This window comes from Zingiber officinale, chromosome 2A, assembly GCF_018446385.1.
Source record: "Zingiber officinale cultivar Zhangliang chromosome 2A, Zo_v1.1, whole genome shotgun sequence".
NCBI lineage: Eukaryota > Viridiplantae > Streptophyta > Magnoliopsida > Zingiberales > Zingiberaceae > Zingiber > Zingiber officinale.
Window position 1 is genome coordinate 157,441,394 of NC_055988.1, and position 72,089 is coordinate 157,513,482.

Sequence of the window (72,089 nt, forward strand, 5' to 3'; positions counted from 1 at the left end):
TAAAATCTTTTAGAGTGTGCATCATCCATAATAATTGTGCAACACATTCTCCTATTGCTATATATTCTGCCTCAATAGTAGATAAGGCAACACAATATTGCTTTCTACTAAACTAACTGAAAGTGATAGTCCAAGTAACTGGCATCCACCACTTATACTCTTATGGTCACGTTTACAGCCAGTATAGTCTGAGTATGAGTAACCTATGAGTTCAAAGTTGAGTATTCTAGGATACCAAATTTCTACATTTGATGTTCCTTTTAGATATCTGAAAATTCTTTTTATATTAGTTAAGTGGGATTCTTTAGCACAGGTTTGGTATTAACACACATACTAACCGCAAATAAAATATCAGGTTGACTTGTTGTTAAGTATAGAATGTTGGTGCGGGAAGCATCCGACGATCGAACCTGAGTTTTGATAATGGCAAAGGATTCAAAGATAAGGGTTGTTGTTATCTAACATGTTGAATGAGTGTTTCAGGAAAGTCCTAACTGCGGTTAGGCAGGTGAAAATCCTATGGGGTGGTAACCCTAGGTCCTAGGGGGCGGTAACCCTAGGTGGAGAAAAGTCCTAGCTGTGGTTAGGCAAAGGGAAAATCCTAAGGGGTGGTAACCTTAGGTCCTAGGGGGCGGTAACCCTAGGTGAGGGAAAAACCCTAAGGGGCGGCAACCTTAGGTCCTAGGGGGAGGTAACCCTAGGTGAAGGAAAACCCTAAGGGGCGACAACCTTAGGTCCTAGGGGGTGGCAACCCTAGGTGGAGAAAAACCCTAGGGGGCGGTAACCCTAGGTCATAGGGGTGGTAACCCTAGGCGGAAAGTCCAGTCGGTCTGGAGGACCGGACTGGCATCAGGTAATCTCTCCTGAGGGGAGTAGGTGAGTACGCGTTCTCCGTAGAGGGAACAGTAGGCGTCGGGTCGACCTAGGGTCTCCGGTTGGAAATCCGAAGTCAGACTCGGACAGTCCGAAGACTGTCAGTTCTTCTTTACTATGATTTATCAAATTCTAACACTGTCTTGCAGGGTATTTGCTCGGACTAACCTTGTTTTGCAGGAGAGGAACCTGCTGGAAAAAGGTGGTCCGGGCGCCCGGGACCAAGTTTTATCCCTGCCGTGACTTCGCCACGTGGAGCATCCTGGTTGGTTGGCCACGTCACACTCCAGGCGCTCGGAATGTCATATAAAAAGAGGGTTGAGGGAGCAGCTAAAGAACGACAATATATTCTAAGCTTTCTTCTGTGAAGTGCTGCCAACAAGACGACCTTGAAGTGCTACTACTCAACGTCGACGACCCGAAGCTCAGACTCTTCGATCTTTTGTTGTCGGTATTAGTTTACTTATTGCATTAATTGTAATTCAAATTGTAATCTTTCCGATATTATAGTTGTTGCCCACCGAAAGCGGTCAAGGACCGCGGGCTTCGAGTAGGAGTCGTCATAGGCTCCGAACGAAGTAAAACATCTGCGTCGTTCTGTGCTTGCTTTACTTTTTCCGCTGTGTTACTTAATTTTACGATTCTGATATTTCGAAAAACGTAATAGCCACGAGCGCTATTCACCCCCCCTCTATCGCGTCTCGATCCAACATAGAAGATTACCTATTGCACTTCTATAGTATTTTAGGTCTACGGATTTTCCATTTGGGTCATTATCTAAGGTTGTGTTAGTTGCCATTGGCGTTTTTATTTCCTTGGTATTTTCCATTCTAAATTTTTTAAGTAATCCCTTGATATACTTTTGTTGGTAAACATAATTTTCTTCATTAGTTTGTTTGATTTGTTAACCTAAAAAGTAAGTTAGTTTATATACTAAGCTCATTTCAAATTCTTATTCCATTAAAGTTATAAATTCTTGTAAAAATTCTGAATTGGTTGAACCAAAGATTATGTCATCTACATATACTTGGGCTATAAAAATATCTTGGTTCATTGATTTTACAAATAAAGTTGCATCAATTTATCCTTGGCTGAATTCTTTGGAAATTAAGTAGGAGGTCAACCTTTCATACCAGGCCCTAGGTACTTGTTTAAGACCATACAAGGCTTTCTTAAGTTTAAAGGCATGGTCAGGATGATCTAGACTTTCAAACCAAGGTGGTTGACTGAGATAAACTTCTTCTTTTATTAGCCCATTTAAAAAGGTGGATTTAATATCCATTTGATAAAGCTTAAATCCTTTATGGGTTGCATAGCTAAGTAGCATTCTAATAGACTTAAGTCTACCTACTGGGGTATATATTTCATCATAGTCAAGTTCTCCTACTTGACTAAATCCTTTAGCAATTAGTCTAGCCTTGTTTCTAATAATTTCTCCATTTTCACTTAGCTTATTTTTGAATACCCATTTTATTTCTATTATATTTTTATTGTTAGATGGTGGTACTAAGTCCCAAACTTCATTTCTTTCAAATTGGGCTAGCTCTTTCTGCATGACTATGATCCAATCTGGGTCAAGTAAGGATTTTTCTATCGTTTTGGGTTCAATTTTTTAGATCAAAGATATTTGACTTAAATTTCTAAAGGATGATCTAGTCTGAACTCTTAGGTCTGAATTATCAATTATTTGGTTAATTTGATAGTTTGGGTTAACTCTTACAATTCTAGTAAGTTCATTTACTTAAGGTTGATCTTCTTCTTCATATTTGTGACTTAGGTTTTCACTGGCTCCCCCTTGATTACTATTACCTCGAACAAAATCAATTGTTTGAATATGAATTTGTTCTAAGTTTTGGTTGGTCTCTTCAAATTTTACATTTGAGTTTTCTTCAATTCTTAGTGTAACTTTGTTATATACTTTGTATCCTCTACTGTTTAATGAGTAACCACAAAGATTTCATTTTCTACTTTTTGAGGTAAATTTTTCTAAATATTCTCTTGTGTTTAGTATGTAGGATGGGCATCCAAATACTTTAAAGTATTTAATATTAGGTTGTTTATTATAATAGAGTTCAAATGAGGTTTTATTATAAGTTTTATTTATTGTGGTTCTATTTTGTACATAGCAGGCTGTGCTAACAGCTTTTGCCCAAAAATATTTTAATAGTTTATACTCATTTAGCATTGTCCTAGAGGCTTCAAGTAGAGTTCTGTTCTTTCTTTCTACTATTCCATTTTGTTGGGGCGTTTTAGGGCATGAAAATTCATGATGATAACCATTTTCAAGGCATAATTGATTAAAGTTGTGATTTCTAAATTCACCTCCATTATCACTTCTTATTCTTTTATTTTTTTCTGTCTTTTTCATTTTTAATTTATTTACAAAAATTACTAAAGACTTCAAATGTTTCATCTTTATTTTTTAAGAATTTTACCCAGGTGATTCTAGAGTAATCATCTATTATTACTAGACAATAAAGGCTCTCATTTATTGATTTGATTCCATGGGAGTCAAATAGGTCCAAGTGTAATAGTTCTAGTATAGAATTCGTTTGAAGTTGATTAGTTGATTTGTGAGTTGACTTTGTTTATTTTCCTTGTTAACAGACATTACAAATTGTTGAGTCTAAGTTTGGTAACTTTGGTAAGCCTCTAACTAATCTATTTAATTTACTTAGATTTCTAAAATTTATGTGTGACATTCTTCTATGCCATAACCAGGTTTCTTCTTTTTGTGTCAAGTGACACTTAAGTAAGGAAGCAGTTAGGTTGATTGCATAGATATTGTCCTTCCTAAACCCTTTTAGTTTTATGGTAGGGTTATCTGTGTGCTGAATTAAGCATTCAGAGGATAGGAACCTAATCTTATATCCAGAATCACACAATTGAATAATGCTAAGAAGATTGTATTTGAGATTTTCAACAAGTAATACTTTCTTAACAATAAAATCAATTTTGGGTTCAATATTACCTATCCTAATTATCTTGAATTTGCCATTATTTCCAAAGGCAACTGTTCCTAAGCTTTTGTATGTTAATTGAGTGAATTTGGTGTGATCCCCTGTCATGTGTGTAGAATAACCACTGTCTAATATCCACTTGGTTTCCTATAACAGGTAGGAGTTAAAACCAATTTAGATTAAGCTTGATTTGAAATTTGATTAGGGTGAATAAGTTAAGATTAACTTTAAGTTTTAAGTTTTAATTTTAATTTTAATTTTAATTTTAATTTCTAAGTTTAATTTTAGTTTAAGTTTTAATTTTAGTTTAAGTTTAATTTTTGATTTAAAGTCCTTAGTCATCTCACCCGATCTACGTTTTCAATCAGGGAATCCTATAATCTTGTGAGATGAGTTAAGTTTGATTTCAGAATTTGGTTTAATTTTATATTAGATTTAGGTTTAGCTTTGGTTCAACAAACAGGTATTCTTTGGATAAATTTCTAGGCTATAGTGAGTCCCCTGTGTTGGATCGAGAAGCACTAAAGGGGGGTGAATAGCGCTTGTGGCTTTCACGCGTTTCGAAATTAAAAACACGACGAGTAATGCAGCGGAAATAATAAAATAAATAAGCAATCGCACAAAAGACACTAAAGGTTTACTTGGTTCGGAGCCTAGGGCGACTCCTACTCCAAGGCCCGCGATAGTTGATCGCTTACGGTGGGCAACAACTATATAGCGCAAAAGTGTACAAGAGTATTACAATTTTAATAGTATTAAAAACTTATACCAACAACAAGAAATCTTAAAACTGAAGCTCCGGGTCGTCAGTAGCTTGTAGCAGCACTTCAGGGCATCTTTTGGAGTAGCACGTTGTAGAAGAAGCACTTTAGAATTGATGATCTTCACTGCTGCTCGAACACACCTTTTATGTACTGCTGGAGGTGCCTCCAACACCATCCAAGGCGCCTCCAAGCCTCCCGAGTTAGCCGCGTGGATCAGCGTAGAAACCTTCGTCGCTTATCCTGCTTGAGGCGCCTCCATGGCCAGTCCAAGGCGCCTCCAAGCCCTGATCCGAGGCGCGTCCAGCTCCTCTTCGCAGCTAATTTCTGCTTTGCACCCGAGGCGCCTCAAAACTCTATGGAGCTGCCTCGGACACTATTCATCCGATGCTTAGCTTGTTCCTTTTGTACCTGCAAGACACGTTAGTCCCAAAACAACAACATACCCTGCAAGACAAAGTTAGAACAAATAGAACTATGATAAATCAAGTGATCGACAGTCATCGGACTGTCCGAGTCTGACTTCGGATTTCCGACCGGAAACCCTAGGTCGACCCGACGCCTACTGTTCCCACTGCGGGGAACGCGTCCTCACCTACTCCCCTCAGGAGAGATTACCTGATGCAAGTCCGGTCCTCCAGACCGACTGAACTTTTCGCCTAGGGTTACCACCCCCTACGACTTAGGGTTACCGCCCCTTAGGGTTTTTCTCCACCTAGGGTTACCACCCCCTGGGACCTAAGGTTACCCCCCCTTAGGATTTTCACTACCTAGGGTTACCACCCTCCTAGGACCTAAGGTTGCTGCCCCTTAGGGTTTTCCTCCACCTAAGGTTACCACCCCCTATGACCTAAGGTTACCACCCCTTAGGATTTTCCTCCACTCACTCCCCCTTAATTAATGCCAAAATAAATCCCTAGGGTCCTAGAGTCCAAGCATGTAATATATAAAAACATAATAGGTATTTTATCGTTTCCTAAATTTCCATCTCACCCATTTTAGGTTATCAAGTATGTTCAACTTATGAGTGAGTGTGAGATGAAATTATCTTTATTTTAAATCGATATTTAAAATAAGTTTGAGTATGACTTTCAAATGAGTAAAGCATTTAAAATTTTGAAAATTAAGTTTGAAATTATAATTTGAACGTATGGTTTGAAAATTAGTTATGATTTAAAAATTAATAATCATTAGTTTTTTTTTGAAAATAATTATGATAACAAATCAGATTTTAAGATAATTTTTAAATTGATTCTCAAATGGATTTTTAAAAATGGAATATCTTTAAATGATTTTAAAAGGGATTTTTCAAATTATTTTTAAATGATTTTCTAAGGATTTTTAAAATAGTTTTAAAATGATTTTCAAAGGGATTTTTAAAATAATTTTTAAAATGATTTTCAAGGGGATTTTTAAATTGTTTTTTAAAATGATTGTTAAATAATTTTTCAAATGATTTTTGAAATGATTTTTAAATAATTTTTAAAATAATTTTTCAAATGATTTTTAAAATGATTTTTCAAATAATTTTTAAAATGATTTTTAAATAATTTTTAAAATGATTTTCAAAGTATTTTTAAAATAATTTTTAAATAAATTTCAAAAGGATTTTAAAATAATTTTTAAATGATTTTCTAAAATAATTTTTAAATGATTTTCAAAGGATTTTTAAAATAATTTTTACATGAATTTTTTAAATAAGTTTTAAAAGAATTTTTAATAAGTTTTTAAAAGAATTTTAAAATAAGTTTTTAAAAGAATTTGATTTTGAATTATTAATTTAATTTTGAATTATTAATTTAATTTAATTTGATTTTGATCCTTAGTCATCTCACCCGATCTAAATTTTAAATCAGGGAATTCTATAATTTTGTGAGGTGAATTGGGTTTAATTATAGGGTTTCGTTTAACTTTGTGTTAGATTTAAGTTTAGTTTTGAGCTTAACAAATAGGCATTCTCTGGATAAACTTCTGGGCTATGGTGAATCACTTGGACATCATTAAAGTAACAATGCCTTCGAGATTTCCCAAATAGTCCTATCCACTGAATTTAATACAAAACCTTGGTCTAACTGGTTAGGATCCATAAAGGGTAGCTTCGATTAGTTCCACTTAGTCAAATGCACCAGGTCGAAGTCATATCTTCCTAGACATGCATAGACTAAAATTTTCTAACGTACTATCATCCAAAATTTCACCAGTATCATAGGTCAAGTTAAACTTGTTCCCTTTCTAATTAGTTCTAATTACCCTGCTGGGTAAGTTAGTTTTGGAGGTGTCAGCTATTCTGGAGCCTCTCCTACATTGTTGATAATTTTATTTAAATTTATAAATTAGATTTGAGTTATATTTAAATTAAGTTTAGTAAATAAAAAGTACATGATTATAGCTTGGTTTGTAGTGTTTAAGTTTTACTTTAGACTTATAACCCAAGTCTAGATTTTGTTGATTAGTTAAATTATTAATAATCTTTTCTAACTTATCTATTTTCTCTTTTAAGATATTTCTTTGTTTCTCTAATTTTCTCAACGTTAATTTCTTATGCTTATTAAATAATTTTAAGTTATTCTTATTTAGATTTGAATTAACTCTATTTATTGTATTGTTAGCATGCATATCCAATTTTGAAGAAAAATCTATACTAGAGCAAGCAGGATTATTTAGAGTACTGACATGTGTTGAAAAGATTGGATTTTCATATAATGTAAATTTATTTACCTTTATTTCTCTCCCTGGATTATTGGGTCTCTTTTTGGGCATTGTCTTTTGCAGTGACCCATTCATTTGCACTTAGAGCATTCAATGTGTTTCTTCCCTTTCCTGATCGTTTTCTCCTTCTCCTCCAATTGAGCCGACCGAATCTTATGAGTAGGGCACTCATTTCTATAGTGCCCTCTCTCCCTACACTTAAAACAAGTTACGTGAAATTTAAAATTTAAATTTATAATTTTACCTTTAGGATCCATGATAGGATTTTCCCCCTTGACTGTTGCCATTTCAAATTCTGACTCTGATTCAAATATCTCGTCTTTGGCCATCAATGCTATGAAATCGGTATGCTCTAATTCTTCTGAGTATAGTTCGGAGGTTGACTCTGGGGATTCAAATTCAGATTCAGACTCAGGTTCTATTTGATCTTCTGGCTCTGAAGGGATCTCATAAAGCTTGAGCAATTTGTCCCAAAGCTCCTTAGCATTGTTGAACTTTCCAACTAGATTAAGATCTGAATTTGTTAGTCCACATAGGATAATACAAGTTGCTTTTGCATTTGCCTCGAATGTCCTTATTGTTTGTGCATCCCACTTGTTACACGTGATGGGTACACCTTCTTCAGTGGGGAGAATAAATCCAATATGGACTAGGACTATGGTCCATATTTCCGTTTTGGTCTTCAGTTGGTGCTCCACCTGGTCTTTCCAGTATCTGAAATTCTCGTCGGATAGAAGTGGTAGGCATGTGGAGTTGTACCCATCTTCGTAGGCCATTAAGAAGGAATCTCGCAAAATAAAAACAATAAAACTTGTTCCAAGACTTGGTCTTAGATTAGTAGTGCGGGAAAAAGATAGAAATAGGAATTCACGAATTTCGAGAAAAAAAATAAAATATTATATCAAATTTTGCTAAATGTGATATTTTATCAATACTAATGAGCGGTGAAGAGATGAGAATGAATTTTTCGAAAACAATTTTAGAGGGAAAAAACGAAAGGCGTAAGGTTTTATTTTTACCCTAAACGAAGGAGAAAGAAACGAAAAAATGATCGAACGGTAGTTGTACCAATTCAGAGCAACCCCGCTCTGATACCAATTGTTGGATCGAGAAGCGGTAGAGGGGGGGTGAATAGCGCTCGTGGCTTTCACACATTTTGAAATTAAAAACACGATGAGGAATGCAGCAGAAATAATAAAAGAAATAAGCAATCACACAAAAGACACCAAGGGTTTACTTGGTTCGGAGCCTAGGGAGACTCCTACTCTAAGGCCCGTGATTGTTGATCGCTTACAGTGGGAAACAACTATATAACGCAAAAGTGTACAAGAGTATTACAATTTTAACAGTATTAAAAACGTATACCGACAACAAGAAATCTTAAAACTGAAGCTCCGGGTCGTCGGTGGCTTATAGCAGCACTTCAAGGCGTCTTTTGGAGCAGCACGTTGTAGTAGAAGCACTTTAGAATTGATGATCTTCACTGCTACTCGAAGACCCCTTTTATGCACTGCTGGAGGCGCCTCCAACACTATCCAAGGTGCCCCCAAGCCTCCCGAGTCATCCGCGTGGATCAGCGCAGAAACCTTCGTCGCTTATCCTGCTTGAGGCCCCTCCATGGCTAGTCCAAGGCGCCTCCAAGCCCAAGACGCCTCCAAGCCCTGGTCCGAGGTGCCTCCAGCTCCTCTTCGTAGCTAACTTCTGCTTTGCACCCAAGGCGGCTCCAAGCTCCATGGAGGCGCATCGGACACTGTTCATTCGAGGCTTAGCTTGTTCCTTTTGTGCCTGCAAGACACGTTAGTCCCAAAACAACAACATACTCTGCAAGACAAAGTTAGAACAAATAGAACTATGATAAACCAAGTGATCGACAGTCATTGGACTATCCGGGTCTGACTTCGGATTTCCAACCGGAAACCCTAGGTCGACCCGACGCCTACTGTTCCCACTGCGGAGAACACGTCCTCACCTACTCCCCTCAGGAAAGATTACCTGATGTCAGTCCGGTCCTCCAGATCGACTAGACTTTTGGCCTAGGGTTACCACCCCCTAGGACCTAGGGTTACTGCCCCTAGGGTTTTACTCCACCTAGAGTTGCCACCCCTAGGACCTAAGGTTACCCCTCCCCCCCCTCCCCCCTCCCCTTAGGATTTTCATCACCTAGGATTACCACCCCCTAGGACTGAAAGTTGCCGCCCCTTAGGGTTTTCCTCCACCTAGGGTTACCACCCCCTAAGACATAGGGTTACCGCCCCCTAGGGTTTTCCTTCACCTAGGGTTACCACCCCCTAGGACCTAAGGTTACCACCCCTTAGGATTTTTACTTTACCTAACTGCAGTTAGGACTTTTACCTAAGAACACTTAGGACTTTCCTGCAATCTCCTTTAAGCATGTTAGATAACAAGGAATCTTAACTTTGAATCTCTTTCCCATTATCAAAACCTAGGTTCGATCGTTGGATGCTTCCCGCACCAACACCCTGGACATCATTAGAGTAATCATGCCTTCAAGGTTTTCCAAATAGTCACATCCACTGAACTTAGTACAAAATCTTGATCTAACTAGTTAGGATTTGTAAGGGGTAGTTTCGGTTAGTTCCACTAAGCCAATTGCACCAGGTCGATGTCATATCTTCCTAAACATGCATAGACAGAGTTTTCCTAACCTACTATCATCCAAAATATCACCAGTACACTTATCAAGTTAAACTATTATCCTTATTTTAGTTAGTCCTAATTACCCAGTCGGGTAAGTTATTATCTTAGAAGTGCCAACTAATTTGGAGTCTCCCCCTAAATTATTGAATTTGATTTTTATGTTTTGGGTTTGTGTTGATTACTTTTATAATTATAGAGGACTTAATGGTAATTTGATTTGTTTGATTTTGTTTTGTTTTTAAGTTTAGAATTTAGTTTTAAAGATTTATTTTGGTTTGAATTTAAGGATTTAGTTGGATTTGATTTTATATAATGGATTTCATTTTTAGGTACATAATATTGGTTAATTCCTACTCGCGTGGTTAGACACGCTTTTGGAACTCAAGCTTTAGTTTGAGTCTTATTTTGATTAACTAAGGATATAAATAATTTGTTGGTTGAGCTAGACTTGTATCCAAGTCTGGACTTAATTGTACATAGCTCTTTGTGACTCAAGTATCATATCGAGGTACTTGGATCTAGTTGTGAATTTTTGTAGTAATTTTTTTAGTTCAATTATTTTAATTTTCAGTCTAAAATTATCCTCTTCAAGTTTTACAACTTGAGTTAGGATTTCAACTTTAATTGGTTCATTTGTTGAACTTGATTTTAATTGTTCATTAAGTTTATTATTTTTCTTTTATTAGTTCTTTATGTGATTTTAAGAGTTAGTTAGTTTCTTATTTAAACATGTAATAATTTTAAAAAATATTTTTCTTAAAGTAAAGTATACCTCACCGAAACCTTTGGAAATGAGTGCGAACTCGTGGCTCGATTCAGGTTCGGACCCATCTTCCGATTTGTTCTTTGATTCTGATTTGTAAGCCATCAACGTGAGGTAGTTAGTATGCTTCAGTTCTCCACCGTCTAATTCATCTCCAGACAATTCGTCCTACGTCACTTTGAGGGACTTCTTTTTCTTCAGATTCGGGCAGTCATTCTTGTAATGCCCCTTTTTGTTGCACCCGAAACATGTGGCGCTCGTTTTGTTGCTATTTGATGTTGAGTTGATCTTCTACAGACCCCTTTTTGAGAAATTCTTCTTTCTCCTAGTGAATATTTTTCTTACCAAGTTCACTAGGTGTTCTTCATCATCTGAGTCTTGGTCAGTCTCAACTTCTAATTCTAGTTTGGTTCTAGTCTTCTCTTGTGACGTTCCTGCAATAAGAGCAATACCTTTTAGTTTTGACGTTAGTCTGTTCGTGTAGCTCTAATTCGCAAAATAATTCATCTAATTTTAATTTAGACAAGTTCCTAGAAATCTCATAGGTATCCACGATGGATGTCCATAGTGTATTTCAAGGAAACGCATTTAACACATACCTTATTAAGTCTTGATTCTCCATTTGATGGTCGATTGTATAAAGCCCATTTAGGATATCTTTTATCTTTGCATGTAGTTGACTCGAAGATTCTCCTTTTTACATTTTTATGTTAAATAATTTATTCAAATAAAGGTATCATTTTGTTACTTTTGCATCATTGGTTCTCGTGTGCAATTTGATGAGTTTATCCCACAACTCCTTCGCATTTTCATATGGGTCGACGTGGTTCAGTTATTCCTTCGTTAACCCACTCTGGATTGTGTTGAGAGCCTTGAAGTTGATCTGAGACTTCTTCTTCATTTCCGGATTTCAATGTTCCGGGTCCATTGGAATTCCGGTGTTGTTGACGAGAGCCTTGTAGCCTTTGGTGATGCTGAACCACTGGGCAAAGTCGGTCTTCAGGTATACTTCCATTCGCTTCTTCCAGTAGGAAAGTCTTCAACATTGAAGAGGGGAGGACAGACGATGTTGTATCCCTCATTTTGAGCCATGAATCTTGCACACAAAGAGAAAAAGGGAAAGGATGTCTCAAGACATGGTCTTGGATTAGCAGTGTTTGAGATAAAAAAAAAATAAGAACGTGAGACGTGTTGCACCAACTTTGAGTTAAAACCAAATGAGCGAAAAAAATTGATCTAAATAGTTAAATTTTACCAATTCAGATAGAAAACAACTGAAAATATTTTCCCTCAGCTTGATTGGTGGTTGCACTAATTCATAGCAGAACCTGCTCTAATATCACTTGTTGGATTGATACGCACGTGAAAGGGGGGTGAATCATGTGGGTTTCAAAAACTTGTTTTCTGTTTTTTAAAATCACGAGTGTGAATACAGCGAAAAGTATATAAGAAATCGAAAACAAAAACCATAAGAAAACACAGTCAGTTTACTTGGTTCGGAGCCTTCGATGACTCCTACTCCAAGACCTAGGTCTCGCTGACCTACCGATGGGTAATCCACTAAAAACCTCTTCCAGTACCTCCGGAAGAGGGAATCGAGTACAAAAAGGATTAGAACAAGTGCAACACACTGCACTTTTCCTTTTGTAGAAATTAAGTACACAAACAAAATTCATTACCGACACTTAAGGATCGAAATGGGAGTGCTCATGTGTCATTGTCGATTTACTGGCCACGATCGAAAGTCCTCGAAACAGCTGTCGGGCGCAGTAGCTTTGCAGCAGAGTCGTAGCAAAAGCCTGGAGTAGTTGGAAGCTCAAATGGATGTGTAGTAACTCGTATATCAGTGTTCTATCAAAGCCTTCTCAAGACTACCTTAAATAGGGCTTGGAAGGCGCCTTCCATAGCTATTGAAGGTGCCTTCAACCTGGTAAATTTGATCTCGAGCAATCTGACACTTATTCGAGACTACGCCCAAAATTTATCCTATGGAAGGCGCCTTCCATAGCCATGGAAGGCGCCTTCCATAGCCATGGAAGGCGCCTTCTATGAACAGTACGAAGGCACCTTCACTACTTGAAGGCGCTTTCGGACACTATTCATCCTACGATAAATTTTCTCCTTTGTCCTGCAAAACAATGTTAGTCCAAATAACCTACAACACAAGGACAATAATAATTAATAATAAAGAGTAGTAATTAGTTTTTGTCCTCCCAGAACCAGGAAGTAGTTAAGGTCTTAGTTTAGGGATCCCAAATGGACTTAAACTAGACCGATGCCTACTGTCCCTCAACTGGGCGCGTCTTCACAAAGTCACTCTCCTCCAGTGAATTACCTTAACTTACCAATATGTCAGATATCCGGTCAACCCGTCGACCTATCTGGATTTCATGCCAGCTATCTGATCGTTCCATTGACCTAGCTGGACTTCTCACCAAATATCTGGTCAACCCGTTAACCTATCTGGACTGTATACCAGCTATCCGGTCGGCCCATTGACATAGCTGGATTTCCTACACACTTAATCAAGTGGTTAGATCACAATAAAATCTAACTCAACTTACTTGTCATTCATCAAAACCTGAGTTAGACCATTAGTGCAAACTGCACCAACATTAACAAAATATAAATGAAAATTTACTTTAAGTGTTGTCGATCAAAAGTTAAGCACGGATTGTAGTGTATCGCAACACAGAAAGTGAGAGAGCATTAGAGCATGAGCACAAGAGATTAAGAGATGAGTGAATAAGTGATTTTCAACCTCTACCTCGAAGCTCCTTTTATAGTGCTTGTCTGATTGCCTATAACCTTCCCAGTCGCCTGAATCAGTGTTGATGTGTCGCCTATAGCCTTCCCAGTCGCCTGAATCAGTACTGATGTGGCTAGAACTTCTATCTATGAGATAACTTTAATGAAACTCTCTGGTTGACTAGAAGCCCTCCGATCGCATGGAGAAGGGTCAAATATGATCTTGCTCGAGTCTCTTGGAATGTCGATTAACTTCATCTCTTGGTTACTCTCGGTCGCTTGTAAGCTTCTCAAGTCGCCCATACGCTTTGGTTACCCCGACACATCTATGGTAGCTTGGACCGTCCAAAATACTTCTTTGAGAGTTATCACCGATCAATCGCCCTGAACTCCCTTCGATCGTCTGGAACTGTTGAACTGATTCCTTGCAGTTGTTAGACGTAATGAGTAGGATATATAATTAAAAGTTACTCACACATACTTGACTAGATTTTGACCCATCTAGTTTGGGTTGCCAAGAAATCAGCTCCTGATTTCACACACTTGGACTTGTACTAAGCAATTAGCTCCCAGCTAATTCTATACACTTGGACTTGTGACAAGCAATCAGCTCCTAGCTAATTCCACATACTTGGACTTAGTTCACCTGCTGGGGTTGACTTTGTGTGAATCTCTATGTGTGCAAAATATGTTTTTAAAAAGTATACAACGAAAGTGAAACAAATTTCTAAATTATTACACCACACATCACACGCAACTACAAGAACACATGTGCAAGACATACCATAGATTAAAACTTCGTTTAGGAGTTATACCTATTGGATGACGTTTAACGGAAACAACATCAATTAGCAAGTCTCACACGACTTGCCTCTATTCATATCCACACTGAGATAGCTTCAAGATGACTTCACAAAGCTATAAGTCGTGTCACCATTTCAGTACTAGACAAAGGAAGGAGACGACATGATATGAGAGAAGACCCCATGGCATAAAGTGGTGCCCAGGGGCAAGGTTTAGTTGACAATACCAATGGGGACAACAACTTATGGTTGTTATCTGGTGGCTTGGGGTTGGTTGCTATTCGGCGGTAGGGAGCCTAAGGTTTGAAGGCTGGTGGTTGGGGGTTTATAGCCAGTAGCAACAAGTGGCGATGATAGCAAGGGCGGCGGCGACACCTCGGGTCTGTGGCAAAAGAGGGAGAGGACAGGAGAGAAAAACTTAATCAAATTGATCTTTTTTATGTCTCCCTCATGGAGGGGTTTTATATACCTCCATCAAGATTTGATAACCAAGATCAAACTTGTACCCAATAAGTCAACCTGATCCGCTTGTAATGAACTTGCTTCAAAAACCAACCAATTTGATTTAAAACTAAATCAAAGTGGATCCAACTTGACTACAAGAGACATGACCCACTATTGCTTTTGGCCTAATAAATATTTTCTATATTGCCCTTCGTTTGGTTCTACCAGACTTAGTCTCTCTTGATCTGAGAATGTTATTCTTAAACTTGTTTTATTTCTTTTGGATACACTCATAGTACATGTAGCCCAATAGGTTTCTAATTATTTAATCATTCATAATTAACCATTAATTACGAATAGATCATGAATGACATCTAGTAATAATTGACCGGAAAATCATAGTTAATCTCAAAACAAATTTTGAACTTTTCAGTAGCTACAGTTATTAATGTGTATGTTCCTTTCACGTATCTTATATCCACTTAGTTTAGGACATGGTGTATGTGTCAGTCACCACTAGGTTGACTACGTCACACCTAGCCCAAGTAATAGTTCCTTGTCTTGTGGATTCAAATTTCTCAAACATATGTCTAAGAAAATTGTTCTCTTGAAATGTTTTGTTTTGGCCAAAGACTTACAAGTAATAATCCCAACAAGATGTCTTAGGGTAAATGTTTCCTTTATAAAAGAAGTGATGAATTCTTATGGGCTATTCAAACATCTTCAGACATATTAACTTATACTCAATCATCTTAGACCTACACCTCTATGATCAAGATGACTTGAATACCTTAAGTCTAAGGAAACTTGCACCTAAATTGCAATGAGATCTTCATTGACATATAAAGAACCACATAAAATCTTATAACAGGTCACATCTGATGAACTAATTATCCTTAATTAGCATCTATATATTAACTTTCAACATCCCAATATTTTCAGCCATTAAGAATCAACTGCTTGGTTAAACGAAGAAATATAACATGTGTTAATCTGACAGAATTGACGATGTTCAATCTCATTAATTTATCGACTAGGGAATATTTCAATATGTACATAATTACACATAATGAGATATTCACTAATTGAGTATAATGAGATATTCACATAATTCCAATCATAATTTCTCTTATCATATGCATTGTATTGTAAACTTTATTAATTGAGTTTAAGATTAAATCACATACATATAGAATACACACTCAAATAGTAAATTTTATTTATCAAATAAATAATACAATCTTTAAAGTGATTGTTTTTAGGACACTCTCAAATATAACATCACCAAGCTTCCAGTTAAGAATTTTTCTGCCAAGCCTTCACCACTTGGAGTTGATCCATCTAGACTCCGGTTAAGAATTTGTTTGTCAAGCCTTCACCATTTGGACTTGATTCATCTAGCCTTCAGCTAGGAATTTGTTACTTAATCTTTAACCAAGACTTAGCTCATACCTGATTTCCAATTAGGACTTCAGATGCCTAGATTTACTAGGGCTTAGTCACTATTTGGTTCACAACCAAGACTTCAACACCTATCAAGTAACATGCACCTACAAACTTGACATAAGTTGCTTGATCACAACTAACCTAACTTTAACCTTGTCATATATCAAAACTCTAGATTAAATATTGTACACTTAGGACCAACAAGAATTAGGTTAAATCCAAAGTGTGTTAACTGGGACCTAAACACTTGGCAAAGAGAGAAGTCTTGATTGAGTAAACTCCTAACAAGTGAACATAGTAGGTTAGGTAAACCAAGTACTTGGTTTTGCATATTGTTTGCTTGTTTGTTTTGCAGAAAACAACAGTTGGACAAATGCTTAAGCAGGATCGGTTGGTAAATGATTTGGATCACCAAACTCATGATCCAGTTGAACGGAAGGTATTCCGATCAACCAAAAGTTCGGTCGACCAAAAGTCTGATCTATTGAAAGGGTCTGATCGACCAGAAGTCGACGTGATCTGGTTCACACAAGTCGGCCCCGGGATAAGTTCTAACTAAGCTCCAAGCAATCGGAGGGTGTTCTAGTCGATCAAAACTTAGCCTAAATAGGATCGAGTTTGCAGTTGAGTCAACAAAGGTCTAATTGACCGAAGGAGTGTCCAAACAATCAGAGAACTGTCGATTGAGATATATAAAAGGGAAGTCATGGCAGTGCCTCAAAACAACTACATCAATCACATCTCTCATTCTCAGCTCTCAAAATTGCTCTAAAGTTTTGCTCGTGTTGTCTAGAAAGCGCTACGAAGAGTGTCGTGGCATTCAGGCCTTCAAACAGGAACAACTTGAGTTTGTTTTTACTTACATACTTGTTTTTTATATTACAATTATTTTGTATTTGTGATTGCTTTACTGAAACCGTACAAGATTTCTCTGACTCCAGAAAGTGTTTAGAAAGGAGAAAGGAATTAGTGGACTCATACTGAGTGCATACTTTGGATATACTAATTATAGGGGTTAGGAACCAAGTAAATTTTGGTGTTTTTTATTCTTTTTGTTTATTTTTTATTCCACTGTGTTTCCAGCAACTCTAATAGAAAAGAATGAAAAATTTTTAGTTATGATATTCGCCCTCTCTTTAACATCGAACAAGATCCTACAAATTGATATCAAAGCATGAGGTTCTTCATTGGACTAACTGCATGAGGAGCAAGCTAGAGGTATAAATTGTTTTATCTTCTTTTCTCTTATTTGTTTAATAAAAAGGTGCAGAAAGCATATAAAGTACGATGGAAAGTTCGGTCGATACATCTACGAACCACCACCTTACCAGACAAAATCTTTTGAAATTTAGAGGTCATAATTGGAGAATTTCATACTAAGTGGTGACTTCGACGGTTGGGTGGCACTAAAGGGACCATCAACAAACTCAAAAGCAAATCAAAAGGTAAGTCATTTAATTTTAAATAGTATACCTAATAAAATTGTACAAATAGTAGGAAAGTACGAGAATGTCCATCAGCTTTGGACTTGGTTAATCGAGCTTCACGAGGATCTATTGAAACTAGAAGATCAAGTCAAACTTAAGTCCGAGTCCAAATTCGAGCCCTAGTTTGAACCATCAATAGTTAAGGGGGAAAATCCTAACGAGGGTTCGACAAGTACTCCAATTATAAATTTAAATTACACATAACATGTTTTAAGTGCAAGAAAAAGAACACTATACAAATAAATATCCATAGAAAAGATCAAAGATCTAGGGGAGCAATTAAGGTCTTCAAATTGTATGAAAATCTTACGTTTGCTATGCATACTATTTTAGATCTTTCCAATTATGCTAGTAAATTGGATGTGATGACCTTAATATAATTAATCTAAACTTAATAAATTCAAATTTAATTAACAAAAATAAATTAATTTATATAAAGTCAATTAATTCAAAATTAATTAAAAAGATTAAAATTAATTTGAATAATTCAAATAATAAGAAAAAACACAATCGATTTAATCAAGACTTTGATAAGTCAATAAAGACTTATATCAAGTCGTCATAAATCTTGATAAGTTCATTTGACTAATGAAAAGATTAATCTGGAAGATAAATCAATTAATTCAGATTTATTCAATAATTTAAATTTGATTATTAATAATTCTAAGTTAATTAATAAACATAACTTTGAATTAATCAACTCAAATTTAATTACACTAGTTAGACCTTTCAAACGATTAACCAATGGTGGCAGGTAAAGATCGACTCCTAGTTATGACACACTGTAAAAAATTTTCTCTAGTGAGATGACAACTCTAATAATGTTAACCAATCTGGATTCGTTATCATCCCTATTTTCTTTTCTATATGTTCTAAGATAAACAATTAAAAGCATGGATAAAATACATGCATATGGATTTGGAATAGAACCAAATCCAAGACTCACCCTGCCTCCCTTTAGACCCGCCCTGCCCCGCCCTACGAACCCAGCGGGGCGGATCTAGGTTAGACTCATCATATTTTATTTTTTTGAAATACAAAATAAAAATTTTAAAAATTAATTAAACATTAAATTTATTTTTAACATTTATATTAATAATATTTTATAACCAAAAAATATTATCACAAATTAAAATTTATCAATTTTTATTCAATTAATAAAAAATAAAAAATATTATACGAGGCAGGTTCGGTTAAACTCGTGACCCGTCCCGGATCCGCCTTGAGACACGTTTAGGCAAGTCTAAACCAGCCCCCTCAGGGCGGGTTTATTACAGGGTCAAGTTTCAACTCACCCCATTGTCATCCTTAAAAGAAAATATAAGACAAAGGAATTAAATCTTGACCAACAACATCGAAGAGGGTTGAGATGATAGTAGGCTAAGAAAGCTCAGTCGACGCATGTCTAGTTGAATCATGAGCATTCTACTTGGTGCAATCAACTTTGTGGATCTAGCTGAAGCTATCTCAGTTCAATCTAGGCTAGTTAGACCAAGACTTAATATTAAATCCCTTGGGTTGGATGTTTTAGAAAAGCTGTCTTAGGTACATTCGTACATGGTTACTTTAATGATATTCATGTGACTCATCACAACCTAAAGTTTATTATATTCTAAAAACACTAGTTTAATAGACCCCAAAGCTAAGTTTGAATACAAGATCAAACTTCCTTAGACAAACAATATTTCAAATTAGATAAATTAAAATTGAAAAATCCATCTCACAAAACATATAAGACTACGGTATTTGTGTGTACTGAGACATAGAACAAGTGAGATGTTAGGAAAATATAAATTTAAAATATTTTTGAAAAGATTTTCGAAAATCTAAGGAATATTCTATAAAAAAATATTTCAAAATAGTCATTTACATAATAATGTTTAATGATATTTCATGTTTCATTGAATGTATTATATATACATTTTTGAAAATCTATACATCTTTTAAAATGGTCAATCGACACTTAGACTCTAAATCCATAGGTCAACCTAATCTCCTAAACCCTTAGACACTTAGGTATGTCTTCTTTGTGGTTTATAAGGATGTCTTAAGGGTGTGTCAAGTTAAAGGGAGGCTCCCTTGAAAGACCAAGTTTTTTTTTTAAAAAAAAAAAAGAATTTTTAGAATTTTTTTTTGTCAAAATATTTAGAAAACAATTTTGAAAGATGCTTTCAACTTAAATATTTTCTCCCTTTTTCAAATTATTTCTCAAATTATCCTTCGATTTCAAAATTTTCTAAGCTATTCTTATATTTTAAAAATCACTCTATGTTTTGAAAAAATACTTGAAAATTTTTAAAATGCTTTTCAAAATTTCTTTCTCAAAAGAATTTATGCTTCAAAATCTTACTTTCAATTTTTTTTGAAAACTTTCTGAGAAGATACTTTCAACTTATATTTAAAAATATTTTTGGAAAACATTTCCGAAAATATGCTTTCAACTTATATTTCAAAATCTTCTAAGTTACACTCGGATTTCAAAATCCCTATCTTTTTGAAAAATATTTGACATTTAAAATTTTCTTTTTGAAAATATGCTTCAAAAATCTTTCCTTACAAAATTTTTAAATTTTTTTGGAAAATACTTGTCCAATTCATTTTGAAAAAGATACTTGTGAAAATACTTTTTTGAAAAATTTCAAAATGACTTTGAAAAAGATGGTCTTTCAAGATGAATAAAGGGATGGTTACTCAATTGTTAGTGCAACATCTAAGGAGACCCTTAGGAGTTTACATCTTTTTTATGTATGCTAAAAGGAGAGAAAAAAGGATATTAACTCAAATTCTCTAACTTGGTATAAATCCTAAATGTTAGGTTAAGTAACATAGCTAACTTAAATATATTATCAACTATCAAAAAAGAAAAAAATTGTTAGTGCAATCGGTGTCCAGAATTTTAATTATTTGATTTGAACAATATGTTTAAGAGAGTGTGACCAAATAAGTTGATCCTGGTTGGTCAAGTTAAGTGAAGATTCCAAGTAAAATCAAGGTTGACTTGAAGCTTGGAAGTGAGTGAGAAGTCCAAATAGGACTAGATACATGGTAGGTTGGTGGAAAGACCTAATAAAACTAGACAGTAAAAATCCTAGATGGGCTAGGCAAAATGAAGTCTTGGTCAAAAATCGGAAAGTCAAAACTTAGCCTGAAGAGGATCAAGTTTGCAATTGAGTTAGCGGAGGTCCAATCGACCAAAGGAACATCCAGATGATTGGAGAAGTGATGATCGAGTTGTATAAAGGGGAATCATGGTGGTCTCTCAAAACAATTATAACAATCACATCTCTTATTCTCAGTTCTCAAAAGGATTCTAAAATTTTGCTCATGTGGTTCGAGAAGCGTCAGGAAGAGTGTGTCGAGGCATTCAAGCCTTCAATCCTGATCAAGTTGACCTTGTTTTTACTTACATGCTTATTCTTTATATTGTAGGATAATAGAAGTCAAGAGAGAGGGGGGATGAATCTCATTCATTTAAAATTATTTTTTGTCCTCTTGTTTCATAAAGTCGAATCACATTAAATAGCAGTAGAAATAAAGTAAAGTAGATTAGGGCACAGTTTGGTTTTACTAAGTTCATTGATTAGCGACTACTACTTCATGGCTTGTTATCCTTGATCGCTTCCAATGAGAAATCCAATATAGTTCTTCTCTATGAAAACTTTTGAAGAAGAAGAGAATTCGTACAAGTATGATATTATAGTAACAAACTATGCAAGTACAATAAAGAATATTGACAACAATTATACGAGATGAAGTGTAGGTTGTCGTAAGCCTCCAGGGGTCATAGTAGTTGTATCTTACATGAGCAGTAGTAACAGATATGTGAATGAGCATAGAGTGAATTGATGATTGGTTTAGACCCCAAGACCTTCTTGTATAGACATCGTTGATCGACTAAAAATCTATTCCATCGACTAAACCATTCCATCGATGAAACATTCTATCTATTGACTGATCTATGTGCCCTTCCATGTTTACTCTAATCTGATCCATCTGATCATGTAAATCATGTTGTTCAGTCGATTTATCCACTTTATCTATTGATGTAATCTCTAGATTTTCTTTTCCTGTATGATCTGATCAAATCTGATATCTCTTACTAAATATGGTTCAATTTACTAGACCATATTTCCTTCTTTGTCGGATCTGAAATTCTGCCTGTGCTTGGCCCTTTGGATCAGTCGACTGAACCCTTCGATCAACGCTTTGCTTTTCTGTAAAATAAAGTTAGTATAAAAACAATACAAATAATGATATGTAAAATAGAGTTAGACAATAAATAGTTGAGATGCATGAATATGACAGTTAGGATCGTCTTGATCTTAACTTGGGAACCTCCATTGATATCTTCAGTTGGATCATCGTCTAAGGTTTGTCCCGACTTAGACACGACATCACCACTCCACTCCAGGAGTTTACCTCAACGTACTCGTCAAACATATGGTCCTTCAGACTTATTTGAACTTTCTCTGATCCTGCTTAGTGCCTGATACACCTGATTGACTAAGACTTTCCTGCAACATTAAGTTAGCACAATGGATATAAAATAGTAAAGTAAATCAATGTTAGCAGCATTCAAGATTAGTTGGTCCTATCGACCGTAACTTGATCCGGTCAACCCAAAATCTTTCAATCACACTTGCTTGGAGTTCACTGCTCTAAGACTTCTCATTACCTAGGGTTACCTCCCCCTAGGATTTTTTGCTTGCCAAACATCTGGTTACCTTGACCTGCTTGGATTTGCTAGTCACTTGGCAGACTACTCATCCTTGCCTAATCTCCAGTTATGACTTCTCACCTTCCTAACTTCCGGTTAGAATTTTTCTTTTCCTAACTATAGTTAGGATTTTTCCTTGCTTAATCGCAGTTAGGACTTTCCCTTGTCTAACCGTAATTAAGACTTTTCCTTGCCTAACCTCTAGTTAGGACTAGCCACTCGGTAGACTTCTTACCATTGTTAGTCTCCATTAAACATATTGTCAAACAAATATAAAAACTCTAAAGGTCGATTACACTAACGTATATTACTATTATTTTATATTTGTGACTGCCTTACTCAAACTATAAGAGGTTTCTTCCTCTCTGAAAAAGGAGAAAGAATTAGTGAATGCTAAGTGCATGCCTTAAATGTACTAATCTTGAGAGGTTAGGAACCAAGTAAATTCTGTGTTCTTTATCTTACTATTTATTTATTATTCCATTGTGTTTCTAAGGACTTTGATAGAAAAGAATGAAAAAAAATTAATTATGTTATTCACCCTACCTCTAGCATCAAACAAGAAATTACACTTTTTACATACATCAACACTCTGATTCGATCCTAACATAAAAGTATACACTACAAGCTTATGATAAGAGAATACAATGTAAGCATAAGATAATAGTATACAAGGGAAGCATAAGATAAGACAACTAAAGGCAGTTATTTCTTTAACCATTTTTTGAAAATATTTCAAAAAACTCTTTACAAAAAGTTAGAGCTCCCTCTTTAAAATTATTTTGAAGACTCCCTTTTAAAAATATTTTTAAAACTCCCCTTCAAAATATTTAGAAATCTTTTGACGTAGTTGATGTGTCACAACCGCCAGTACACTGTCGTCGTCAAGCAATAAAAGTATCTATCCCACGAGGGCTAGAAATAAAGTATGATGTGAAAATGATTATTTAGAGAATTTGAAAGTCACAAAGAACTTGAGAAAACTTGTGAGAAAAGTTTTAGGAGAAAAATCTGATCTTAGGAAGTGATCCTAGGATTTCAGTTTCACCATAATGACTATAAACACTCTATCCTATGTTTTATTTCTTGATTCTCTTTGGTTGTTTATGTAAGTAGACAACCTCAATTTAACCGATGTGATTTTTTGCAACTACGCTAGTGTATCCGCTCAAATATAAAGCCTACTTTCAGGGCGACATTGCTGAAGAACCCCTTTCTTACAGAGCCTCTTGTCACAAGATGCATCATAGTTCTCGAGTTACCTTCCCTTACTTGTGATGTCGGATCGAGACGGACCCATTAAGCTCCGTCGAAGCCTAAGTAATCCCCGTGTTAACTGGCCTACTTTCATGACCAACCCCTCACGTCTCGGTATTCTACGGGTTGGAGGATTATGTTCATCTTTTGGTCCTTCCTTGCACCCCTTAGGATTCAAAATTGTGTTTTTAGCATTGAGTTCATGTATGCATAGTAGAATTGAACCACAATCAATCAAATCATAGAATAAAGGAAAACAAAATATATGAAATTCAAAAGAACAAAGCGTCTACATGTCAAAGGGCTACTCTCTAGTCCTAGAATCAAGAGAACTACTTCATGGACATGGAGTTACAGCAAGAGAACATAGTAAATAACTTTTACAATCCAAACTCAAGAGAAAAGAGAGAAAAGATTATTCTATGAAGCGTAGATCGTCATCAGGTTGCTCCTCCAACTCCAAACACAGACAAGAACTTCTCTTGTTCCTTGTAATGACTCTCCTAGGGTTCCTTCTTACCTGGAAACTCCTCTCCTCTGGCCACAAGCCTTGGGGGTCCTTTTAAAGTCTTCCCAACTTTCAAGTTTGGAATTAACTTCCAAAAATACTAAATTGATAAAATATGTAACAGTGTAACACGATCGTGTGAAAACACATGGTCGGGCCATGTGAAATTTTTAGATTCAGCTGGAGGTGGCACAAGACCGTGTGAAACACTAAGTTCTCTGGGAGAAATGATGCATGACCGTGTGCAAACACATGACCGAGTTAGGTGGAACACTGAGTTCTCTAGGAGAAATGGCACATGACCATGTTAAAACACATAGTTGAGCCTTGTGGAACGCTAAGTTCTATAGGAGAAACGGCGCACGGCAATGTGAACACTGTTGGTGCAACCTTAGGTCAAGGTTGACATGGTTGACCAGACTCGAGTTGACTTGACTCGAGTTGTGTTTTGATGTTTGACGAGTTATGTTTGACAATGTTTGACGTGAACAGAAAAGTTGTATCTTGATGTTTTACAAGGATACAAGCTTGGGAGATTGTGGGTGCAACCCGTGGTCAAGGTTGACCTGGTTGACCCGAGGTGAGTTGACCTGACTCGGAAAAGTCCAAGCAGGGAGCTTGGCACGGAGAAGTCCAAGTATGGAAGCTTGGCACATGGGAAGTCGGAGAGGGCTCGGTAGCTCGTTCTCCGGACTGTGGTCAGAGAGGGCTCGGGAGCTCGTTCTCTGGACCGGATGGAAGTCGGAGAGGGCTCGGTAGCTCGTTCCCCGAACTGTGGTCAAAGAGGGCTCGGTAGCTCGTTTTCTGGACCGGATGTGGAAAGTCCTGGTGAGTGAAGCCAGGCAGACGGATAAGTCCTGGTGAGTGAAGCCAGACAGTGGGAAAGTCCTGGTGAGTGAAGCCAGGCAGTTGTGAAAACCCTAGTGAGTGAAGCTAGGTGAAAGTCCTGGTGAGTGAAGCCAGGCAGTGGGAAAGTCCTGGTGAGTGAAGTCAGACAGTTGGAAAGTCCTGGTGAGTGAAGCCGGGCAGATTGGAAATCCTGGTGAGTGAAGCCAGGTGAAAATCCTAGTGAGTGAAGCTAGGTGAAAGTCCTGGTGAGTGAAGCCGGGCAAGGGAAAATCCAGATGGATCAAGGGTGATCGGACATCTGGTGTTGAGAAGGTCAAGTAGGTCAAGGGAGTGACCGGATACTTGACACGAAGAGAAAAGTCCAAGTGGGTCAAAGGGATTGACCGGACACTTGGTGGGGAGTCTTAGCAGGTCAAGGGAGTGACCGGATGCTAAGCATGATGTACCAAGAGGTCAAGGTTGACCGGATATTGGTGAACTTGGTTTGGGCAAAAACCAAGACCTGGATCGGTCTGGTGACCGATTCACTGATACTGTGGTTTACTGATCGGTCTGGGGACCGATCAGCAGGAAGCCTGATCGGTCCCCGGGACCGATCAGGGTACGCACAGAGAGTTGGGCAACTCTCTGTGAAAGCATTCTGATCGGTCTGGGGACCGATCAGAAGAACCCTGGACCGATCAGGGTGGAGCCTGATCGGTCCAGGACTAGCCGTTGTGACTCAACGGCTAGGTTATTTCGGGCTTCTGTGTTCTGGCCTTTTTGCTTGCAGGTTCGCAGGTTGGCTCAGGATATCAGAGGTGATAAAAGGAGATCGAGGGCTGCTACTGTTCTTCTTCCTCACTGTTTCTTCTTGCTGCTGCAAGTTCTTCTGCGAGCTTTGCTGAGCTCTTCGTTCCTGAAGCGTTTTGTGAGCTTCCACTCGGCTGGGACCAACTGATCAGTTGCTGTTGCTGTTGTGGTTGGATCCGAGAAGCTGCTGCTTCATCCAGTCGAAGAGAAGGCAAGTAAGCGAAGGTGTTTCATACATTTGTATTGTATTTTGCTTCTTGCTGCTTTCTACTCCTGTATTGCTTTTGCAAAACAATGTGGCGAGGTTTCTCCACCCAGAAGGAGTGTTACATTAGCCGGTTCTCCGGGGTCTCATCCACCGACGGATTGATTGGATTCGTCCACCTTACGGACACGCCGAGGAGTAGGAGTTTCATCTCCGAACCTCGTTACATCGACGAGTTTGAGGTTTGCTATTCTCCGCTTTCGTTTCTATTCATTTTATTTCCGCTGCGCTAACCCTAATCGTAGAAAGAAACGGAAGATTTGGGGTCGGCTATTCACACCCCCCCTCTCTAGCCGCGATCATCGATCCTAACAAGCACATGATCGAGACGTGTGGAACTCTGAGTTCTCTATTTTTTCTCTTCTTCATCTTGACGAATATGCCTGTGTCTTGGGATACAGCCAAAGCATATTCCTTGCCTGATGTCATCATTCTGAGGCTCTTTTGACTTAGTTTTAGCTCCAATTCATCGTCCTATCAATAAAAAGTACAAGAGTAGATCTCCAAACTGAAAAAATAGCAAAACACCACTAAAGGGGAATTAATCAAGCAAAATATGCTCCTAGAATATGAAATAAAATCCTATATAAAATACACTCATCAATAGTTTGATGCTCCTTATTATGTGGACCCTCGAATTAGTCATCATTCTCTAATGTCATGGAACTCAATCCATCATGCCACCACTCACCTTAGTCATGCCAAGTCACTCTATATACATGGTAAATTTTGCACAACTAAACACACAAGTTAGACAACACCATAGACCTAACTTAAACTCATTTCCCTACACATCAAGACAGTTAGCTCCGTAATTGAAGTAGAGGATGAATGCTCTTACAATCTCTTCCTTTCTTTATGATGGGCAATCATTTTAAATTAGGTGTAATATAACAACATATAAGGAAAGTCTAAACCATGTGATATACTCCCCCTTCAACTTGTTAGTGCAATCAACCTCTGGTCAAGGTTGATCAAGCTTGAGTTGATGTTTGATTGTCGAGATTCAGATGTCAAATACAAGGAGAGATTATTAGAGGAGGAGATTGTTGGTACAATCGATCTCAGGTCAAGGTTGACTAAGAGTGGTTCAATGTTTGCTGGTTGAGCAAAAAGTAAAGTAGATTAAGGTTAATCAGATATTTGATAGTGCAGAAGTTCAAGTGAATTATAGTCAATCAAATACTTAATAGTTGAAAGTTCAATAGGGAATTGACAATGAAGAAATACAAGTAAATCAAGGGTGACCAGACACGTTACTGTTAGAAGTCCAACAAGGAGTTAGCAAGGGTGAAGTCTAAGTGAGTTATGATTGATCAGACACTTAGTGATTGGATGTCCAATAAGGAGTTGGTAAGGGCAAAGTCCAAGTGGATCATAGAGGACTAGACACTTAATTAGCATGAGAAGTGAAGTCCAAGTGGATCATGGAAGATCGGACACTTGACATAAGATTTGAAATTCAAGTGGATCAAGATTGATCAGACACTTTAAAATGATGAAAAGTCTTAATAGGTCATGGGGGATCGAATGTTAGGCATGAAAGATGAAGTCCTAAAAGGTCATGGAGGACTAGATGTTAGGCACGAGGAGTTAAGTCCCGATAGGTCATGAAGGATTATATGTTAGGCATGAGATAAGAAGTTTAATAGGTTAAGGAGGACCAGATGTTTGGCAATGATAAAGTTTTGGTAGGTTAAGTTTGATCAAATTTTAGGCATTAGACAAGAAGTTCAAACTTATCAAAAAAGGATTGGATGTTTGGTATTGGTGAAATCTTAGCTGGTCGGTCAATCAGATATTAGGTAAAGTAAAATTCATTCTTGGCAAGGTTGGAATAGAGAAATCAGTTGACTATTATAGGAATAACAATCAACTAATGAACCCTAAATCATGAGTTTAAGGTTTGAGAGGGTTTAAATGGATTTGTGGTGTGATCAATCGATTGATAAAATATATTAATCAATTAATACATTCAATTAATACATTAGTTGAGTGGTTCACTTGATTGATGTCACTTTGGAATCTAATAGAAGGTTCCCGAGTCAATCCAGGAACTTGACTACTAATGCAATAGTCGATTGATAGTGGTATAGAAGTTAATTGTTATCCTTGATGTTAAGCATTCAATTTTGACTAGAGAAATCGATTGATAGGAGTTGTAGTCAACTGTTAGGCGATTTTTAGCCCTAGCCTATAGCCTATAATGGAAAGTTTTGTGGAGGATTTCAGACGCTAATTCTTAGATATTTTGAAGGAAACTGTTGTTGTATTCTAGACCTTCAGAAAACAATCCAAAGCAACCCAATGCACGCAAAGTAAAGTTTCATTGGTGAAAACTTGTTTATTTCAGTTGTATTAAGTTTCATTGGTATTTTTATCTTGTATTAATTTATAAGAATAGGTTTGTAAGAAGTTTCTCCACCTCTCTTCTCTCCCACTTCTCCTTCTTCACTCAAGCCCTAACTCTCCTTCTTTCAAGTTTTCCATGTTTTCAATTGTGTGCACGATCAAGATGTTGAAGCGAAGACCCGGAGAAGGATCAAGCTCTCATGATAAGAGGAAGGGAAAAGCTTCTGATAAGGATAAGTGTAATGAAAGGATGGATCAGTACTACCAGAGGGTTGACAATTATTATCAACATGTGAATAAGCATTGCAATAAGGAGGAGGAGCATCGCAAGGAAAAGAGTACTATAACCAGTTAAAGGGATACCGCTAGCATATGGATGAGATGTACAACTATCATGTATCACGGGGTAACCTCCCTCACTTCCCTCCTTTTCCACCATCCCCTCAGTAGACTTTATTTTTTATTGAGAACAATGAATGTTTCAAGTCTGGGGGGTTAGTTAGTTTAGTTAGGGTTAGCTAATTCTATTGGTTTGCTTTATTAGTTTCTTAGTTTAGTCTCTCATCATCATTTTTTTGTTGCATTATCATGTTTACCATGTCATAATGCATCTGCTTATTTGTTTCTTATAGCACAACATGAGGATGATGAACTTTATGTTTTCGTGAAAAGTATGTTCATATCTTTAGCGATTTATTGCTTTCTATTTGTGGTAGCATGACATGAACGTTGTTGAGTCAGAAAATTTCAGTGTTAGACTACTTGTTTAGTGTCACATTATAACGTTATACTTGATTTTGAGAGTTGATATAGTTATAATTTATAATATTGGACTAGTACCTTGGTTCCTAGGGAACCTCCACTACTTTTTGGTTACAAGAGAAACACTCGAGATGAAGACCAAAAGGGAAAAGGAGAAAAAGTAGATGAAAATTTTGTTTTGAAAAAAAAATGTTTTGACAATGAGTGGAAGCGATATGGTGCCCCTTTGAGGCACAGTGATTACTTAGGAAATACTAGATAGGTACCCTTTTGAGATCCAGAGGGATATATTTATCATTTTCTCTTGACATTGAGTGCTCCTTTTAGATCTTATATGGGGGGAGGGGGGGATCCTTGCATGTGGCAAGTAAGTGTCTCTTCTGTCGGAGACTTTGGGAACACAGTGAGATGACAAAATGACTAGAATTGATAATTGACACTTTCGAGTCGAGTCACTTTGCACTGCACACGAATAACTTTCATGTTAGGCAACATTGAGATGATTTGTGTGTCTTTGCTCATTAATGAAACTACTAAATAGGATTAAATGAATTCACTAGGGATTATGATGTATCATTTACACATATGAATAGATTACAGGTTTTGCTTGAGGACAAAAGATTCAAGTATGAGGGTATTTGATGTGTGTGTTTCATACATATGTTTTTGATACTATTTAGCATGCATTGATTTCATTACATGAGTATATTTTGCATAGCTTCAATTAGCTTTTGCATTTTTTTATCTTTTTAGTTTGGAAAACTACTCTTTGTGTGTTTTATTAATAGGACGTGAAGTTAAAGCTCAATTTGAGACAAAAAGTCTTGGAAGTGTGCATTCTGGCATGATGCAGAGTCTGACCATGCCCCCTGACGCGATCATGCATCACCCTTAGAGCAGAACTAGCCTCGGAGCGTCAATCAAAACTTCTAGCACATAACACTATTTGGTCATGCCCCCTAACACTATCATGTTTTGCACTGATGCTCGTTGAGGAGATTCCAGCACTGAACATGGTCTAACTGTATCCCTTAACATGATCATGTTCAATTAACTGTTACTGTCCAGAGTGCCACAGGGATAGACCATACTTCCCAATATGGTTGTGGCATGATGGTAGCACCCCTATTTTTTAGGAAAGTCATACAAAAATTGAAAGGATTTAGAGTCTATAAAAGGACTAAGGGAGCATATGTTTAAGGATAAGGGGGTTTCCCATGATAAGGAATCCTAGAAGAGAGTCGTCTTCCAAGGAGTCGCAAGGATTCCATCCACTGAGGAGGCTAGGATATCTTTCGAAGACAGCATCGACACCTACGACTGAGCCTTCTTACTCTTCTCTCTTTCATTTGAGTTGTAGTATGCATAATTCCATGTTTTCGACTTGTATCTTCATCTCCATTGAGTAGTTTCCTTAATTTTAGGATTAGGAAGCAACTTGACATTGACTTAATATTTGTGTGTTTATACTTATCTCTTTTATTGCATAATGTGTTGATCCTTGATTTAGTTGTTAGCGTACTTAACATGTTAATAGATCTTAACATACATTAGCACATATTCTAGGGTGAGGAGGAAGAATCGAAAGGCAAACTCCGATCCTAGACCTATGATAACTAGACTTGAGGGGTTGTTAACAAAAGTACTCTAAACCATCCCAAGAATTCCATTGGCTATCACAAAGTGTAAGAGGTCTACCTTGATTTAACATCATGAAGTAACAGTAACGGTCTAGGGGATTGTGGGGTTCTCGTGACAAATGCCTCCAATCAAAAGCGATCACCCTAGTATGGCTACTGCGATGATAAGGATTGCATTTGGGTAGATACATCAATGAAAACTCAAAAGGGAGCATCAATTACCTTAGAATAGACAAGCATCAAGCTTGATCAACATTAAGGTAAAAGAGAGATCATGATCATAATATTAAGGATAGTCGCGGTGAAACCAAAGTCCTAGAATCACTCTTTAAGACAAAGCTTCTCACAACTTTACTCTTCCTTTAAAATTTTGGTGTCGTTGCCAAGGAATATTAATGGTGTTTGATAATCTTTCAATTGTTCTTTGAATTCTTGTGTATTTCTTTTTCGTGTATCTTTTTATTTCAACGTGTGACCAAGACCTCCTGTAGTGACTTGTTTCTTCAAATCTGGTGAACAAACATGGATGATATTTTTAACAGTCTAGAGGTAGACCAATGGTTACCAAAGGAGTTAATGAGACCTATGTTTCAGGTATGAAGCAATATAGAATGGAAAGTAGATTGGATTACATAGCTTCTCTGGTTAGATAGCTTGAAATGAATCTCATACAGCTCAACTCAACCTATCCGGGTTGCATTCCTGAATGCCCAACACAATTCAGCCTTTAAAGTCACTCCTGAGTATTCAACATCCTGAGTACCTAATACAGCTTAGTGATCCAACTCCATAATTCAACTCACCAAGACACTCTTATAGCTCGACAAGTCGATAGCTTGGCAGCTCGAGCACCCTGTGCTCCATACTCAGGATAACATCCTGAACCCCTTGAATCAGACTTCATTTGACTTTGTTCCTCAATCTAACTAGAAGGGGGGACCAGTAGTACCTCAAGTAACAATGACCCACTAGTGCACGACACGTAATCTGCAAACCCAAGATCTAATAACCCGTTAGGGTTTCATAGCATGCTTCTCTATAAATGTCCAATTAATAATATGAAGGGATGCCTAGTATGAAACCCTAACTCTAACACTAATTTGCTTCTTCTTTATTTTTAATGATTTATTCCTTCCATACCACCGACGTTGACTTAAGCATCTTAGGGGTATTGGCAGGATGACTTCCGACACCCTCTAATGCATGTTAATCTATGTAGGATCATCTCATCATGAGAGGAAGTTTATCATCAATTTTTGATGTGGCGGTGAATTTCTACTGCATCAGTTTCTATGTAACCTCTTAGTAGTCAAAATATGTCACTGTGCTAAAGGGCACAAAACCTGATTTTTTTTTTTTTAATTAGTTCATCATAGTAATAGGGTTCATGAACAAGTAGTTTTTGAGCAATGTGAGACTAGGGGAGTGGAAGAAACACATTAAACTAGGTTAGGGTATAATTAGACTGGCCATTGATAGATTTTGATCAAAACTTGTTAATAACCCTATTGATACATGAATATTGAAAGTTTGGCATGTACAAAATCAGGGGACTAAATGGAAGCTAGAGTTGGTGTACCAGAGTGATTCAAAAAGATGTAGGTCAAGATATGATAGTGTACCAAATGGCACAAAGCCTGATCTTTTTTAAATGGTTGTACACAATGATTGGGGTCCTGAGTAATATAGTTTTATGGAATGCTAAGACTCGGGAGAGTGGAAGGAACACATAAAACTAATTTTGGTCAAAAATAGACATATACCTAAGTCTATTAATGGCTGTGGGTCAAAACACAGTGAAGTCTCTACTACTTCATATATCCAAAAATTTCGGCATGGATAGATAGGGGAGTGCAAGAAAGCTAGTGATGGTATCCTAGAAAATTTCGACATGGATAGATCAGGGGAGTGCAAAAAAGCTAGTGATGGTATCCTAGAAAGGTTCTAAGGTGTCACGATCATTTCTATTTTGGGTGTTGATTTAAAAAAATTTCTACAAAAAGGCATACGTTGAGCCCGGACGCCCCACATGGTTGGCCCCATAGTCATATGTAGATAGGTAAATCAAGAAATCAAGCAGGTCACCACATGGGAGGATATTTTTGCTAGCTTCGTCGGGAATCAACCATTGTCCATTTCTATAAATCTATCATATGATAACCAACTCAACTATGCCCTGAGGGCGTGTTGATTTAAACTAAAAATAATAATAAACTTGTTAGTCTCATTGACTAGTCCTAAGGGTAATCAACTCAGCCCTACGAAATTTTTCCACCGGCCACCAAAGTAAATCAGGAAGAACTCGCGACAAACGGCAAAAATGTTGGAACCGAATTCGAAATTCGGTGATCATGTTTCTACACTTCTATGCACAACGGAAATTTAAAATTTTTATTTATGATTTAACAATTAAATCAAAGGAGTATTCGTATGATTTTTAAAAAATATATAAACATGATCTTTATCTAAGCATGCATTACAATCTAACCATATAAGTAAGATCCTAAAAGCATAACAAAGATAAATTATCATGTGATTGATTCATATAATGCTCAGTTAATCATTTTATTTAGACACGCTAAACTATCTAAAATAAATATATTAGATCATTTAAGCATAACCTAAATAAAACTATTAACACATGCATCAATATACATATGAATCATAATATAAGTATAAACATATCTTCCAAACAACATGTGTTTGGGGATGACTCCAACTATTCCGGTTGTAGTGAAATACTCTTTGTTGTTGTTCCGAGCTCGTACTTCCTTCGTCTAATCTAGTTCACGATCGGAGTTCTCTTTCCAACACTTGATCACACTAGAGATCAAGTGTCATTTTTCGTCAAGACGATCAAAACGTCTTCCTCGAAGATGAGGAAGGGGTTGTCCAATTATCCCTTCGCAAGGGGTTGTCTAATAGTCTTCAATAAGGGACTACGTCTTCCAAAATTCTGCAAGAAGGTGGGCGGCAATAATGTTTCTCGAAGAGGAGAAGCAACAACAAAGAAATGGGACTTTTCGATGGAAGAGAGGGAGAAGATCTCTATCTCCTTTCTTATAGGAGTGGCTACCTAAATTATCAAGGAGAAGTGAAAATGTAGCTGCCCAAACTCCAAGTTGAGGAAGAATGCTTGTGTCTGAATTTTGCAAGCACTCAACAAATTTGTTTCTGCCGTATTTCTTTTCTTCACCGAGAGACGAATTAACTCAAAAGCTTCACTCACCAGCCTCCACTACTAAAAAAACGAAGTAAATCCCCATTCGTTCTTCTCCAAAAAGAAAAGAAAAAACATGGAGTTCATTTCATGTGTTAGTGGAGTTAAGAGCACAGATCTCTTAGACCACAAAAAGTGATCCAAGGGATATGTCACTTATATTTGTGGTCGGATCGTAGTCGTGATCCGGTCGTAAATTGTTGCGATCCCTTCCTGGGTTCATCGTCCCTACCAGGTTATAATTTTTTTTCGGAGCGGGTGGTCGGAGGCCTCCGGTGGTGGATAAGTGGCTAGGTTATCGGACGACGAGCGAGGGTGTCCTCCGGACGTCCTCCGACCGCCCGCTCCGAACAAAAACTATCACCTGATGGGGACGTTGAACCCAGGAAGATATCGCAACAATTTATGGCCGGATCGCGACTACAATCCGGCCACAAATACAAATGGTACATCCCCTGGACTACAAAAAGTGGTCCAGAAAATCCTGCCTCGTGGAGTTAATGGGTGAGTAGGAAAATGGAGGATAAGGAAAAAGAAAAAAATAAAATTAATTATTTTTTTTTCTTGATTTCACTTCCCGTTGAAATGAAATTCCTTCCTTTTTATTTATTTATTTTATTTCATGATGATGCAATATTTAATGTAATTGTATTTCCTCTTGATGTAAATATTAATATATTATATTTTTTTTTTTGACATGAACTTTTAAAGTCCAATATCTCTTCCATAATATCTCTTCCATCTTTACCTATTGGATTTTTAGAATATTTCTAGAACCCAATAATACGAGTCCATTGTAATCATATCAATGATCCAATATCGTTGACGTGACAAACACACTTGTTCGTTATTACAATAATATAAATCTAATTTATATACTTTGTGCGGAACTCTTCCACTCTCCTTTTTTCATTGATTGAAAATCAATTTAACATTTGATCATATCAAACTTTATTCCTCAACACACTATTTGATCACATCAAACTTTATTCGCTAAATTCAACTACTTGAATTTTACTTTCAACGGAAAATAGGAAAATCAATATTTGTGTGACCCTCAATGGTTCAGGGATACAACTAGCCATGGGTTGACAACTCCTTGTGATTCAGGACTATACTTGTCATTTATTCGAGCATACCCTTAATAGCTCTATCCTATGATAAACTCTTTAATTATAGGATGTCAGAACTAATTCTGATTAACACCCAATGAATCATGGTAAGAGCGTCTAGCAGCACCACCACATGATTCCCTAGGTATCACTGAATAGTGCCTACAAGAACCAATCAATTATGGTTAATATACAGTCTGGTTCCTTCATCACATATATCCCGGTCGAATCTACAACTATTGGTACATCGAGGATTGTATATTAATTCGGTAATCATGTGATATATCTTATAGTGATATCGCATGTGTAATTAGGAAAATCCTTTCCTGAAGTACATCTTACAGCTTTGATCAGAGACTTTATACACTATAAAATAATATATTACATATGATATCCACACCTGTAGGTGTGTGGTGAATTCTCGACTACAATACACTAACTCCTATATGTTTCGTTACTACACTCAATCTCACTACCTTATGACCCTAATAGAGTCAGTAAATGAGTCAAAGTGCAGCCCCAGCATATAGAGTCCCAGCATTGTCCCGGGTCATATGGACTACTAGTGTACAACCATAACCAAAGACTTATCCACTCGATAAATGATAACCAATTGAAAAGTCTGTGTGAGGGATGTTCGATGAACTCATCATATGATCACCCATCTGTATGTTTGAACATCTCTATATCCTTACCAATGAAACATGGTGCACTACATCACAGATACTAGTCTCTAGCTCAAGCAGCCTCTTATCCTTGTTTATTAGACGACCCAATCGACTAGGAGCAAATTTAGAATATACAGTGAATATTGATGCATTTTATGATGATCATTATATGTACCATCACATCTCACTATAGTATATTCAAGAACTTTATCTATGCATATGGCATGAGTATAAAGATAAAGTAATATCAAACATAATTGAATTATATTAAAATAAAAGTTATTTATTTACAAAAGTCAATAAAGCCCTAGCCAACAGTTGACTTACATGGCACCTACTCTAACAAAAAAAATTCAACGTCTTTTAATTGCGTACCCCATTTAGACTTATTAATTTAAACAAAAAAAACCTATAAGGTGGAGCTAAACTGCTCATTTGCGTAACCCATTTAGACTTATTAATTTAAACAAAAAAAACCTATAAGGTGGAGCTAAACTGCACAAATGAGCGCCAAGCTGGATATGTGTTGAACAAAGCATCTCATAGGTGTAGCTATATTTTAAATAAAAAAGAAACTCTGAAGTGTAACTGCCTAGACCTTTCATCAAAACAGCTAGAGGAGATTTTACGTTTTAAGGTTGAGCTTCTTCCATAATCAGTTTTTGGTCGAGAAATATGCCTTACAAAAAGTAGTCACAGCCTCTGGAAATCATAAAAAGTTAGTGAATCAGTTTCTCTTTTGGCACTAGTCTGATCAAAACAGCTCCAATGTGGAGCTGCTTTGAACAAGGCAGCTCCACGATATATTTCACTTCATTAAGGGTAGCCTTCTTACTATTGAATCATAAAAGTGCTATCTACAATAAATCAAAAGTCTATAGATCTAGATATGCCATTGTGCATAAAGCCATAGACGCTACTTTTTTTGAAACTGATTCTCCACCTCCACACTGATACTCATAATTCAGGAGTTTAGGGGTCTTTTTGCGAGGGCCAGTTGGCTAGTATATGATGGTATTACAATCATGAGGCCCGAGAGTTAAATCCTGACTATTAGCCGAGTGTCTACCCTCCTCATGCTATTCAACTACCCAAGGTTAGTAGTCATTCATGATTTATCTCTTCCGTATTAATATGAGAATAGATTGACGGAGACGCTGGGCTGAACGAATTACCTTTTGCCATCATAATTCAAGAGTTTGGGAGTATGGTTTGACTCAAGGTAGTCGAATCATCCGCAGTACAAGGTTTCAACCTAAACAACATACAAGGTCTCAAGCTCCATCAATAAGTCTGGGTCAAAACTCATCTATGAGATAGATGTTTCACAATAACTTAAACTCTTAAATGGACTGGTTCAAGGTACACATATGATGACTTAATGAGACTGAATTGTAGGAAGGCAAGACAATGGATGAGAATTGAAGTGAAGATCTATGACACTCAATGCAAGCATTTTGTCTTTAGAATGGACCAGATCAGAGGAGTGCTAAATGCACATTGATGATAGAATTTTAACAACTAAACCTTAATGCAACGTAATTAATCATGAAGACTAACTTTGCTTTTTACACATTCTTGGGCAGTTAAAATAGTTAAGAGATATTCAAAGATATGCAGTATAATGTACTAACTACATGTCCAAAAATAACATTAAATTATACATTCTATGAAAACGAAATACATTGGCACTAAATAGTAAATCCTAGATAGTAACTCGAGTAAGCAATGGTCCATACCACTACTTTTTAAATTTCTCATGTATTTAAGGATCAAATCTTAATATCGACGACTTAATGAATGAATTTTTTTTAATGGAGCTTGAGAACACTGAATTGATGGATCGTTCATTTTCGATTTATCCTTGTAGTCGTTGAAAAATTTTCATTGATCCGGACTGATCACTCCTGGATTAATCGGCATAAATTGAATACCCGATGTAAGCTAAAAAAAACCTATATGTGAAAGCGTTGAGGAGAATAAATACCATAAATGGTGAGACCTAAACCTCAACTACTGAGATGCACGGCAACGGAGACAACCTCCCAGTGTTATTTTCCAAGATGTGTAGTATAATTTCTTACTGTTGTAAAAATATGAATATTAAACCCTAATTAGCCAACAAAAAAATGTAGATTTGTATAGAATCAAAATACAGTGGGAATAAAATCTACATGTAATAGCATTGACAATAATAAATGGCAAATGGTGATTCAATAACCTCAACTGCCCACTGCATCAAACCGAAAAGGACCTTTCGATGTTATCTTCAAAATCTTCAACGTTTGCTGATGCCTAAAGCCAAGCAGTCCTCTCTTCTTCGCCCTTTTTTGGATTGCTATCCAATCCAAATAATTCTTTGAACGGTAAACAATGCGTGTAAATCATTACTTGACAATGTTTCAGACAGTGCCTCGTAGCTCGGATAATATTTAGAAGCTATTTAGGGAAAAAAAATATTTTGAGAATCAAATGTGCCCTTTAATAAAAAGGAAAATATAATGCACCTTTTAAGAAATATTGAAAGTTGAGTTATAAAATATCATTAAAATTTTAAGTTTAAAGTTAAGGGGGCGTTTGGTTCTTTCCTAGGAATAAGAATCGGAATGATAATCATTGTATTGTGGAATAGAAATGAGTATGGACATGAATATCACTCTTAAAAGCAATGTTTGGTTAGTTGCATATTTTCTATCGGAATAAATCAAAATTTTCTTTTTTACCCTTAAAGGGAAATAAGAAAAAAAATTAGATGTGAGAGAAAGATGAATGTGAGAGAAAAATATGATAAAAGAGAATGATGAAGGAGAAAGTCTGATGAGAGAGAAAGTGTGATGACAAAGAATGAAGAGAGAAAAAGTGTGATGAGAGAAAATGAGAAAAGAGAGTCTGATAGGAGAGATCATGATGAGAGAAGATGAGAGAGAAAATATGATGTGAGAGAAAGTATGATGGGAGAGGATGAAAAGAGAGAAAATGTAATGAGAAAAATGAGGGGAGAGAGTGTGATGAGAGAGATTGAGGAGAGAGAAAGTATGATGAGGAAAAAAGAGAGCAGTGGTGTGATGGGAGAGATTGAGGAGAGAGAAAGTATGATGAGGAAAAAAGAGAGCAGTGGTGTGATGGGAGAGATTGAGGAGAGAGAAAGTATGATGAGAGAGAAAGTGTGTTGAGGAAAAAAAGAGGGAGTGTGACAAGAGAGATTGAGGAGAGAGAAAGTGTGATGAAAGCGAAAGTGTGATAAGAAAAAAAAAGAAAAGATAGTGTGATGGGAGAGATTGAGGAGAGAGAAAGTATGATGAAAGAGAAAGTATGATGAGAGTGCGATGGAAGAGATTGAGGAAAGAGAAAGTATGATGAGAGAAAGTGTAATGAAAAAAAAAGAGGAAAGAGAATGTGATAGGAGAGAGAAAGTGTGTGATAAAATGATGAAAGAGAAAATATGATGAGAGAGAACAATGAAAGAGAAGTGATATGAAAGAAAAAATAAATAAATATATTTTGATATTTGGTATTAAGGAAGAAAATTTTAATTTTAGGTCAAGGGTATTTTTGGAATAAGGAAATATTTTGATTGATAAAAATAGGGTAATGACTCATTGAAGGGGAGGTACATGGGAATGAGTTATTACTCAATTTCAAGGATTCATTCCCTTATTTACATTCCTATTCCTATAATCCAAACATTAACAATGACAATCAATAATTCTCATTCTCATTCCCCACTCCTATTCTCCTAAACCAAACGCCCCCTAAATTTCATTGCACACAGTGAATTTTCCATTTAATCCAACAGAATATAAAAAATGAAAGAAAAAATTTATTTCCTAAAAGAAAAGAAGGGAAAAAAATGCTAATCTAAACCATTTTATTAATTTCTGTCTATTTTGATTTTCTTTCATCATATAAAACGCCCCCCTAAAAGATGAATAGTCAAGAGACTTTTCTACGTGACCCAAAATTTACAAGACAAATGTAGAAAGCAAACAATAGTTTATCTTGCCAACCTGAACCTACGTCAACTTGAACAAACATAAGCACCTGAAGTGCTTAACGTAACAGACTATAATTTAAATAGGAACCTATACTCACTACAAGAATAAACATTTTACATCAGGATGTTACATATCTGCCCGTGTAGACTAGCCACATGTTAACAAAGTGGGAGTAAAGTATGCATCATATAAGAATAAAGTTAGAGGTTGCATATGTACAAGTTTGTGATGGAAGAAACAAAAACTAGAATAATGCTTATATGCTGTTATAAGTACCAGAAATGCAACCATATGTTATCTGGAAACGAGCAAGGAAGTGAAAGCAGGCAGCCGAGAAGATCCATCAAGCTTGCTGGTGTATTTGACCTACTTCAGAGCCCACCTAAGATATGAAGGCAAATTCAATGTAATTATCATTATGGGATAATCGATCATCGATATATTGACAAATTTGCTTTTTTTTCCTCATATTTCAACCATATTTTAATAACTGATGAATACTTTACAGACATTCCTGAGGCAACCAGACAATGCCAACACATGCATACAAAAAAAACAGAAAATACAAGTTCCTCATTATGACAGAAAAATCATACCACGTGTCAAAATGTGTTAGGAACTCGTCATGAAACTGGATATGAAATTATGGAAGCGCTGTACTTTAGAATCATTTACTTGTACAGAGTGTGCTTGGTTACTTAATATCATCCCTCTACTTGAGTATCGTCTTCTCTTTCTCACTCGGAACAACAAATCTTCTGTATCTAGAACATAAGACACCTGGGAAACCGAACCATAAATAACCCCTAAATAATCAAATTTACAGATTAAATAGTACGAGAGATTGAACTTGAAGCTTGTGAAAGTTCAATGAAGTACCTTAGACGAACTACAAGATACCTTGCACTCCAAACCATTGAGTACTTGAATTCCTTTCATAGCCTTGCAAGTAGTGGAATACTCATCAGCACTTCCATATTTACGCTTATTCCTGCAAAGCACTGTCCAGTCAAAACATTGACTACTGTATGCAAATATGATGTGTCCATTTTTACCTTCGCAGGAAGGCACCATGTAATCCTTTCCTAACTGAGACACTTGAGAGAAATTCACCGTATAGATAACAAGAAAAGTTGGGATCAATTGAGACAGCCGTAACTTCAGGTTTTTCATGGCCATAATCCATTAGCTGGATTGATAGTCGGATCACATCTGAAGATTGAGAAATCTGGAACAAAAAAAATAATAGTATGATAATAATAATAATAATAAAATAAAAAACAATTCAACACTGTTATCTATTGTAAGTCTAGTTGTTAAAAGAGTACTATTTTATTATGTTTTAAGTGTCGACTCTTTATAATGAAATATTTTACACGAGACTTCTATTTCATTCAATGCTTTAAAGGATGACTTCTCTCAGCACAAACAAAATTTCATTGTCAGAACCAACCTCAGTTAGTACAAAATGAAAATGAAAATACAAGTGAAAATTTGAAACTGAACATATTGACGGAAGGTGAAACAACTCACACATTCAAATCTGTATGTGTTCTCATCATGCAAAAGTATCCGAGCATTTTCATGATAAACTACATCAAAAGACCTCCCTGCCCTCGATTTTTCATACAAGTATAGATGGAGAAGTTTATTATCCATCTCATCTGAGGCTATTGCTTGAAGCTGAAAACAAACAATTTCTATATGCTTTGAGATAGAGGGATAACGCTTTCAGAAACATTTATTATTATATGCAAAAAACAGTACCTGTTTAATGACTTTAAAGATTAGCTTGTCTAATGTAAAAAGAACATAAGACTGAGTTCCTATGATAGAACGGCAATCATCTTCAAACTTGGTGTTGTCAGCGGAACCATCAAGTAGATTGTATAAAGCACTAGTAAATCTGCAAAGTCATAGTGTAAAGACTTGTATGCATAGGAATCTGTAAAACCAAAATAAATGGCAAATATGGTTATCCTGTGTCAGTACTTAGCATATAGATCAGGAGGATTTGAATCTTTACAGGTTCTCCATTTATTTTCAGCAGTTGATGAGTTAGTCTTAGCGGATAAAATCCTTTCATACAATATCTGCAGTGAAGATAGCACATTCATAGTGTCCTGCAAACATGGGCCAAAAAAACTCAAACTATAGATTGTCTAACCTGATGAAGCCGAAACAGCACATAGAATGAATCATTTCCATAAAATATACAGGAGGATGTATCATGGTTATCATGTAATGTTGCAGGCACATGCCTCGCAAGAGGTTTCACTGTGTTAATAAATCTTTCTGAGTATGGTAATGATGTAATTTCCCCATCAGCATCGTGCACCTCGATCATTCCATCAGCCTCGCCCTCACTTTCAGCCTTTGCATCCTGATCGTCATGCTCTGCATCATCATCTTCCTCACGATCTTCATGGGAGCATTCCTCACCATTGCCAGATTCACTGCCTGATGCATCCTCACCAGCCTCTGATGCATTTTCACTGATCTCAGTGGACCGTTGAGCACTTTCTTCATCCTCATCATCAACTTCAGCATTAGAAGTATTCTTCTGCTCAGTTGCTGTAGTTACAGCAGCATCTTCAAAAGCCACAAAATTATCCTCTTCGAAATCTCCAGTTGGTGACAATTCACCTTCTTCTCTTTCAATTTTGAGATTATCAAGGGAAGCAGAACCTTCACGCCTAAGATTTTTGTTGCATTCCACAGTAACACCACCATTTGCTGATATACCTGGCTTTCCCGAATGTCCAACCTAGCGCATAAAGAACAACAGTGAGTTTAGATGAAATTCCTATCTGTAAGACATGAAAGTTCACTTGAAAGAGCAAGGGGTCATAAGCACTATATTAGTTTTTTATTTTTTTCATTGACATTATACGATTAAATGTTGATGGAAGAAATGAAGATGAAAGTTTTGTGCGATCATTATGTACTCCTAGATGAAGTATTTTTTATGATACTATGGTATGATCCATCATACTTTATTAGAAAAAAATATTACACAGCAAGAAAACTCAAGTATAAACCTATAGCACAGATGAGAATGCCAAGATGAAAAGGTAAGATCAATATTATTTCTACCAGAAGCAATTAGATGAAGTCTCAAGAGATGATAAATGGGGGGACAGATTTTTTTGGTAGTCAAACTTAAGGATAAATTTTAATGAAGGGATGCAAATCATGTAGTCGATTCCATATATTTGAAACTAACACAACCTAAAGACAATGGTAACAATGATGATGATGACAACAGTGATGGTTAGAATGATTATAATGAATTGATAATGATGGTGACTATGATGATGATGTTATAGAATGTTGAAGGTAACTTGTCAAAGTTGTGCGCTGAGAACAGCCCAAAAAAGTCTTCCTTGTGTTTTTTTTCAAAAAAATAAAAAAAGAAAAACATTGTTTCCTGTTGGAGAATATGACTGAGAAAACAGGATCAGATGCCAACTCAAATAATAGGTTCATCCAAAGGCAATTTTCATGAATCATAGGCTAGGCATTTCAGGTACATATGAAATTTGTGATGTGATGATCAATCATAAATATACCAGAAACAATTACCAAATATTTAGGCAAGTTTTATCTACATGCAGTGAAGATGACGACTAGAGAGATATCGCATAAGCAACAACAACAACAACATCAACAACCAAGCCTTTTCCCACTAGGTGGGGTCGGCTGTATGAATAGGGGTGTCAATTCGGGTGGGTCGGGTCGGGTTTTTTTTTAACCCAACCCGAACCCGAGTTCAACCCAAAACACCTCAACCCGAACCCGAACCCGACCAACCCGATCAACCCGACCCATATAACCCGAAAATCCGATTCAAAACGACTTTTTTGGGCTATTTTCCCTATAATTCTTCACTTTTATCTCAATATTCCATCATTATCATACAAACATGATATTAATATACATAAAAACATCTAAATTTTTAAAATAAAATTTGATTTAACTCTAAAAAAACCCACAAAACCCTATATTTAAGCCAACCCGGGTCAACCCGGGTCAACCCGAACCCAACCCGACCCAACCCGAAATTTTTTTACTCTCCAACCCTCCAACCCGAACCCGACCCGAACCCGAAAATGCCCAACCCGAACCCGATTTTTTTCGGGTCGACTCGGGTTGGGTCGTCGGGTCGGGTTCATTTTTGACACCCCTATGTATGAATCCTTTTACGCCATTGAGCATAAGCAGCAATATTTTATTCTTGAAATTTCAGGCACATCTGAATTTCTTCTATGGTTGTACTAAAACCAATTATCAAATATTCAGGCATCTTGTATCCACTTTAAATAAAAACAATAGGCAAATTTCCCAACAGATATACTTAAGTTTCATTTTTTTTCCTAAAGCAGGAACCCTTGTCATTTTTGCCAATACTTGCCAAATCAAGCATTGCCCCATTTAACATCTCCAAAACACCCTTTGTGATTTATGAAAAATTGAAATATGGTGCATGATTTGGGAAAAGGGAAAACTTAAGTGAGGTCATTGGAAAATATACTAAACTTAGATGTGCACATTGGGAAATTTGACCAAAAACATTCCTAGTTTGTTGAAATTAAGCATTTTAATCATTTTAATTGCTCAAATCGAATTGAAACAAATTTCATTGAAGTGTTTCTGTAAGGTGTGACCCAAAAATACTTCTTTTTGGCCAAAACATTATACCAGAGGCTTCTTGAAAGTCTCAAGAAGAATAATCAGTTTTTTCATGTTGAAGATACAACTTTGGGTTGAAAGTACACATGGACCAAACAAAAATTCATTTTTGGTTAAATAATTATAGCAAAAAGTTCTTAAGAGACTCAAGAAAATATTTCAATGTTTTAGTTGAAAAGAATAACATTTTAGTTAAAAATTCTCATCATCAAGGTGTTTTTGCAAATACATCTTGATAGACTTGAAAAATCAGCTTGATAGATCAAACCAACTTTTTTTCTTAAAAAAATATATCAATGGCTTCACAGGAGTTTCAAGAAATATATTCCAATTTTTTCGAGTTAGAAAGAACAACTTTGAGTTAAAATATTAAATTGTAGACTATCGAGGTGTCCTGGCAAGAAAAAACATGGGTTCTAAAGAGATCAACAGGCAAAAATATAACGTGATTTTTTGCTTTTAATATAAACACAACTATCAAAAATTTTAAGCAGAAATACTTTGATGGACCTACACTTCTTTGATAGAAGAAATGCAGCAAATATACATTTCTATGTGTTTAAACAGTAGAAATATGATCTCATTTTATATTTTTAACAAATGCAAGCCAACATGTTTTTATACCTTGATGGTCCACTGCTCATATGTAAAAAGTGAAATCAAATATGTTTCCTGTAAGTTGAAGAGAAGAAATATAACTTCATGTTTTTAACAAGTGCTGGGCATCAAGGTATTGTCATCAGTGTGTTTATGCAAAAACAGTTTGACCTTGATAGTGATACACTGTTCGTATGGCAAAAATAAAGGAAACAGAAGCATATATATACCTAAAAATCAATAAAGCACCAATATGAGCTCATTCTAAAGTTGTTTATTATTATTATTATTATTATTATTATTATTATTATTATTATTATTATTATTATCATTATTATTATTATTATCATTATTATTATTATTATTATTATTATTATTATTATTATTATTTTGCGAAAACACGCCTTACACTACTCATATGGAAGGAATAAAAGCATATATGAATTTATGAGAGTCCAAGAAGAAATAAAACATATATAAATTTATGAAAGTCCAAAGAAAAGAAATATGGTCTTATTTCATGTTATTGAAAAGTCCAAGTCATCAAGATGTTTTTGACAAAACCATGTCAAGAGTCATCAAGGTGCTTTTGGCACGAATGTCTTAACAGGCCCTAAAAGATCACCCTAATAACTACACTACTAGTATTATAGAACCAAAAGCAAATATAACTTCTTAGGAGTTCAAATCAAAATGTAATTTTCTATTTTTTTTATGAATGTAGGTTTTGCAAATGTAAATTTACAACAAAACATTGTTCATATGAATAAGTAAAAACAGATGTAGGATTTGCGGGTTTCTGGAGCATAAATATGATCTCATTTCATATTTTTGAAGAGTATAGATCCATCTCATTTTATATTTCTAACAATCAGAGACAAGGTGTTTTGGTCCCAAGTTGCAGAATCACTTTGATGGCACTACACAGCTCATATGATAAAATGAAAGCAAATATAACTGGGAGTAGAAGGAACAAAATTATGTTTTTATTTTTAGTTTTGGCATGTTTAGGTCATCAAGATGCTTTTGTTTTGCAAAATCACCTACACTATTCACACAGCAACAATAAAAACAAATATAGGTACAAAGGAGTCTTAAGGAATAAACTATTTTATGATTTTGAAAAGTGTAGGGCTATAAGAGCGTCAAAAATACCTCAATAATCCAAAATCATTTCAACTTGAAAAACATTCTATGCATAGTTTTCGCTCTCACGAATCCATAAGCACTTTTCCATAAAGATGAATTAATTTTAAGTCATAAAAAAATATAAAGAGTAAAAAAAGTCAATTTCTCTAAATAAGGAGGTTTTAGGGGTAGTTTCCAAGTGAATGGATTTAAGTTTGGCAGATTTTCCAACAAGCATACTTAAATTTCTCATTTTCTAAAAGCACACCCAAATTTGTTTTTTTTTCAATCACAGATGAAAAGAATTTTAGGATCTGAAAAAAGAGGTGTTTGATTTGATAGAAAATAATTTTTGTTTGCGATATTGTTCAAGTAAAAAAAATGGCTTAAATTAGTAAACAAAATTTATAACATAGTTGTTAGCAGGGGTGAGCAAAACACCCTATCCAAATACCTGGCCTAAGCCAAGAAAAACTGGGTTATTATGGTTATTGGGTAAGAAAATGAATTAGAAACTAGGGATAGTTTAAGAAATCTAACTAAAAATGTCAATTAAGCTAACCTGATCTAAAATTAATAAAAAATAATTAGAAATCTAACTCGAATTATAAATTAAGGCCTTAGGCATGAAATCAAGGTTTAATTTCAACACATAGGATTGCTAATCAAGCATACAAAAAATGATTATTAAATTAGAGCAATGACCATCAACATATGACCCAGCAAACATAAACCATTTGATGCAAACAAGGAATAGGCACTGTTAAAATTCCAAATTTTAATTGATTTTACTAATTTTTAATTTAGGATTAGGTATCCTTCAACTAAGTTATGGTCTTTAATTTGGCAATAGTTCCATAGGTATCTTTTGATTTGCTAAGAATTTATTGGGATAATCATATTTCTCAATTACTCAATTACTGACTTCTAGTTATGTATTGAGTGTATAAGTGTCTCAATGTATTCTTTAGTTTTTGATTAATAACAGTGTCTTGTTCCTTTTTTTATTAATAAACTTTTCTTTTCATAAAAGTGCCATATCTTTAAATATTTTTCAATTTTCAGTAATTAAACTTTCCTTTGATTAATTATTTTTAGTGTGATATAGTTATCCTTTGGTTCTTCAATTTCATCACAATTTTATATATCATTTGAGGGCTTGATTTGGTGTTGCAGCAATTTTGTATCAGAGCAACTTGTGTAATACCATCTTTGTCAGAAAATTTTATTATCATCCCAATGCCAACCATAGGCCTTAATATCTTAGTAGAAAGCAGTGCAAAAAAAAAGTCAAAGTACCTCCAGAGAAGGTAAAAGTTCACTAGTTGCTTGATGTTCCATTAGCATCTCTGTTCCAAGATGCATTGTTCTTAAAGATGCAGCAGTAATCCCTTCCAAAGAGAAATAACAGATATCAAAAGAAAAAAAAACAAATTTTAGATAATTTCTTACCAGTTAAACTGATACCTGATGTATTCTCCTGGTTTGTTCTAGGGTGAACTTCAGCTCTACTTGCAACATTATTGCCACCTGGCAAATGTTCTGCAGGTACATTTTGCACAACTGCCCGAGATCCTTCATCAGATATAGAATTGTCCTGCACTCTTACTTGTATTGGATTAGAATTTACATGATTTTCACCACGGTGAGCACCTCGATCTACATCATGGGTACTAGTTCCATCTCCATTTACTAAGCCAGTTCTGAATGGACCTGCTTGTTCATGTAAATTATTCCCATCACCATTACATTGCTTGGTAGTGCCAGGACTTACATTGTTTTCAGCCAAACCTGTGACAGCGGATTTGGCAGCCCGTCTCTTTGATTTTACATCTTGGCCATCAACAATTTGATTTCGATTGGGAACACCCAACAAGGGTTCCAAAAATGTACTCCATAATTTCATGACTTTGTCCAACTGATCCGAAGATGTGCAGACTTCTCCACTTGAATATTTTATAATCTGATATAAATCCTCATGGATGTCTACATCTGCATACTTAAATTCCATATTGGGAATGATTGGATGCCTATTTTTAGCAGCAACTGCATGAAGAATGTCATCTTCCTTCTTCATCTTGTCATTGATTTCTTTAATCTCACTCAATAAAACTGTCCAGAAAATACAGCATAAATACTAACAGGGTTAACAAAATCAGTATGAAAAAAATAATAATATATTGTATCACTTATTCAAAATATGAGAACCAATATTGTCAATGAAATATTTTATCTACAACACTCAAAATTACTAAAAGAAAACATGTACATACTTTTTGTGCTCAAATTCTTTGAATCTTGTTGTTTGAAATAGAAACTGCGATGGTCAAGTGATTTGTGATAATTTTTGGCATATATTTCCGCCCAAACTTTATTGAAATCTGAATGGCACCTAGACCACTCCTCTTGCTTTTGCTTCAGGCGGGTTAGTATCACTGGCAATGCAAGACTAGCATTTTTCCGTAGTATATCCATGACATCAAGACCATGATCTCCATATAATCGTTCAATGCATCTCAAATTCAGATCTATTTGAAGAGAGACAACCATAATTGAACCAACATATTAAAAAAATTAAAAAAGGAATTTGAGATAATTTACAATAAGATATCTACAAATCAACATGTATACTAACAAGTAAGATGGTCTTCAATATGAATAGGATTCTCTGATTTGACAGGGTCCTGCATCATTTCCAGCAATTCTTCCACACGCCTAGTTGTTGTATTAACTGATTCAAGTAACATATCCATCTCAAATCTGCACTCGCATCATGGAGAATGCAAAGACGCAATGACCAGAGTGCAGAGTTAATAAGATGAGACAAAGAACAAATTACAGCCAAAATAGCAAGTCATCGTTTACAATTACAAAGAGGCTTTGGCTACAATGAAGGAAATTTTACTAAGAAAGGATCTATGCCAATACCTGTCATCTTCACATCTAAATAAGCTTTCTTCATATTGATTTTTTCGCATGTGCTTGAAAGAGTAATCCTCACTTCCAGAAGTCACCGACACCCAAACATCATTTAGTACTGACTCTCCGAGTTCAGTTCTATGGCTAGTGGGAGGTATAGGATACTGTGAAGCAACAATCAAAGAAATGAACATGAAAATAAAGTGACACTAGACAAAATTGTAAAAGGCTGACACAGATGCTCAGATTTTTGGACAAAAATTACATTTTTTGGAAGAAGGCGGTAGCTTGGGGTGCAGCGCTGGCAATTTGAAAGGTCAAGCTCTGAAATTGGTTTCCACAAATTATACTTTTCTTTGCTTGTAAATAAAGTAGTCTTTTGCAAGATGGCTTTATCAACTCTTTCCCTTTCAGTGTTTCTCTCCCTTTCACCATCTTTTTCCCGTTCAACCATGTCCTGGTCCCTTTCTTTGTCTTTATCCCCTATCTTAATAGGTCTAGCCATGTGTCCTTCATTGTAAACGTATTGAGTTAGGATAAGGAATACATAGTACAAAACAGAAAAATAACTAGTAGTAACAAGGAATAAGGACAAGATTTTTGGACATACTTTTGTTGAACACCCCTTCAAGAAATCCATCTGCAAGAAATGGTACAATTAGAACAGCCCATATGGCCAGAATATTTACACAAAACAGAGAAAAAATGGATGGACTACTGGCATTAGAAAGATGTATAGGCCCACCTATATTCTCACAATGGGCCAAAAATTCATGGAAACCTTCCATAAGATCTGGATACTTTCCAAGGATGTCATTTACCTGTAAACAAACATAGTTTTCAGAATATATCTCTTATTCTATATATTTCAAGGCCGCTAACAAACAAGTTACACAAATTGTCAAAGCATCACGTTGCTAACAAAACTTGTTAAAGGATCACATGAATAATATAATATTCGAGCTATTTGGTGAAAAGGTGCAATTATTATATGTTTCATTTTATAAACTGGAGAGATTAATTAGGTACAACAATATTTGACAGATTATCACAAATCAAAATAGTTGTATTATTCAAAGCCTTTTAAGAACGGTACGGTCACATTACATATAATTACTTCTATTAATAACCTACCAGATTCTTTAGCTCTGTTCTATTTATTATCTCTTTGCTGTATATGTGAAGGCATTTCAAAAATTCCTGGTAGGTGTCACTATGCAATTTCTCCTTCACTTTTTCACAGAAATTAAATTCTCGAGTATATACACCTGCCACAAATAGGTTGAACAAAAGATGAAATATTCAGAACAATTATGAAATAATACATCAGAATCCATATGCAAGCAGATGCAGCGTAATGGAAGAAGATATCTGAATCAACTGACAAATAATAAACAACTTACTCTTCAAAGCATTTTTATCATCGATTATTGAAGATGAAATGCTATACATGTCAATGTTCTCAGGACCATCAGCTCCAGGCTGCACCTGCTCAGCAATAGAATCATCAGCTCTTCGAAATGAAGACTTTTGCCTATGTTGTATACTATCTAAATCTCCACTATCATGCTCCAAATCCTTCTCATCTCGTTCATCATCTTTCCTGTCACTATCTGGCTTCCTATCCCTTTCTTTCTCTGGACGCCTTCTCTTCTTGTCATGCTCTATTTCAGGACGATCGACACTGAAGTCGCGATCAGCATGTGATGTATAAGCTCTATCCCGCTGGAAATAAAGGATAATTTTAAAAATTCAGTGTTAAGTTGTTATAACACATGCATACACAGTTGTCACAATCAGCCTGTGATGTTAAGCTCTCTCCCGCTAAAAAAAAAGGAAACAATAATTTTTAAACATTATGTTAAGTTGTAACACACGCACAAATGGTTGTCACAATCAGCATATGATATGTAAGCTCTCTCCTGCTAGAAATAAAGGAAACAATAATTTTAAAACATTGTGTTAAGTTGTAACAGATACACACATGGTTATCACTATCAATATGCGATGTATAAGCTCTCTCCTGCTAGAAATAAAGGATAATTTTTAAAAGTTCAGTGTTAAGTTGTTGTAACACACGTAACATGGTTATCACAATCATGTGATGTATAAACTCTCACCTGTTGGAAACAAAGGAGAGGTTAATTTAAAAGAAAAATCAATGCTAAGTTAAACACATGCACATGTGTATGTGTGCAAATACATATAGCTGAAATGTGATAAGCGATGGGTGTGTGTATAAACATTGCTGGAATGTGAGAAGCAATGTAGGGATGTAGTGTATAAGAATGTCCAGCAACAATATCAAAAATGCCTCAAATATGTTTTAAACATTTTTAATTCAGAGACATAGCATTTATGATGACAAGGACTATACTTTATCCACATGAAAATGCCTTGATGAACACATTATAGAGCTCCTGTCATCTCGACGTCCAAATGCTCGACCAGCATATCCGTGATGTGAAGCAGATATAGCTGAAGCATCAGGCAAAAAGTGTGTGAATTCCTCTAGCAGATCTTGGTGATTCTGAAAGAGGGCTGCTACCTATCAAGATATTCATTCTTAAATGCTAAAATCACACATCTCATTTGGCAGAAATAATACAAATTTAGAGAAAATTACCTCTTCATAGACCTCATGGATTGACTTGTTCTCTCTTCTGTACATATTCAATATATCTAAGAATGACTTATAAACATGCTCATCATTCTCAAAACGGTTCTGCAATCAAAGATGTATATAACACTAAGTAAAATATTCCTATTTTAGAATAAACTTTTATAACCTCCATACCTTGATTTTATTAACAAAATCAATTGCCTCCTCAAACTCAACCGGTTTCTTTTCTTCTGGTAGCTTAATCTCATAACCCTTTGGCAAGAAGGTGTTAAACCCCAAGATGAGATCACGGTGCCCTTTAAATAACTCCTTCACCCTCAAAATAACTCCATTGGTATCAATTCTGCAAGGAGTCCAAGATAAAGAACAGTGTGAGTCATTATGTAAAGGAAAAGTAAACTAAAATTGTTTAAGGAGATCAAATTGAACCTCTGACTCTTGAAGTCCTTCATGACTTCAAGAAATTCATCATACTTTTCTCTTTTGTCATGAAATATATCCTTCACGGCCTTCAAATATGCTAGGGCATCGTTAGTTGTGAGCTTGGGAGTACTACCTACAGCTGCTGGTGCTGGTGCCATATGAGTTTGCCCCAGTCTGAAAAACAAAAAACAAAAAAACTCCGTTGAATCAACAGATCTAAGCACATATCATAACCTTCCTAATTTAAAGCCAACAGCCATAAGAAACAGGGCTTTCTTGGTATTCCTCTACCTTTTATGATCGCAATAACATGAATACTAAACCTAAACAGAGATCCTAAACAAAATGAATGAGATAACCAAAACAACTTTCCCTACTTTCCTCGGACTACAAGTGTTAAAAAAAATCAGAATTGCAACAAGGGCAAAAATAGAAACCATGAGAGAAAAACAAAGAAACAGGAAGCAGCCAGACCACCCAAATAGTAGAATCTCCAAAAGATAATAAACCCACAAATTATCGATACAGATAAGAGGAAGGAACTCACAGATCTGCTCGAGGAACGTTTGGTCGCTTGAGCTGAGAACCCATCAAGGCCTCCTCCTACGTCCCTTTCATCCACCCATGAAGCAGCCGATCGTAGAAAACCGGTCACTCTGATCAAACTCTCCTATTTGCCCTATGTCTACTAGAAAATAGAAATCAAACGTGGAACAAAGGTGAATCCCTGATCTCCTCCTCCGGCGTGTCCAATTCGGTCGCCCCGATCTGAAAGCGGTAATTGAAGGATCAAAGTGAAGAAAGCTCGCGCAAGAGGGGCACTAGGCGTCTCTGTTCGGAGTAAGAGGGCGGAGAGAGTTCGCGGTCTTCCCTACCGACGGAAACGAAGACGGTGAGCCAGAAGCGAGCCGGGAAGAAAAGGGCTCGAAGCCAAACAACAGACAACATAGCGATGAGGTGAGGAAACCCTTATATACGACGGACAAGTTAACGAAACAACCAGGACTCCAAGTTCTCCTGTCGTGGCCGTTGAATTTGAGGATGGACGGTGGAGAAGTGATGATTCCTAGGGTAGGCGTTTTTGAGTAGGATGAGTTAAAGGTAGGTTAAATGGAACTGATCGAAATTACAAATCATTCGGCTATTTTAGAAATTTAATTTTTTAAATTATCATTATTTTGGTCAAATATATTTTGACAATATATCAAAAGCGTACTTAGATTAGATTTATGAATTGATCAAAAGACATACCATATTTTAATATTTACCAAATAATATATTTAATTTTTTATTCTTCCCATTCTACCCCTCAATCATTTGTCAATATATTTCTTTTCTTTTTTTTTTACATGCAACGGATCCTCTCTTCTCTTTCCTCTCATCTTCTCTTTCCTCATTCTTTTGGAGATATGCATGCATGCAAAGTATAATATGGGTATGATATTATTTCATATCAAGCTCACGGGATTAGAGTTTAGCATGTTTTCTTTAATAACATTTTAACACCTTCGGAGAAGTCGAAATATGAAATGGACGACGCCGTTGGACTCCTTGAAGTCTCAGAAATCTATAGGTCCTGAACAGCCTGTTTGGAATGATATGGAATTCAATTCCTTTTAGAATTGGAATTGAATTCCATACTTTGGAATGATTTTTTAACTAAGAATTGATATGAAATTCAATTCCAATTCCATCAAACAAGGCAAAAGTAAATCACACCTCTTTATGTGTGATTTAGATAGGGAATTCAATTCTCCATATTATGTCCATTGTGCCCTCATTCTCTCTTCTTTGTAAAAAAAGAAAAGAAAAAAGAGAGAAGGATAAAATGGTAAACATAAGAATTCCATAACTTAAGTTGCAATTCATTCCAAACATGAGAATTGAATTCAATTCCTTATGGAATTCAATTCATAATAGAATTCAATTCAATTTCATGACTTAAGTTATTTCCAAACAGGGTGGAAATGAGTCCAATCTGAGATCTCTAGGTCCATCGGTGGATTTTGGTCGAAATTCACTGATGGATTTAGAGATCTCGGATTAGACTCATTTCAGGTTCTGTAGATTTCTGAAGCTGCAAAAAGTCCAACGGTGTCATCCATTTTATATTTCGACATCTCTGAAGGTGTTAAAATATGATTAAAAGAATTGGCTAAAATAACCTAATGTAGGCATGATATGAACCATGGGTCTGATATAGTTCATATCAGACCCACGTTAGGCCTGATATGGAATCATATCAGGCCCATGTTGGGTTATTTTAGCTAATTTTTCTATAACATTTTAACACCTCTGGATCAGTCAAAATATGCAATGGATGACACTATTCAATTCCTTGCAACCTTATAAATCTATAGGACTTGAAATGGGTGCAATCTGAGGTCTATAGATCCATCAGTGGATTTTGACCGAAACCCACTGATGGACCTAGAGACCTCAGATTGCACTCATTTCAAGTCCTGTGGATTTCTAAGGTTGCAAGGAGTTCAAATATGCTATCCATTATTTATTTCATCTTTTCGGAGGTGTTATAATATAATAAGAAAGAATCTGTAAAAAATTTCACGTTGGACCTTAAACGTGTATCAGAAGTTAATTCTTTTCCCCTATCAAATCTCGACAACTAGTCAATGCTTATTAACTAGGGTTGTACATCAATTATCAGTCTTCATATTCATCTTTCAATAACATATTGATTATTACTTTAACTTGAGATGAAAGTGAACAGATTTATTCTGCTACACAATTTTTTAGCAACACAACTAAAGCAACATTTGCTAAATTAGCCTCTCTGCAAAGTGATTAGCATAAAATAGTTTTGAATTATCATGATTGTACTTTACATGTCGTCTAAACTATTCATTCTAATATCTGATGCTAAAGAAGTAAGACTTGTTTAAAAAAAATAGCCAAAAAAAAATTAGGAAATCGATATGACTACATGATGACTTTGAGAAGATATAGAGATAGAACAATGTAATGCTACCAATCCAACAGATGAAAGAAAAGAAAATGGATCTGATGTTATTGAATTCTTCTTTAGACTGACATTTTTGGTTCATTTTAGACCCTTTTTTTTTTTATATCCAAAGTTAGCAAGCATAGGTGAGGAGCATAAGGTGCTAATCCTATTTCACTAACGAACTTTGAGGAAGAATCATAATACAGAAACATGTATCAGCAAGGATAAAAATCACAACACAGTAATCATAGAGATTTTTCCATATTACATTATATGACCTCCGAGAAGCTGAAATAAACAATTGATAGCATATTTTAACTCCTTGAAATCTCATAAATCCATAGGAACTTAAATAGGTGCAATCTGAGGTCTCTAGGTCTATAGTGGGTTTTGGTCAAAACCCACTGATGGACCTAGAGACCTCATATTGCACTTATTTCAAGTCCTGTGGATTTCTGAGGTTGCAAGAAATCGAATGGTGTCGTCCATTGCATATTTTGACTTGTCCGAAAATATTAAAATGTTATAGAAAAAATAGCTAAAACAACCCAATGTGACCCTGATATGGTTAATATCAGGCCCACGTTGGGCTTGATATGGTTCATATCATGCCCAACTTGGGCCTGAAATGGTTCTATATCAGTCCCATATTAGTCTTGATTTATCTCATGGTGGAAATTGTCTTTTAATAATACTTGTTTTATTTTGAATTTAGTTCAGATTATTATACCATATTTTGTCAACTTTAGTGGATATGATATAACAGAGGTTTAATGGAGAGTCAAGTAAATATTTGTACCAAGAAAAGATGCAATGTCTGCTCTAATTACTAGGTAGAAAAATTCCAATGTTACTTATATGCAATTCTTTTCCCCTATCAGAAGTCCACCCTCCTGAAGGTAGCCTCATTTACTTGTTTGTTCTTGTAGCATGTGAGCGAAGCGAATTAGATGATCCAGGATAAGTTCAGATTATGTTAGTTGAGAATTGGATGCTTGATTAAAGAAATTTTGAGAAGTGGATACCTATATGCAATTCCAGTGAACCATATCAGGAGGGTGGACTTCTGATAGTGGATATTCATAAATCTAGTTGTCGAGATTTGATAGGGAAAAAAAATTAACTTCTGATACATGTTTAAGGTACAATGTGAAAATTTTTACAGATTCTTTCTTATTATATTATAACACCTCCGAGAAGTTGAAATAAATAATGGATAGCATATTTGAACTCCTTGCAACCTTATAAATCCACAGGACTTGAAATGAGTGCAATCTGAGGTCTCTAGGTCCATCAGTGAGTTTCGGTCAAAATCCACTGATGGACCTAGAGACCTCAGATTGCACTCATTTCAAGTCCTGTAGATTTATGAGATTGCAAGGAATTGAATGGTGTCATCAATTGCATATTTTGACTAATCCAGAGGTGTTAAAATGTTATAGAAAAAATTAGCTAAAATAACCCAACATAGGTCTGATATGGTTCCAAAGACTCAAAGAGTTGTACGTAAATTTGTAGTCAGCTAATGTTCTAGTTTTCCTTGAAACTTATATTGCAATAATTCTACTATATGCTTTGCATTCAGGAAGCGAGGAAGGCAACCTATTTCTCCATTTAACAAATATCTGTCAAGTTTGCTATTTTTAGTATATTATGCTTATAGCACTTCCTCTAATTAACTAGTAAGGATAACATTATTTCAGTACTTAATAGTACTAATTAGTGTATCCTCCAAAACAAGCATAACTCCATCTTTTTTAGTTAGATTTGTTTTTAAACATTGGGCCTCTAATTAATAATTAAACTGATTAAGATTTATATCTATTACATTTAAATCAACTTAAATTCTAAAGTAGTTTGCAATCCTAGAATTCCACTGAAAGGTAGTCCCTTTAGCATTAAACCACATGGTTAACAGAAAATGCCTGCTTAGTAGTATTATTATTTAGTTTATATTGGGATATAGATAGGTTTTGATCATTATCAATCAGTACATACCATCCAATTTTGATCAGTCAGGAAAATTGTTCTCTAGTTTGTCTAAATTGCTGATCTAACTTCTTGATGTTATTTAAAATATGATCATTTCCCTAGTGATTTGACTTTTTTTAGAAATAGGTAAAATTTTGTGGCTTAAGCCTTGAGAGTATTACTTAATGGAACTTGAACTTTTACCAAATTTAAATATGCAATTCAGTTATTTCTATGATTAATAAATAATAATCTTCTAAAACATTAATTATTATTATACTTTGTCCCATTTTTTATATTGAAAAACATGTTGCTAGTGATGTATATGATGAAATGGTTATGGAAATGGAGGAAATTTTACTAGATATTGGGAAATCCAATGGAACTAGGTCTATGGCCAGTGATGGGTATGTTTGCTATAAATCCCATTATATAAGGGATGGTAGTTCCATAGATTCTACCTCTGGAATAGATGATGTTTATCCATCTTCACAATGTGGGTCTGATATGGAACCATATCAGGCCCACATTGGGCTTGATATGGTTCATATCAGGCCACGTTAGGTTATTTTAGCCGATTCTTTTGATCATATTTTATCACCTTCAAAGATATCGAAATATAAAATGAACGGCACCGTTAGACTCCTTGTAGATTCAAAAATATACAAGACCCGAAATGAGTCCAATCCGAGGTCTCTAGGTCTATCAGTGGGTTTTGGTCGAAATCCACTGATGGACCTAGAGATCTCAGATTGGACTCATTTCAGGTCCTATAGATTGCTAAGACTTCAAGGAATCCAACGGTGTCGTCCATTTCATATTTCGACTTCTCTGAAGATGTTAAAATGTTATTAAAGAAAATATGCTAAACTCTAATCCCATGGGCCTAATACAAAATAATATCAGACCCATATTATACTTTGCATGCATGCATATCTTCAAAAGAATGAGGAAAGAGAAGATGGGAGGAAAGAGAAGAGAGGATGTGTTGCATGCAAAAAAAAAAAAATAGATTGACAAATGATTGAGGGGTAGAATGGGAAGAATAGAAAATTGAGTATGTTATTTGGTAAATATCAAAGTACGGTACGTCTTTTGGTCAATTCATAAATCTAAGTACGTTTTTTGGTAAATTGTCGAATATATTCGATTTCTAATTTAGAATTTTAAATTCGATTAAATTATATAAATAAAAACAATAGTCAATTGTTATGTTATTAGCAGTAGATTAATATAAATCATTGCTCACAGAGAAATGGTACAGTGATATGGTATCCTTTTCAATTTCTCAGGTATTTAATAATCAAATCCTAACTTCAACAAGGTAACAGATAAATTTCTCATAATAGGTAGCTGACCTAAAAACATTAAGTTGATGGCTCACCCGCTACAAGTACTTTCCGATTTACCCTGTTGATCGGTGAAAAACTTTTATGGGGTGTGATTTTCGATTTATCTTGATAGCCGATAGAAAACTTTTATGGGATTGGACTAGTTACTCCAGGATTAGTTGAAATGATTCGTTGGACATAGATCTAATTTTTCAATTTTTTTTATTCCTTAGAATTTTTTTACTTTCGATGATATAAAAATATCATCGTGCCTAGATATATTGTCTATAGGAAAATAAATATCTCCAAAAAATATTTTTAGTTCAATATTTTTTTTCTCTTCGGGCGGACTAATCCACCTATTCGACTTCTTGTATTTAAAGTAAGTTATGCATCTACTCTAATGATACTATTGTTTTAGACCATTATCAATGAAGATCCATGTAAAATATGCACTTTCTCAAGAATAAAAAAAATGATCTACGATCCCAGATTTAGTAATTCTCGAATTATTTCTTCGTGAGTGTGATCCTTTGGACATAGTTTGATTATGTCAATACTAACACTACTATTAGAATTATGGTTGTTATTTCAAGTGACATATGTCTCATGATCAAGGGTTTTTAAGATTTTTTTTTATTTATATGAGTTTTTTCAATGCTTCCATGTTGGGATTAATTACCAATTCAAATTTGATAAAAAAAATTATATTTTTTGGGAACTAGTGGGAATGTGTTCTTATTTATTAATAGAATTTTGGTTTACACGACCGACTACAGTAAGTGCTTATCAAAAAAACTTTTGTAACTAATCGTGTAGGGGATTTTGGTTTATTATTAAAAATCTTAGTTTTTTATGGATAACTGGTAATTTTGAATTTCGGAATTTGTTCGAAATAACTAACAACTTGATACACAATAAATGGAGTCGGTTCTTCATTTGCTACTTTGTGTGCCTTTTATATTCGAATTCTAATAATTACCCAAAATTTGAACATGAAAAAAAATCCACTTAATGAAAAATCAACATAGAATTATATTATTAATTTGTTAATGTCAATTGATGAATTATCTTTTAAGTACATACTGTTGGTGCGGGAAGTATCTGACGATCGAACCTGAATTTTGATAATGGTAAAGGGTTCAAAGTTAAGGTTATTTGTAGTCTAATAAGTTCGAATGAGATTGCAGGAAAGTCCTAAGGGTTCTTAGGCAAAAACCCTAGCTGCTGTTAGGCAGGTGAAAAATCCTAAGGGGTGATAACCCTAGGTCATAGGGGGTGGTAATCCTAGGCGGAAAGTCTTGGTGGGTCGAAGGCTTGGAGAAAAAATCCTAGAGTCGGGGACTCTAGGTTGAAATCCTGGTGTCGCAAACCGGGTGGAAGACTGGGCGGGTCATGGAACGGACGTCCAGCATGAAGGTCGAAAGCTTCGGACGCTGAGCAAAAGTCCAGTTGGTCTGGAGGATCGGTCTGGCAACAGGCAAACCCTCTTGAGAGGAGTAGGTGAGGACACGTTCTCTCGACGAGGGAACAGTGGGCGTCAGTTCGACCTAGGGTTTCCGGAGAAAATTCAAAGTCAGAACCGGACAGTCCAGTGACTGTCAAATACTTGTATTTATCTTATTTTATTGTGCTAACTTTGTTTTGTAGGGTATGTTGGTGCAGTGAGCACCAGATGATCGAACATGAGTTTAATTATGGCAAAAGGCTCAAAGTTAAGCTATGGTGTTATCTAACAAGGTTCATGGAGATTGCAGGAAAGTCCTAAGTGATACTTGGGCAAAAGTCCTAGCTGCGGCTAGGCAGGTGAAAACCCTAGGGGGTGGTAACCCTAGGTCCCAGGGGGAGGTAACCCTAGGTGGAGGAAAACCCTAAGGGGTGGCAACCTTAGGTCCTAGGGGGAGGTAACCTTAGGTGGAGGAAAAACTCTAGGGGTGATAACCCTAGGTCCTAGGGGGTGGTAACCCTAGGCGGAAAGTCCAGTCAGTCTGGAGGACCAGACTGGCATCAGGTAAATCTCCTGAGTGGAGTAGGTGAGGACGCGTTCCCCGTAGAGGGAACAGTAGGCATCGGGTCGACCTAGGGTTTCCGGTCAGAAACCCGAAGTCAGACCCGGACAGTCCGAAGGCTGTCAATTCATCTGTTTACATATTATCCATTTTTCTCTAACTCTATTTTGCAGAAGACTAACCATTTTGTGCAGGGTTAGAAGTGACCGGGATCGGTCGACCGAACCTTGGGATCGGTCGACCGAACCTTGGGATCGGTCGACCGAACCCATAAGCCAGCAGATCAGGTCTCCAGAGGTTGGACCGGGCTCGACCAGGGGATCGGTCGACCGAACCTGGGATAAGGTATCGACTGGATCAAACCGAGGTGAGCGGGTCAGAGGAGACTGATCGGTCGACCGGACCCTGGGATCGATCGACCGAACACAGGGATAGAGTTTGACCAGATCGAAGCGGAGCGACAGATCGATGGATCAGATGCGGTGGAGATCATCTGATCGGTCGACCGAACATGAGGATCGGTCGACTGATCCGCTTCGGGTCAAAGCTGATCCCGAGACTTGGGGATCGGGATCAGACCTTGCAGAGCTATAAAAGGAGGCCTCGAGGTGCAGCTCAGATCATCGATTTCGAACAGAAAATTACGCTCTTCCGTGTGCTGCTGCTAACGCCTCAACAACGCTCTGCTACTCCAACGAATCACTCCAAAGTTCTCTGTTCTCTTTTCGTTGGTATATTTTTTTTTATTGCACTTAATTGTACTCCAAATTGTAATTATCGATTCTATAGTTGTTGCCCACCGAAAGCGGTCAAGGACCGCGGGCCTTCGAGTAGGAGTCGAGATAGGCTCCGAACGAAGTAAACCACTTGCGTCTCTGTGTGTTTGCATTTACTTTCTGCTGTGTTTCTACTCTTAGTTTTAAATCGCTAAAATAGCCACGAGCGCTATTCACCCCCTCCTCTAGCGCTTTCGATCCAACAATTGGTATCAGAGCGGGGTCGTTTTGAATCAGTGCAACCACCATTCAAAATAATTTTTTCGTGGTATTTTCAAATTTTTCGGAGTCAATTAGAATTTAGCTTTATAGCTATATTCTAATTCTTTTCTCGAATCGATTTTTTGCTCGAGGTTGGTGCAACACCACCCGAGTTCGTATTCTATTTTTTTTCTTCCAGCACTACTAATCTAGGACCAAGTCCTGGAATTTTCTTGTTGTTTATTTTTCTTCATAGTTGATCTGAAATGACCCTTCAAGAAGGCTACAGTACAACCCGCCCCCCGCTATTCACCGGAGATGACTTCGGGTACTGGAAGGGTCGGATGGAGGCATATCTCCAGACTCATTTTGAAGTCTGGATGATCGTCAAAACCGGACTCCAACTACCAACTGATAGCACCGGCAAGCCACTACCATACGAGGACTGGGACGCATCTCTGATTAAGAAGGTGGAAGCTAATGTCAAGGCGACCTGCACCCTCCAATGTGGCCTATCAAAAGAAGAACTTAACCGCATCGGCCCCTTCAACAGTGCCAAGGAGCTGTGGGAGAAGCTCATTGAACTTCACGAAGGAACGTCCGACACCAAAGTAAGTAAAAGAGACCTGATCTTCAATAAATTATTTAATATCAAACTGCAGGAAGGTGAGACAGCTGCCCAACTCCACTCCCGGATTCAAGATCTGCTCAACGGACTTCATGCAATTGGACAGAAGGTAGATAACCGTGACATTATAAGGTACTCTTTAAACGCCTTTCCGAGGAACACCTTGTGGGCATCCATGGTAGATGCCTACAAGGTTTCTAAGGACCTATCTACCATTAAGTTAGATGAACTTTTTGCAGAATTTGAACTTCATGAACAGATTAATGCACGCCCGACCGAGAAAGGGTTGGCTTTGGTTGCAGGAACAGGGAGAATGCGCGAATCAAAGATAAAGCGCAGAACCGAACCAGAGTCAGAAGAAGAACCAGATTCGGAAGATGACGACGAGCTTACAACCGAAATAGTCAACCTGATAAAGAAACTCTGCAAAAAGAAGGGCTTCAACAAAAAGGATGTCAGAAAGGTCATCCAGTCCAAAGAAGTCCAACCAAGCTCAAAGGTTAAATTCGAAGTGACCTGCTACATGTGCAATCAGAAGGGGCACATCAAGGTAAACTGCCCGAACCAAAAGGATCCAAAGAAACCAAAAAGGAAGAAAGCCTTGAAAGCAACCTGGGACGAGTCTTCTTCCGAGGAATCCGACAATGAAGAACTCGAGCAGACGAATTTTCTCGCATTCACGGCCCGGGACTACACCAACGAATCCGGAAGCGAGGACGAATCGGAAGCCGAGTCTGAGAGAAGTCACGGATCCGCATCCGTTTCCGAAGGGCCAAACCCCTCTGTAAGTAAAAATTGTTTATATAGCTTAATTAATTATTTAATGCATAAAGTAGCTAAGTCCAAAATTCGAATCAAGTCGCTTCTGAAGGAGGTAACACTCCTTAAAGAAACGACTAATAACGAATCCTTGACTGATCCAGTTCAGACTGGAACCTCAACTCAAGTGCAAAAACTCGAGGAAGAGAATTCAAACCTGAAAAGTCAAGTCAAGGATTTGAAGACAACCTTAGAACGATTTTCCTTGGGGTCTAAGAATCTTGACTTGATTCTTGGAACACAAAGGGCAATCTACAATCGAACTAGACTAGGATACAGATCGAAAAAGAAGTATAAGTCATATTTATCCCTCATACAAAGAACAAATAGAAAAATAGTCCAAGCATGGGTTGCCAAGTCTAACCTGATCAATCAAGTTGGACTCGGACAATATTGGATTCCTAAGGATCAAATACATTATCTCGATAGACCATATCGAGGCTATGATCCAGGGGGAGCTAGAAGAAAAACGATTAAAATAAAACTAAATTCAAATTAAATTAAAAATTAAAAATTAAATCAAAATTCAAAATTCAAAATTAAATCAAAATTCAAAATTCAATCAAAATTCAAAATTAAATTTAAAATTCAAAATTAAAATTTAACATTCTAAATTCAATTAAAAATAGAAGGAGGATTCAGAATAGCTGGCACCCGCAACTAAACTACCCGACTGGGTAACCAAACTTAATCTACCCGAAATGGGTAAACAAGAGTAGACTACCCGGCAGGGTAATTAAAGTTAGAAAAAATGAGCTAGGTTTAACTTGACCCACGATACTGGTGAAGTTTTTGGATGATAGTACGTTAGGGAAGCTTGGGCATCGCATGTCTAGGAAGATATGGCTTCGACCTGGTGCATTTGGCCAAGTGGAACTAACCGAAGCTACCCTTAAATGGATCCTAACTAGTTAGACCAAGGTTTAGTATTAAGTTCAATGGGTAGGACTATTTGGAAAACCTCGAAGGCATGGTTACTTTAATAAGTTCCTTGTAACTCACCATAGCCCAGAAGGTTATCCAAAGAATGCCTACTTGTTGAACCCAAAGCTAAACCTGAATCTAACACAAAGTTAAATATAATCCTAAAATTGAACCTCAATTCATCTCACAAAAATTATAGGAGTCCCTGATTAAAAATTTAGATCGGGTGAGATGACTAAGGAATTGAAATTCAAAATTAAACTCATAATTATAATTAATTGAAATTCAAAATTAAATTCATAATTAATTGAAATTCAAAATTCATAATTAATTCAAATTCAAATTCGTAATTAATATTATATTTTCAAATAAAACTTAATTTCAATTAACTTAAAAAAATTAATTAATTTGAAAGATTTTTTCAAATTAAATTAACTTAAAATAGTTTTAAAACTAATTAACTTAAAATATTTTTAAAACTAATTAACTTAAAATATTTTTCAAAATTCAATTAACTTAAATTTTTTTAATTAACTCAAAACCCTTAAGCTTAATGTTTTAATTATTCAAACCATCTAACAATCCCCCATAGGATTAACTGATAATTAACCTAGATTGGGTAAAATTGAATATTATGAAGTTTACCTCAATTAAGCTGTCTTTTGATCAAAGAGGAAAAATCAAATTCAACTACTTTATGTGTAGGAATTAGATCAATGGATACTGGACAGTGGATGCTCCAGACATATGACTGGAGATAAATTGAAATTTACTAAGCTCAAACTAAAGAACCTAGGATCGGTTGCATTCGGCAACGACAGTAAACTTAAGGTAATCGGAAAAGGTAATATCGAACTTAACTCCGATTTTATTATTCAAAAAGTTTTATTAGTTGAAAATCTCAATTTTAATTTATTAAGTATAAGCCAATTATGCGATACTGGTTACTCAGTTAATTTTACTAAGTCTGAATGTATAGTTAAACATATTGAAAATCCAAAAATCATACTTAAGGGTGCTAGGAAAGATAATGTCTACACCATCTATCTACCAACATCCTCAATAAAGTGTTTTCTAACACAACAAGAGGAAACTGAGTTGTGGCACAGAAGATTAGGTCACACTCACACTAGACTCATTTCAAAATTAAGTCAAAATGGACTAGTTAGAGGGTTGCCCAAATTAAAAATTATTAAAAACTCAATCTGTAATGCATGTCAACAAGGAAAACAAACAAAGTCAACCCACAAGTCAACCAATTTAGTTAGAACTACTTGTCTACTTGAGCTCCTTCACCTAGACCTATTTGATTCACATAGAGCCAAGTCACTAAGCAAGAACCAGTATTGCTTAGTTATAATCGATGACTACTCCAGGTTCACCTGGGTAAAATTTCTAAAGACAAAAGATGAAACCTTTGAAGTCTTTTTGTAATTTTTGTAAACTAATAGAAAATGAAAAAGACACTCAAATAAAAAGAATTAGAAGCGACCATGGAGGAGAATTTGAGAATCACAAATTTACTGAATTTTGTGAAATAAATGGGTACAAACATGAATACTCCTGCCCTAGGATCCCTCAACAAAATGATTTAGTAGAACGTAAAAACAGAACCCTACAAGAAGCTGCTAGGACCATGTTGAACGAATATAAACTATCTAATCAATTCTGGGCTGAAACAGTTAATACAGCCTATTACATTCAAAATAGGATTTTAATTAACAAATTTCAAAATAAAACACCCTATGAAATTTATTATAATAAAATTCCCAACTTAAACTATTTAAAAGTGTTTGGGTGTAAAGTCTTTATTTTGAACACTAAAGACTACTTAGGGAAATTTACGTCAAAAACGACCCCGGGAATATTTTTAGGGTATTTAACAACCAGTAGAGCATATAGAGTGTATAACAAAAATACCCTAAAAGTAGAAGAAACAATAAATATAATATTTGATGAAGAAAATAAATTACCCAACATAATAAATGAAAATGAAAATACAGAAAATGCTAACCTAATAAACAAAGAAGATGACAAAATTCAACCTGAACCTATTGAATCTGAAGAACAAATCACCAACTCAAATGGTATACAACCAACAAGAACAAGCACAAATCACCCATCTGACCAAATTTTGGGTGACCGAACTTTAGGAGTCAGAACTAGGTCATCCTATAGAAACCAGAGTCAAATAGCCCTGATCTCAAAAATCGAACCCAAAACCATAGAAGAAGCCCTACCAGACCCAGATTGGACTCTAGCAATGCAAGAAGAATTGGCCCAATTTGAAAGAAATCAGGTATGAGAATTAGTGCCTAAACCTATTAATAAATCCGTAATTGACACTAAATGGGTTTTTAGAAACAAATTAAATGATCAAGGTGAAATAGTTAGAAACAAAGCTAGGTTAGTAGCTAAAGGATTCAGTCAAGTAGAAGGGTTAGACTATGATGAGACCTATGCTCCTGTAGCAAGACTTGAATCCATTAGGATGTTGTTGACCTATGCAACACACAAAGGATTCAAGCTATTTCAAATGGACGTAAAATCCGTATTTTTAAACGGATTTATTAAAGAAGAAGTATATGTAGGTCAACCCCCAGGATTTGAGGACTTAGAACAACCAAATTATGTCTTTAGATTAAAAAAGACCCTATACGGACTAAAACAAGCACCTATGGCTTGGTATGAACGTTTGTCCAACTATCTAATATCAAAAGGATTTAACCAAGGTCAAATAGACCCAACCATTTTCGTAAAAACCTTAGAAAACGACATTTTTATAGCCCAAATTTACGTCGACGATATTATTTTCGGTTCCACAAACTCTAAATTTCTAAAAGAATTCACCAAACTAATGGAAAATGAATTCGAAATGAGTCTGGTAGGAGAACTTAATTTCTTCTTAGGTTTATAGATTAAGCAAACTAAAGATGGAATTTATATTTATCAAACTAAATATGCTAAGGAATTAGTTAGAAAATTTGGCATGGAGAACTCAAAAATAATTAATACACCAATGGCTACAAATGCTAAAATTGACTCAGACTTAGAAGGTAAACCAGTAGATTTGAAATACTATCGAAGTGCAATAGAAAGTCTACTGTACCTAACTGCGAGTCGACCAGACATTTTTTCGCAGTAGGTATGTGTGCACGATACCAATCTTGTGCAAAAGAGTCTCACTTAACCCTTGCCAAAAGAATCCTTAGGTATGTTAAGGGAACCCTAAATGTAGGACTATGGTACCCTAGATCTGGCACCCTTGATCTAACCGGCTACTCTGACTCAGACTATGCCGGATGCAAGCTAGACAGAAAAAGCACAAGTGGTAGCTGTCAATTTATAGGACAATGCCTAGTAAGTTGGTCAAGTAGAAAGTAACACTGTGTTGCTTTATCTACCACTGAAGCTGAATATATAGCCTTAGGTGAATGCACATCTTAGTTGCTATGGATGATGCATACCCTTAAAGACTATCAACTGGAGTATCATAAAACAAAATTCTCAATTGATAATATAAGCTCAATAAATTTAGCAAAAAACTCAATTCATCACTCAAGGACTAAACATGTAGAAGTAAAGCACCATTTTGTAAGGGATCACATAACTAAGGGTGATATTGAACTCAACTATGTTGAGTCAAAATCAAACCTAGCTGACATCTTCACAAAGCCCTTACCTGAACTTGAGTTCAGCTCACTTAGAAGACAAATAGGAATGTGTTGGGTAGAATAGGTGTTGATTTTCAAATTCATGGTCTTACTTCAAAACTCTTATTTAATCATCCTGTTCCTTTTAAAAATTCTAGGAAAATATTGGTTTTAAAATTTCAGCTTTTACTAGATTTTGAAAATGTGGATTTAGCCTAGGCTCAACCTTAGAAATCATGCTCCCCTAAGTTTCAGCCAGAGCATCTCACAAACACCTAGGCTTACCTTGCTTGTGTTTGAAAATATATAGAACGGCGTGAGATGCATAGGGTACAGCCTGGACTCAAGAATGTTTATATCTGTGTATCAATATGAGTCTGGGCGTTAAACACCAAGTTAACAGTAATCAAGTTAAGTCTTCTGGCACTAGTCAAATTTAACTGGATTTAGTGACTGAAAGTTGTTGCCCTCTAGGTAATCAGCTAGTAGCTATATGGTTAGACATGTGGTCGCAAAACAATGTGCTTGATATGTAAACCAGTTTGAGTTCACTCAAGCATGAACTTTAGGGCTTTGATACCTCTCAAAGGTAAATAGTCTGAAACATATTGACTCATGCTTAGACCAACTGAATTTGAATGAATAACCTTACTTAAAGTTAGTAAGGCATTAATTAAGGGGGAGTGATTTTGGGTTAGTCTTAAAGTTAGTTTTTCCAAGTGTTCATTAAAGTAATTTTTTTTCTCTTGGTTTTTAAAATAAAATTAACTTTGACTTGACTTAAAAATTAAAAACTAATTTTTCCTTATCTTCAAAAATTCAGGTTATTTTTTAACTTAGCTTTATAATTTAAATTATTCATGACCTAACTTTTAAATTATAACTCCTCTAGAAGCTAAGCAAAGTACTTAATTATGTTTTCTCTAACTAAACTGAGTTAAATTATTTTCTAAACTTAGCCACTTGGCAAGAAACTTTCTCAACTCAATCATTTTTAAGCTGAAAACATAGTTAAGCATTTCAAAGTGGTTTTCAAAACAATTTTTTTTTTTTAAAAAAAAATCTTTTTAAGAAAACTATTATTTTCAAATGCCTTTTAAATTAAGCTAAAGTACTTAACCAATTTTTTTTATCAAAGTCTAAGTACTTAAACTATGCTACCCTTTAGGGGGAGCTTAAAATTAAAGAGACGATTTCTCTCTTGTGTTAATTCCTTTTTGATTTATGTCAAATGGGGAGTGAAAAGTCAAAGTTAAGAAATCAAGAAATTAAACATAATGAAAGGGGATTGAAAAGTCAAAGTTAAGAAATCAGGAAATGAAAGGGGAAGCATAAAATTTAAATTGCAATCATTAACTTCCATTATTTATTCATTCCTTAATTTAATGTTATGTTTTACTTAATTTTAACCCAAGGTTGTCATAATCAAAAAGGGGGAGATTGTTGGTGCAGTGAGCACCAGATGATCCAACCTGAGTTTTGATTATGGCAAAAGGCTCAGAGTTAAGCTGTGGTGTTATCTAACAAGGTTCATGGAGATTGCAGGAAAGTCCTAAGTGATACTTGGGCAAAAGTCCTAGCTGCGGCTAGGCAAGTGAAAATCCTAGGTGGTGGTAACCCTAAGTCCTAGGGGGAGGTAACCCTAGGTGGAGAAAAACCCTAAGGGGTGGCAACCTTAGGTCCTAGGGGAAGGTAACCCTAGGTGGAGGAAAAACCCTAGGGGGCGGTAACCCTAGGTCATAGGGGGTGGTAACCCTAGGCGGAAAGTCCAGTCGGTCTGGAGGACCAGACTGGCATCAGGTAAATCTCCTGAGTGGAGTAGGTGAGGACGCGTTCCCCGTAGAGGGAACAGTAGGCGTCGGATCGACCTAGGGTTTCCGGTCGGAAACCCGAAGTCAGACTCGGACAGTCCGAAGGCTGTCAATTCATCTGTTTACATATTATCCATTTTTCTCTAACTCTGTTTTGCAGAAAACTAACCTATTTATGCAGGGTTAGAAGTGACCGGGATCGGTCGACCGAACCTTGGGATCGATCAATCGAACCCACAAGCCAGCAGATCAGGTCTCCAGAGGTTGGACCGGGCTCGACCAGGGGATCGGTCGACCGAACCTGGGATAAGGTATCGACTGGATCAAGCCGAGGTGAGCGGGTCAGAGGAGACTGATCGGTCGACCGGACCCTGGGATCGGTCGACCGAACACAGGGATAGAGTTTGACCAGATCAAAGCGGAGCGACATATCGACGGATCAGATGCGGTGGAGATCATCTGATCGGTCGACCGAACATGAGGATCGGTCGACTGATCCGCTTCGGTTCAAAGCTGATCCCGAGACTTGGGGATCGGGATCAGACCTTGTAGAGCTATAAAAGGAGGCCTCAAGGTGCAGCTCAGATCATCGATTTCGAACAGAAAACTGCACTCTTCCGTGTGCTGCTGCTAACGCCTCAACAACGCTCTGCTACTCCAACGAATCACTCCAAAGTTCTCTGTTCTCTTTTCGTTGGTATAGTTTTTTTTATTGCACTTAATTGTACTCCAAAATGTAATTATTGATTCTATAGTTGTTGCCCACCGAAAGCGGTCAAGGACCGCGGGCATTCGAGTAGGAGTCGAGATAGGCTCCGAACGAAGTAAACCACTTGCGTCTCTGTGTGTTTGCATTTACTTTTCGCGGCGTTTCTACTCTTAGTTTTAAATCGCTAAAATAGCCACGAGCGCTATTCACCCCCCCCCCTCTAGCACTTTCGATCCGACAGGGTATACTTTGTTTGTGGACTAATATGCCTTGCAGGAAAAGAGTTATACAAAAGAAGACTCGGATGAACAACACCTGAGGCGCCCTCCATGGAGCTTGGAGGCGCATTGGGTGCCTTGGATAAAAGACTCGTAGCAAGGGGCAAAGGCGCCTTCTAAGGAGATGGGAGACGCCTCAAACGTTGGATGGAGGGCACCCTCCATGGAGCTTGGAGGCGCCTTCGGGTGGATAAGTAGCGAACTCCACGGAGCTTATCAACATGGCTGACTCGGGGCTAGAGGCGCCTCCTATGAAGGTTGGAGGTGCCCTCAACAACTTATATAAGCCTGGCCCGAGCAAATGCCAAAGAATAACTCATACTCGCAATGCTTCTTCTGTGTGCTGCTAACAAAATGATCCAAAGAAGCCGTAGCACTGCTCCGACAACTTGAAGTCCGAATTTTCTCATTCTTAGTTGTTGGTATATTTTTTTTGCACTAAAATTATATACTTGTAATTAATCTTGTAAAGATTCTCGAGCTTATTGTGATTACCCACCGAAAGCGATCAACGATCGCGGGCCTTGGAGTAGAAGTCGACCCAGGCTTCGAACCAAGTAACCAAAAGTGTTAGCATTGCTTCTGTGTCTTTTCCACTGCGTATTTACTTAAAGTTTTTTGAAATAAACGAATTAGCCACGAGCCCTATTCACCCCCCTCTAGCGCTTTTCGATCCTACAATTGGTATCAGTGCGGAGTAGCTTTAAATCGGTACAACTACTATTCGAGCATTTTTATTCGTTGCTTTTTCATCCGTTTTTGTTAAAAATAAAACCTTACACCTTTCATTTTTATCTCTCCAAAACTATTTTTGAAAAATTTATTTTCACCTTTTCATCATTGGTCGGTATTAGCAAAATATCACATTTTCAAAAATTTGTAATAATATATTTTTTAATATTTTTAATATTTTTTTTTTCAAAATTAGTAAATTGCTATTTTTATTTTTCTACCGCACTACTAATCCAAGACCAAGTCTTGGAACATTCGTTATTTTTCTTTTGTATGCGAGATTTTTGTTTTAATGGCCCACCAAGAAGGCTACAGCAAAGCTCGCCCGCCTCTCTTCTCCGACGAAGTTTTTGGCTACTGAAAGAGCCGAATGGAGTACTACCTCTAAACCCAACTCAAGATGTGGATGATCATCAAAACCGGTATCTCACTCCCACTCGACGGCACTAGAAAACCAGTATTATGTGAGAACTAGGATGCAAGCCTGATGAAGAAGGTTGAGGTCAACGCTAAAGCGACATGTACTCTTCAATGTGGTTTAACAAAGGAGGAGCTAAACTGAGTAGGCTTGTTCTCAAGTGCCAAAGACTTGTGGGAGAAGCTAATTGAGCTGCATGAAGGGACCTCCTGATAGATCGGATGTGAGCAATAGAGGGGGGGGGGGGGGGGGGGGGGGAATATCGCGCTCTTTTTAAAACTTTTCTTTAACTTTAAAATCAGAATTGTGCAGCGGAAAATAAAAAGATAGACAAATTCTTTTACTTCGTTCGGAGCCTAGCTCGACTCCTACTCGAAGGCCCGTGGTCCTTGACCGCACCGATAGGCAATCACTATAACTCTTCTTTTCGAAATCCTTTAGAAAGAAGCAGATCGTACAGATACATAAATATAAGATAATAACAATCCTACTATCTTATTTGTATTTAAATGCAATACGAGTAAAGTATACCGACAGTACTAATTGAAGGTTGAAGCGCGGTCGGTATTTCTGGACGGAGTAGTTTGCACAGCTGATGATGACTTGTAGCACTATCCGTTTGCATAGAAGAACTTTGAGATGATCAGTAGTCAGTAGTATTCAACCTCAGACTTCGAGCCTCCTTTTATAGGT

General features: G+C 36.3%; 1 protein-coding gene across 1 annotated transcript; it reads right to left on the minus strand.

Moving 5' to 3' along the window:
• Positions 1–39,863: 39,863 nt before the first annotated feature.
• LOC122042879 (paired amphipathic helix protein Sin3-like 4) lies at positions 39,864–53,111 on the minus strand. Its single transcript, XM_042603259.1, has 23 exons — positions 52,719–53,111; positions 52,178–52,345; positions 51,923–52,091; positions 51,752–51,850; positions 51,503–51,673; positions 50,529–50,850; positions 50,260–50,393; positions 49,871–49,946; positions 49,736–49,765; positions 49,391–49,635; positions 49,135–49,289; positions 48,842–48,966; positions 48,480–48,734; positions 47,674–48,318; positions 47,506–47,597; positions 41,957–42,556; positions 41,782–41,882; positions 41,557–41,695; positions 41,323–41,472; positions 40,845–41,017; positions 40,669–40,780; positions 40,386–40,569; positions 39,864–40,171 (listed from the first exon to the last, which is right to left on the minus strand). The coding sequence occupies exons 1-22, from the start codon at positions 52,760–52,762 to the stop codon at positions 40,402–40,404; spliced, it is 4,173 nt and encodes a 1,390-aa protein (XP_042459193.1). The 5' UTR covers positions 52,763–53,111; the 3' UTR covers positions 39,864–40,171; positions 40,386–40,401.
• Positions 53,112–72,089: the final 18,978 nt, after the last annotated feature.

Excerpts from the sequence above, each read along its gene's own strand:
- LOC122042879 (XM_042603259.1), bottom strand. The coding sequence starts at position 52,762 with ATGGGTTCTCAGCTCAAGCGACCAAACGTTCCTCGAGCAGATCT. Across the intron at positions 50,394-50,528 it reads TGATAAAAATGCTTTGAAGA|GTGTATATACTCGAGAATTT; the intron begins GTAAGTTGTTTA and ends TATTTGTGGCAG. Across the intron at positions 49,947-50,259 it reads GAACAGAGCTAAAGAATCTG|GTAAATGACATCCTTGGAAA; the intron begins GTAGGTTATTAA and ends GTTTGTTTACAG.